Source organism: Telopea speciosissima, chromosome 8, assembly GCF_018873765.1.
Source record: "Telopea speciosissima isolate NSW1024214 ecotype Mountain lineage chromosome 8, Tspe_v1, whole genome shotgun sequence".
Classification (NCBI taxonomy): Eukaryota; Viridiplantae; Streptophyta; class Magnoliopsida; order Proteales; family Proteaceae; genus Telopea; species Telopea speciosissima.
This window is the reverse complement of record NC_057923.1, coordinates 48,318,353-48,390,441: the sequence shown is the minus strand read 5'-3', so window position 1 is coordinate 48,390,441 and position 72,089 is coordinate 48,318,353. Positions and strand designations below refer to the sequence as shown.

Genomic DNA, 72,089 nt, shown 5'->3' with positions numbered 1-72,089 from the left:
AGCTTTGTCAATCCCTCTTTCTCTCTCTCTCTCTCGATTCTTGAATATTTTCTGTTCAGTAGACAATATCCATAAGTTCTATTCGCGCTTTTGTGAAAATGTGTGTTTATGACTCTCCCTCTTTGGTGCTTTTCTAATATTTGGTTTGAGTGTGATGAAAGAGTGCAATTTGTTTCCTCATCCGCCATGAGAAAGTCTCATTTTATGAATGGATCAGCGAGGTCTTTAAAATGGCTCAGGTGGTGGAGTAATGATTGGACACCATCCATGTAGTTTCTTAGGGATGAAAACATGATGTCCTATGCTCCAACATCTACGGTAATTTGAATTTGACTTCATACTTTTCTCTTGGCCTACTAACTTATTATTTTTATAATGACAATGGAGATGTTGATGAGGTAATGGATAGTCTTTTCTTCTTCTGTAAATTGGTCTAGATGTTTTTAAATGAGTAGCTTTCCGTGTAGCAAACTTCACATGATGGCATAGAGTTGTTCATGATTCTTTCTCAATAATTACTCTTCCTTTCATTCTAATTCCCATTTTGTATACTGCACTCCCCATTGCTATTGGCTCCCCAATGCAACTCTAGAGTACATGGAAATTTGTTTGATTCATACATGCTCTTTTTTTTTTTTTTTTTCTTTTAATGTTCTAGAAACTCCGAAAACAAGCAGAGATAGGTGTTGTGGTGTGGTGTGGAACTTTGCATGGTAGTTCAGTCGTGAAGAAGTTGTTTCATCGAACAAATTTTGTAAAAAACACGACTTCCTTCTCCACATTATTTATTTTTAATTGTTGCTTTGTATTTATTTTCTTCACTTTCGAAGAAATGTGTCTATATGTTTCCCTTGTTAGGTTAATGTACATTGTTGCAGAGTTATATGAGACGAGAGAGAGGAAGGTCAGAGAAGAAGAATAGAAAAACAACGAGCATTTTCAGCCAAGTGAGTAGTAGTTGTCTGGTTTCTTTGACTTTATTATCTTTTTCTAACTCAAGTAGGGAACCTACTCCATTTGGTTTAGGATTTCCTTTGTTCTCTTTACAAACTTGGGTATTTTTGGAACTCAATTTTCAACCTTAAAGATATAGCTGTTAGCATTATTTTTTTCATGGTAGTTTAGGCATGTTCATTGGTTGAAATTGGATATAGATGATGTACTGAAAATCTGGTCATGCTTCTTAGCTGAAAGTTAGCAAAAGTGTGTTTGCAGTAGTTCTTTTTTAGTTTGTTCTTTTGGGGATATCATCAGAAGATATGATTGAACTATACAGTGACATAGAGATGGTGTATCAATCATTGTAAATTCTTTTTCTTTGTTCTCTATGATACTTTATGCCGATATGAGTTGATAAAATTGGTACATGGTTATATTGCTACAGGTACTGCCTATTGCGAGTTTGATTTCAAGCCAGACACTTTTTCGACATGATCAAGCTAATAAAGATTGGTACATGGTTATATTGCTGCAGGTAACGTCCATTTGAATACTAATGTCAATGAGTTATTACTAAATTTTGTGTGTTTATTGGAGTTGCTTGGTGATTTAAACCACTCCTTGTCTAAGGTGTTCATTGGTTGAAGACATAGAGCAAAGTACATACATTGTTTATTTTGTTTTTGAATTTTAATAATTAGTCATAGGTTGTAAGTGTCCTTTGGGGTAAGGTAGACTAAATGTAATTAAGTTTCAAACGGTCATTTGTACAGGTAAACTTAAACTATTTTGGATCTTGTCATTATTTCATTGTTTTTAGGGATTAATGTTCTCTTTTTTTTTGTGTGTGGAAGTCTTATGTCTCGTCACATCAATAGGTTAAAGGATAAGATAACTGAACAGGTTAAAGGATTTGCACCACAAAAATAACAGGTTAAAGGATTAGGTAAATAAATATATTTTTTTTAAAATACCATATGTAGCGGCGTTTCTTACTAAATGCCGCTATATGTACCTTTTACCGACATTTGAGAAACGCCGCTCTAGGATATTTTACCGGCGTTTATGTAAACATGCCGCAAATAAATCATATTATACCAACGCTTACCAATCTATAGCGACATTTTAGAAAATGCCGTTATAAAGTATATATAGCGACATTTGTTAACAAACGCCGGCGAAAGTATACTTACACGGGCATATGGCATAAACGCCGTGATACATTTCCGGCGGTACATTTGACGACATATGTGTGGCGTTTGTAATAAACGCCGTTGAAGCATATAGCGGTGTTTTTTTAAGCTACGGCGACACTTAAAAAACGCTGCAAAAGAAGCCTTTTCTTGTAGTGAAACCAAAATAACTCCATCCAAACTGATCAAATCCAAACGTTGGGGTTCATGTTAGGTTGCGGTCCGAGGAAGGTGTTAGTCACCTCGGTCCACCCGATAAAAGCCGGACTTCTACCCAAAGACAATGTGCTATGAATGGGCCAAAATAGTAAGGAAAGCAAACATGTTGAAAATCACACATACTTCACGAAAGGGAGGAAGGGATGATATACCTTACTCCTTGTTTACCTAACAAGGTTATTATATTGGTATTTAAAGCATACACGACCTGATTGGAAGGGAAGATCCTATGCTAAACATGTTGTAGGTATCAATATACATATTGAAATTACAGATTTTCCATTCATCTCATAAATAGCATCAAAGCATGAAATTAATCATCATAAGGCATAAGAATCGTGACAAGTATGGCATACATGGTGAACATGTATATTAAGTACTCTAATTATGGTGAGGGGATCTAAATTATATCTGAAAAATAAAGGAAAGAAAAGGGAAATTCGTGCATGGAAAAATTACAAAAATCACCCAATAACTATTCTAGCCTAAAAAGGCCAAAAAACATGTAAAGGGAAGGACAAATTGTGTAACACCCAAAACGAAAGATAAAATTGGTTAAAACAGTGATAAAACCACTAAATGACCATAAGTGAAAAAGGGTCAAATTCAACAAAAGGTCCTAGAAAGGGACAAAACGGTTAAAGGACGATTCAAAAGAACATTGTTAGAAAATCAATCCTAGTGTAAGAAGGAAAATCATAAAAAAAAATATTAGCTCAACAGTAAAAATCACGAGAAAATCAAAAGACAAGGACAAAGAAAAGAGGAAAACAATGGTGCAAAGAGTTCCTTGTAAAACCCAACCGGTGATGCATATAATTGTGCACAACATTCCTGTCACATGGAGGGCAGTAGTGACACGTGCTCAGTAGAAACAGGATTAAAAATCAACAAATATTTTATATTAAAAGAAATAAAAGGTAGAATAAAAGGGACTCGCCTGCCTACAACTCCAGACAAGGAAAGAGAGTGGTTTGAGTGGCCTAGACTCAGATTTGAGAAGTTTCAAATTGGATGACGTGACAAAACAACTCAAGCTCCAAATGACGTTCCAACCAATGCGTGAGAATACATGACGTATAAGTGTGTGATCATCAGAATCACCCTAAAATGTGTAAGGGGTCACCTCTTTATAGCCTTAGGCTCCCGAAACCGTGCAAAGGAAGGGTTCTTAGCTTCCATTGAAGAGGCACATGAGTTGGTTTTTTATCATTGGAAAGTCCCGACTTGAGAGACTAAGTAGTCTTACAAGAAGGATGATAATATCTAGGGGCAAATCTCATGGTTGTCCTTTTAGCATACCCATGAGGGAAAGAAATAATGACCCATATACCCATTTTGTTTAAAGTCATTCTCCAAATTCATTCATCCATTGACCCACTTCATCAAGTCTACCCAACACTCATTCAATCTTGGCCTACTAGCAATGTCTGTCGAGTCTACATGTGTAACTGGAATGTGAATAATATGTCTGTGTGGAATTGTGTATTATTATGTCAAAATATAAATAAACATGGGTTTTCAAAATAAAACATTTTTTTAAATAAAATTTGTTTTCAAAAATAACAAGGATTAGTCACAATCATAGAAAATGTTTAATTGACTCCTAGATCGTCTCCGTAGTAAGGCAATCAAATGTTTTTGGTGATGCCATCACATGTAATTGTGCAGTATTGTGAAGAGTAGGTATTGTGCAATGTAGATAAAGAAAATGGAAAATCTCTGGTAAGCATCATCATTTGTATATGACTGTGTATGACTGTGTTTCCATTTGCATTCAAAAAAAAAAATCATTTGCATAGGATTGTATTTTCATTTTGCATTTCATAATATATTTTGCATAGAACTATGTTCTCCTTTGCATCTTAAAAACAAAATCATTTGTATAAAATTATGTTTCCTTTTGAGTTTCATTGCATAGGATTGTGTTTCCCTTTGCATCTAAAAAAAACCAGTCACTCGCATAGGATTGTGTTTCCTTTTGCATTCTCATCTATTCACTACAAGAAATTGGCACTACGACGGCGTTTTTAAGTGCCGCTATAGATCCAAAAATGCCATCGTATGATATGACGGCATTTATACTTTGTGCCGTACAACTGCGTTTTTTGAGAGTGACTGTGTAGGTGCCTTTATCGCGGCGTTTTCCACTAAACGCCGTGGACAATTACCTACAACGACGTTTTTGAAAGTGCCGTGGTAGGTACTGAATTTCTAATTGTTGCGACGTTTATAGTAAATGTCGAGAGACGTTTATAGTAAATGTCGAGAGAAGTCCACTAAAACAACGTTTATAAAAGTGCCGTTGTAGACAACAACTTTTTATATTGCGGCATTTGTCAATAAACGCTGGTAATCGGGTCCTTGCTTTTTGTTTTTGCCGACGTTTTTAAAAACGCCGCTAATGTGGTATTTTTTTTTTTTTTTTGAAGAATAGCTTCTCTATCTAATCCATTAACCTGTTTCAAATATAATAGATTCATCCTGCCACCTATTTCATATATAAATACATTCATCCATATTAATCTTTTCGATCACTTGTTTCATATAGAACACATTAATCCCACAAAATAATGATTTTACTAATGCCAAGATAAATTGAACTATATAAAATATCCATTAACACATGAAGAAAAAACAGTATCTAAAGTACTAAGGTTCCGATACTATTACGAGTTCCCCTCGTACACAAAATCTATAGTTCTAAGGTTCCAATACTGCAAAAAGACAAAAGATCCCCTCCTATACAAAATCCATAGTACTAACGTTCCGATATTGCAAAAAGACAGAAAGAGACCCCCTTCTATACAAAATTCATAACCCAATTAGCAAAGAAAATAATATCAGTTCTTGGATCTCTAAAGCCACCAAAGTTATACTCTCAGTGAGGAAACCAAGCCCAAAAATGAAATTCCAAGACCTGAACACCATCTCCATCCTACACAAAACCATCAAATTACAATATAAACTAATTAGTAAGACTGAAGGTGACAAGAGGTATACACAAGTATCAATAACAAAGTAAACAAAAAATTATGGGGACAGATAAACAATCCAATCAACCATCCTTCACTGGCTTGTATAAATAAAACCTCTTTACAGATCTTTACACTCAAGTCCAGACTCAAAGCCTTGAATTGTGCAACTTTCCTAGATGTTCTTAACTACTTGATTAATTACTACCTCCTGAATTGTCTATTTCAAACCACAGTTAAGCAGCAGGATGGATTAATTGCATAATCAGTTTCAACATTGATTCTTTATTATTTCTGGTTATTGAGCTACAACATTGATTAATCATTAGTTCCTGACTTCCTGCTATTACTGCCATCTACTGTTTTAGCTATAGAGATTCAAATCGGCCTTGATTTCAAAATTGAGATCGAATTTCAAGAATATTTGTGCTATTCAACTTTTTTAAATCTGAGTTTCTAGAACTGAATCATTTAATTATAGAGCCAATTACTGATCACTGCTTATTCATTACTTTAGATCAATAATTAGTTTCTGCTTGAAGCTCCAACTTTTGCCTGTCTTCTATTCTCCATCTATGATTTTAGTTTCTAATCATAGAAGGAACTTCCATAAACTAGAAATCTCCCCTTTCAAGCACTCTGCGGTTCGTTCCCGCATCAGGCTCCTTCGCGCTAGCTTCTGCTGCCTTCTTGAAATTCATATTAAGGAGGCAAATGCTCAAAAAAAATTTAAACTCCATTGCCCCTGGCTGGTCCCTTCTTTCCAATTACTGTTCTCATCCCAATGGTCATAACTGGATCATCTAGGACTCCTCAAAAATCAACATCTCCCTCATTTCCTCCTCCTCTCAGTTTCTTCATCTTAATTTCACAGAATGCCTGGGCCATTCCAATTTTTTGTTCACTGCTATTTATGCTTCGAACTGCCCTGTTTTTATTTTGTTATATAGCTACAAGTTAGATTCTCTTTTGTATTTAATTTCTAATTAGAGGGTTATCATTTACCATATTGCATGGGGATCTCCTTTTCCACGTACGTAAGGAGGGATCCAATTTCTGTCTAGCAATAAAAGAGGGGTTGTCTACACCACCCTGCGATTTGAGTTTTGAAACTAGAATAAAAAAAGGTTTTGCTTTCAGCTATGGTGAGAGACCAAGGTCAGTGAGAGACTGACCAAAGCCATAGGTGAGAGGCCTTGACCGTATCCCTATCCCCTTTCTCTTATATCCCTTCCTCATTCCTCCTATTTTATCTTTCCTATTCTCCTGCTTTCTCTGCAATTCCAGCAAGATTGAAGTTGTTGGAGATCTGTTCTTGGTGATTAAATTGCTGTCAAGTTAGTATATTGAAGAGGAGTATTGATTATGAAAGGGGAATTCGATTGGACGACTACCCCTAAAGGTCACAGCTTAAAAGGTCTCTCTCTCTCACTTCTTAATTTTCAGTCCAGACTCCGTCGTCCATACGACCATACCCAGTAGTAGTAGTACTGTAGTAGGATATATCAAAACCCCATAGGCCATAAAGCTCTATAAAGCTCCATAAAGCTCATGCCCTCAAAGCGATGCCGACAACGATCCCCATTAGAATTCCATAAATCAAACCCATCTTTTTTGGTGCTCAAACGAAGCAAAAGAATCGAATGAACGAAGACGGAAGAGAGAAGTAGAAAATACTCTCCCTCTCAAAGATCAGAACCACATGTTCATACATATATAAACTATATAAGCAAATCCAAAGATAAACATAGAATAAATCGAAGCAGAAACAGAGAGAGCGAGAGAGAAAGGAGAGTTTAAGATTAAAAAAAAAAAAAATTAAGACAACAGAATTTAACTACAAAAACCCTAAACTAAAAAATACTGGATAAAAAACTTGAAATACTAACAACAGATCAAACACAAGAACTAATACATTTTGACAAATCAAAACATGTAAGAAAAAAGCAGAGGAGAAGGGTTCAATGGGATCGAACCTTGTGGGAGTTGCGAGAATTGGTGTTGCCGATTCACCGTTGCTCTATCCTTTGAAAGAGATTTCAGAGAACTTGACGGTTGAGAGTGGAAAGAGATTTCAGAGAACTTTGAGAGAGAGATGGAAAGAGCGGGGAAACAAAAAGGTTTTTGAGAGAGAGAAGCAAACTGCGGGGAAGTAAAAAGATTTCAGGGGTTTTTTAGCCGAAAATATTTATTTTATACGGAGTTTATCTAGAAACGTCGTTGTATTATGATATACAAGTATACAACGGCATTTCTCTAAAATCGTCGTTAATAAAAATATTAAACCATTATTAAATACTAAACTACAGTGGTGCTTGTTATGAAACACACCGCGAAAACTACTTTATTTAATGACGATTGTGGTAAAACGCCGTTATATATTTATACATGACGGCGTTTATACCCATGCACCGTTATACCCTTATATATGACGACATTTTATTAAAAATGTCGGTATATCTTCACATATGACGACATTTGTAAAATATGCCGCAATAGCTCAACCCGAAGTGCCGCCATTGCACCAATTTCTTGTAAAATATTTTACGATCGTTTGCACAAGATTGTGTTTCTTTGATCTCTGTCACCGTTACTCATGTACTACCTGGCTTCCAATGGAATACATTATGGATCATCTTTTCCATTTTCATTATGGATTTATGTGCATAGAATTACATTTTTCTCTATACTCTTATTATGGCAGCATTCGTATGTTGTCTGATCTCCATCACCGTAGTACTCACTTCCAATGGTATACTTGTTGGATTGTGTAAATGCTGAATTTTGTCACCTTTCCCAGACATGAAGACAATAGAACACGGATAAACATTGGCATCTCTCGAGAAGGACTTTTACTCCTGCACCCAAGCCATATCATCCTCATATTCCTAAAAATGATGCAAAAGACCCCTTTTTAGCTAATGCTGGAGGAGGTACTGCTCACCTGCCCTAATCACAACAGTTCCGCTAGCCGGTTAGTGGGATGTGGGGGGCGGAGCCCTCCAACAGATATTTTCTATGAAGTATAAAGGACGAAGGTCGCAAAATCTCAACAAAAAATCCAAAATCTTGGCTAATGAGGTGCAGTCCACCTCAGGTTGCCCAATGAGAACCCAATCACGGGTCTTGCTCGCTTAAGGATGAAGGAAGGAGCACGGGCCAGAGTCACCTCGTCACCAAAGGCCTTTGAGGCCTTATACTTGGCGAGCGCCTTACTCTTCTCCTCCTTGGCCTTCTTCGCAGTCGCATTCACCTCCTCCTTCATCTTCTGCTTGTGGGCATCGTTCAGCTTATACACTTTCTTGTTGTGTCTGGCAACCTTTTAAGTCAAGTCATGACAGATCTTCTCCATAGAGATGTAAATGGATCAAATTCGGTCTGATTATATTCGAACGGATTCAGATAATATCGTATCGGTTTTCAGATAATATCGTATCGGTTTTCGGACGGATTCAGATAGTTTTCGGATTGTGATTTTTGAATACGGATTCTCCTAAATGGATATGAACGCAGATTGAATACGAATTTTCGATGATCCGTTGACATCTTTACCATTTTTATGATGAGGGTTAAGGTTGAGACTTGAGAGTTCAACAACTACCCTTTCTTCCACTCTTCTTAGTCTTTGATTTTCTCACGTAGTTATGTGATTCCATGTATCACATTGCATAAAATAATATATATATATATATATATCCTATAAAAGTACGTGCTCCAAATTTTTTGTCCAATTTTTCAACTACCCAAAATGCCCCTGACATCCCTCCCAAAAGCAAAAAGAGGACCGTATCCTATGTCCTTCTCTCACAAGCACTCTTTCCCGCACGCTAACAGATGCATCCCCACAAAAAACAGAATTATTAGTAACTTCTTTCCATGAGCCTCAATACCGATACCCTATCACACACGATACCTCTCTCGGACTTGTCCCTACGGTATCTCAAATACTCACGTCTCTCCCCCAAATGGCTCTTCCTCTCTCTTTGCGTCTCCAGCGTCTGCTACCTGGAATTCTCTGAAGAACATATTGAGAAAAGATATGGGTTAGAAGATCAAAATTCTGATAAACCAGCTATTTAGAAACACAGTGAGAGGAATTGGGGAGCCATTGGTTATCATTAAATCTCTTCAGTTTCTACCAATGGTTATTAGTGCTGCACTAAAGGAATCGAATCATAGCCCTCGTGATATGACACCAAATGGAAACTTGGAACTAGATAGCAACGGTATCAATTTGGGATTTCTTTCATTAATTTTCTATCTCTTAATGGAGAGTTGAATATATAGATACAATCCTAGCCGATCTAACTATAGTAACCATGTTCACATGTGATATGAAAATATTACATACAATATGGAGAGATATGCTGTGAGAACCGAATATTGAGTTCCCAAGAATGGGAACTCCTTATTCGGTCAATACACGATAATATGCTGCATGTACCATTGGTGGGCATCAACAACCAGATGAGTTGACTGCAGGATAGGTATGTACTGTCTTCCCTTTTTTACTTGGTTATATCGTGTTTCAACTTCTTTATAAGTGTGAAATCTGAACTGGATTTCCATCCTTTTTTTTTTCTTCTACATTTCCGAAGTGGAAAACTGCTCATGTGTTGAAATCATTCTCCTCTTTCTTGACATTTTAAAAACGTTTAAACTCAGTTTTCTATTTCAGACGGATTTAATTACTTCTAGATGTCGAGGCTTTTGATTTTTGAGTTGAAATAGGAAGCGCAATTCTTTCACTTTGTACACAGTTCAAAGGCTGAAACTTTAATTGAAAAGATGTCGGGTTTCTTTCCTTACCCTGAAACATGTCTCATAGATTTTTGTAGCTATTGTAATTGTTAATTTAATAATTAGCATATTTGATCTTCAGTGTTGCATCAGGAAATCGTCAGGCGGTCCTGCGAGTGCCATCACCTGCAAAAGGACCAAGAAGTCACCAGAGAGAACCGGTGTGGTTCTGGCCTAGGGCTCTCCGATGGTAAAGTCAGATCTCCTAAGCAAACAGATGAATAGTGATTATTCCAGATGGGTTGAGGGTGTGAGATACCTCTTCTTTTATAGTGGTTTGTGGCAGAGTGGAGAGTCCCTAGTTGATGTGGAGTCTTCTTCGTGGGTGGAGGAGTCCTGCATAGCAGGGCTCCTTCCTGGTTGGTTGTCTTCCCGTGAGACTTAGTATCCCAATAGGGTTGTCCTTCTTGGTGGATAGATCCTTCTACGTGGTAGATAAGGTCCCTGGTGGTTGAGTCCATCTGGGTTACGTAAGTGGTAGGTGATGGCCCGGAGTCCTCGCGGTGGTGTATATCTTGTTGGCGACGTGGTGGTGGTGTCGTCCAGCTTGTACCTACACCCTGTCGAGGTCTCAACACCTCAGTGGATGAGGCCTGAGAGGGAAAGATGTCCAGGTGGTCCTTGGCCCCAGGTGGGTGGTGCCCAGGGCGGCTGGCTCCCTGGTGGATGGCGCCCTAGGGGATGGCGCCCAAGTGCGGGTGATGGCGTCCAAGGTGTAGCTGGGGTCCAGGTGGATCTCCTGCTGTTGGTGTCCGGGTGGATCTCCTATTTTTCAGGGACACGTGGCATCTTCTGATAGGTTGGGATGATTTGTGGTTCATCATTTGCCCCCCACTCTCTTGGAACAATGTGCTCAAGAGAGTTCTCTATACACTTGTATGTTACCCAGGGGGTTGGAGGCAAATAATCTCTCTCAGGGAGTGAGTCTGCAAATTGTTGGGTGAGGGAGAGGTTGTGGGTTCAAACCCCTCCTCTCACATCTTTTTACCTTTTTCTTTTCTTTTTTGTAGAGCTATATATTCTTCTTTTTCTCATTCACTTTCCATTTCCTCTCATTTCCTCTCCTTCTCTTGTCTTTTTACTTCCACTTCTTTGTTTTTTTGGCTCTTCTCCCCTACCTTGTTTTTTGTCCCTCTCTGGGTGTGCCCCCCAAGTGTTTGTCACATGTCCTCTCTCATGTCCTCCCTTGCCTATTAGCCTTGGGACTTGGTGTCTTGTGACTTGCCTTGAGCTTACCTTTGTGGTGTCTTCTCTGCTAGAGGTGTACCTACGGTCTTGTCCCTAGGCTCGAGCTTTGACCACCACTCGTGCTTGGGCCTTGGCTTTGGCCTGCTCTGTCTACTCTTTGCCATGGCCACGCTTGCGCCATCTCGCCCACCTGTGGTCGTCATGCCCGCCTTGGTGCATCAATCCTGCCCAGGTCGTCACGCCCGCCTTGGTGCATCACGCCCTCCTGCCTGTCGTGCCTGCCTGTTCGTCATGCCCGCCTGTCGCGCCGGCCTGTTCATCGCGCCCGACCCATCGTGCCCTCCTATCGTTGCGCCCGTCTTCTCTCGGTCTCGATCACCGTTGTGTCGGGCCCGGCCACCTTCTCTTGGTCGCTCCTGCCTTGGTCGTGTCCCTGTCTAAGCATTTGGCACATGCGGTCTACGGTCTGCATCTGTGTAGTGGTCAGTGCTTGGCCTTATTTCTATCAGTGCCTTTGTGGCGGTTGGCGCCTGGTAAGAGCCTATACATTTTTTTATTTTTTTTTTTTTGAGATGACTTTCCCTGATCAGTTCACATGTTGGTGATTGCAGGTTGACATCCCTCTTCGGGCGTTGGAGATTGTCGTTCCGAGTAAGTAGCTTAATCCTTCCTTCTTTATTCATGTCATCTCCCGACGGCTCTGATCCGACCACGGCCCCGATTGAGTATCCTGGGGAGTCTTTGTCTAGGTCGTCCTCCCCGGCGGGTACCGCCTCGTCATTGCCCTCTCCCCCTACTAGTGATGGGGAGGAGGAGGTTCCTAGAGGCTCCACCTCTGGTTTCAATAGGGGTCGCAGGGTTCCCCGAGCCTTGATAAGGGATCCTCGCAATACGTTGGCCCAAATTTCAACTGTCCTGATCGCCTCGGACTTAGCTTCTATCCGTCGCGAGTTTCATATCCCTCCTGAGATCATTCTTCGTGTCCCCGGTCCTGACGACCGTGCCTACTCCCATCGAGCGAACGAGGTCTGCCTCTACTGCATTTTCTTCACCTACGGTCTTCGTCTTCCAGTCTCCCGCTTTATGGAGTTGGTATTGGAGCATTGGTACCTTACCCCTGGGCAGGTGGCGCCCAATTCTTGGTGGATTATTTTAGGAGTATATGTGTTTTTTGCCTGGGCGGGGGCGTGCAGCCACTGTTCCCCTATTTTCGTGCTTCTACGTTCTGAGGAAGGAGGTAGCAGGTGCCACCACTTCACCCGTCATGCTCCCAAGGGGGCTCTTACTGCATTTGATCCTATTGTGGGGATTATCGACTTGGTGAAGCGCTGGAGGGATCGCTTCTTCTTTGCCACTGTCCCTCGATGTGCATTGCGGTCTACCTGGGAGGCCATTGATCTCAAGAGGGTGAACTACCCTCTTGCCCTGAGTGACTCTGAGCTCGACACCCTCCAGTAGTATCAAGGATGCGACCTGTTTGAAGCTCATCAGTTGGATTTCGAGGCCTTCTTGTGCCTCTGGAAGTTGAGTCCTGGTAAGATTTTTCCTTTTTTGCTTGCATCCATGTTTATCTTCTACTTTACTAGCTGCCTGACTTGTCCTGTGGTCTTGATTTGATGTTGTTATGCAATGAGTATACAGCCGGACTTTAAAGTTTACCGGTCCAGTATACGGAGGAAGGGCCCTTCGATCGCTCCTCATGCAAGTGGTTCTAGTTTTGGAGCTGCTGGTGTCGACGTTCCCTCGGTCCCTGCCCCTTCTTCTCTTGCGGTCTCTGGGACCAAGCGGAAGGATGGTCCAGATTCTTCTAGTGTGACGAGGTCCGACATGCGTGTCATCCTCCCACGATCTTCTCCCCTTGTCGTTGATGCTTCAGGGTCTCCTGCTCCGCCTCCCACTGTTGCCCCCCTGGGGCCTTCTACTTTTCCCCCTCTACAAGGAAGGGGGTGAGTTCTTCTTCAGTCGGCACGACTGTCGATCCGACAGTCCCTTCGTCGCGGGTCTTTGCTTGGATCTTAAGGAGGGTGCGACACTGTCTGGGCATGGCATGCCACGAGAGTGGTTGGATAAGGGGAGGCTCCCTGCTGAGAGTTCAACCCTGTAGGGGGTTAGTGACACGTTCTTGGCGTAGACCCTTTATCATGACATGGCCTCTGTAAGTCCTACCTCTTCTTTCCCTTGATCTTTCGTGCTTGTAGCTTTCCCTGTATACTCAATGGCTATGTTGGTTGCAGGTTCAGCATCGTGCTACAGAGGGGGTACTCCATCTTGAGAGACGCACTTTTCGGGAGGTTCAGTTGTCCCGCCGGCTGCAGGGTCTGGAGAGGGAGCTCCAGGAGCAGAAGGCGGCTTGGGATGAGGATACGGCTCTTGAGAGGAGCATGACTGAGGAGCTCAGGGTGGCATCCGAGGGACTCAGGGTGGTGTCCGAGGAGCTCCGAGTGTCATCTACCACGGCGGCTGAGAGTTCGACCAGAGTCCGCACCTTAGAGGAGGAGGTTCATACGCTGAGGGAGAGTCGTGAGGTCGAGCTGTCCACGACTGGGGAGAGAGTTGTGGCTCAGTTTCGGGAGTCTCGGGTGATGTTAGACTTGTTCCACGAGAGTACCCAGGAGCTATATGAGGGCGGTGTCCGAGATTTGGCGATTCGGGTCTTGGAGGAGACCCCTGGTTATGATTTCTTGAGATTCTCTTAGTTCGCCTTGGTGCTGTCTACGTTGGTTCGAGTTCCTATTGGGGATGGTTTTGTGGCGTCCAGGGTGAGTACGGTCTTGCCTGTGGGGAGCGCAGCCTTGCGTGTGGAGAGCGCGGCTCTGCCTGAGGAGAGCGTGGTCCTACTTGAGGAGAGTGTGGCTCATCCCCCTGAGGGTGACATGATGTCTCCTACAAGGTCCGACGTGACTCCTCCCGTCGACGCCCCATGATTTTATATGTATTCTGAGCAGTGAACCTCAGGATGCTGAACTTAGTTGTAGTTGTGACCTTGGTCATTTGTAGTTGATGTGTTTTCCTTCTATTTTTCTCCTTACTACTTAGGACCTTGAAGATCTTCGGTCCCTGGCGGTCTGCGGACCCGGGTGGCCTTGTGCCTTATTGGTCATTGGACCTTGGTGGCCTACGGGCCTTGGTGGTCATTAGACCTGGGTGGCCTTGCGCCTTATTGGTCATTGGACCTTGGTGGCCTACGGGCCTTGGTGGTCATTAGACCTGGGTGGCCTTGCGCCTTATTGGTCATCAGACCTTGGTAACCTTACGCCTTGGTGGCCTACGGGCCTTAATGGTCATCAGACCTGGGTGGCCTTGAGCCTTGGTGTCCTGCGGGCCTTAGTGGTCATCGGACCTAGGTGGCCTTGCGCCTTAGTGGTCATCGAACCTTGGTGGCCTACGGGCCTTAGTGGTCATCGGACCTAGGTGGCCTTGAGCCTTGGTGGCCTGCTGGCCTTGGTGGTCATCGGACCTTGGTGGCCTATGAGCCTTCGTGGTCATCGGACCTGGGTGGCCTTGCGCCTTGGTGGTCATCGGACCTTGGTGGCCTACGGGCCTTGGTGGTCATCGGACCTGGGTGGCCTACGGGCCTTAATGGTCATCGGACCTGGGTGGCCTTACGCCTTGGTGGTCATCGGACCTTGGTGGCCTACGGGCCTTGGTGGTCATCGGACCTGGGTGGCCTACAGGCCTTGATGGTCATCAGACCTAGATGGCTTTGCGCCTTGGTGGTCATCGGACCTTGGTGGTAGTTGGCCAATAGGCAGGAGTACACAAGCGTATCCCAATTTCCAAATATAAATTTCAAATAACTCTTGAAAATCCAAATCTACTGTGTATCATGGATGACTGCCGACTCTGCTACTACTGCTAGTGTTTCTCTCACTGGTAGTACTTCTTCAGGTGTTCTGAGTTCCAAGTGCGCTCTATCTTCTTACCCCCCTGAGTCTTCAAGCGGTAGGTCCCTGAATGTATCTTCTTGGAGACTATATAAGGTCATTCCCAGTTGGCTGATAGCTTGCCTTCTTTCCTTGGCTGGGAAGCACTGGCCCTTCTCAGGACCAGGTCTCCTTGGTGGAATAGCCTCTCTCTAACCCTGATGTTGTAGTATTTGGCGATTCGTTGCTGGTAGGCTACATTTCTTAGGAGTGCTTTCTCCCAGACTTCATCGATGAAGTTCAGGTTCGCCCGTAGTCCGTCGACATAGGTGCGCTCATTGAAGTGTAGGACTCGATGGGACATAGCAAGGACCTCAACTGGTGCCAGTGCCTCCGTGCCATATGCCAGGCGAAATGGGCTCTCTCCTGTGGGTGTCCTGACTGTGGTCCGGTATGCCCACAGTACACTTAGTAGTTCCTCGACCCACTTCCCCTTAGCTCCCTCTAGCCTCTTCTTGACCCCTTCTAGTAATGTTCTGTTGATCACCTCCACCTGACCATTGGCCTGTGGGTAAGCTACCGAGATAGGCCGATAGTCGATGTTGTAACTGTGACAGAATGCCCTGAACTTGAGGTTATCGAACTGTTTTCCATTGTCTGAGACTAGGATCTTTGGTACCCCGAACCTATAGATGACGTCGTCACGGACGAACTTCTCCATTTTTGCCTCTGTGATTTTAGCCAACGGCTTAGCCTCGACCCACTTGGTGAAGTAGTCGATAGCGATGATCAAGTACTTCCTGTTCTCCGATGCTGTCGTCAAGTCGCCCAGGATGTCCATCCCCCATATGGCAAAGGGTATGGGGTTGAGGATCAATGTCAGTTTGGTGGCGGGTAGATGGGGTATTGGGGCGAACAACTAACACTGTTCGCACTTCCTAACATACTGTATGGCCTCCTCTTGCATTCGTGGCCAGTAGAGTCCCTGGCGGAGGAACTTGTAGGCTAGGGCTCGTCCTCCCATGTGGCTTCTGCATATTCCCTTGTGAACTTCAGCCAGGGCGTACTCGGCTCCCTTGGGTCCCAGGCACCGGAGTAGTGGTGCTGTGACCCCCCTCTTGTATAGTACTCTATCCAAGACGGTGTACTTTCCCGCTCTCATCCTGACCTTCCTCGCCTCAACCTTGTCCTCTGGTAAGATGTCATTCTGTATGTAGTCAAGTATAGGGTCCATCCAGCTGGGCCCTGCCTCGATGGCATTGACCTGCTTCTCTTGGTATGTTGGTTTATGTAGTATTTCAATGTACACCGCCCCTGCCAGGTTTCGGAATTCATCATTGGCTAGCTTGGATAGAGCACCGGTGGTGGTGTTCACGTTCCTGTGAACGCGAACCATCTCGAACTTCATGAACCCCTCGATCAATGACCAGGCACGTGCTAGGTATGCCGCCATTCGCTCATCCTTTGCCTTATATTCTCCATTCACCTGGTTCACCACAAGCTGGGAGTCACTCCGGATGGATAGGTGTGTGATTTGGACGACCTTGGCTACCCGGAGTCTGGCTAGCAATGCCTCATACTCGACTTCATTATTAGATGCTTGGAAGGTGAACCAGAGGGCATACTGGATCCAGAATCCCTCGAGGCTAGTGAGTATGAAGCCAGCCCCACTTCCTGTTGCATTACTCGAACCATCCATGAACATCGTCCACGATCCGCGGTCATGTTCCTCTGGTTCTTCTTCCTCTACCTCGATCTCAGATAGGGTGCATTCGATGATGAAGTCCGCCAAAGCTTGACCTTTGATGACAGTCTGGGGTTGGAACCTGATGTCATGCTCACTCAGTTCCACTGCCCAGGCTATGAGTCATCCGGATACGTCTGGCTTGTGGAGTACCTTCTTCAGGGGTAGGTCAGTGAGGACTGTGATGGTGTGGGCTTGGAAGTATGGTCATAGCTTCCTAGCTACAATTGCTAGTGTAAAGGCGACCTTCTCGATCCTTGTGTACCTGGTCTCTGCATCGATCAGAACGTGGTTGACATAGTAAATGGGCCTCTGGACCCTGCCTTCTTCTTTTAGGAGTACTGCGCTTACAGCGACCAGGATGGCCGCCAGGTAGACCTATAGGTCTTCATTGGGTTCTGGTCGCCCCAGTAGTGGTGGGCTTTCCAAGTACTCCTTCAGTTCTTCGAACACCTTCTGGCACTCCTCTGTCCACGTGAAGTCCTTTGGGCTTCTGAGGTTCTTCAATGTTTTTAAGAACGGCAGGCACTTGTCGCCTGACCGTGATACTAACCTCGAAAGGGCTGCGACCCTTCCATTCAACCTCTGCACCACTCTAACCATCCGGGGGGGTGTCATCTCCTGGATGGCTTTTATCTTGGATGAGTTGGCTTCTATTCCCCGTACTGAGACCATGAACCCTAGGAATTTTTCTGACGTTACCCCGAAGGTGCACTTTGTAGGGTTCAGCTTCATCTTGTTCCTTCTCAGTACTGTGAAGGCTTCCTCCAGGTCGATGAGGTGCTGTTGGGCTTGGACGCTTTTCACCAGTATGTCTTCCACGTACACCTCCATGTTGCGCCCAATTTGTTCTTTGAACATTTTGTTGACCATTCTCTGGTAGGTGGCCCCTGTGTTCTTTAACCCGAACGGCATGACATGGTAGCAGTAGTTCTCCTGGTCCGTCCGGAATGCCGTGTAGGACTCGTCACCCTCATGCATTAGGATCTGGTTGTACCCCGAGTAGGCATCCATGAAGCTCAACATCTCATGGCCTGTTGTGGCATTGATCAACTGGTCGATCCTGGGCAGTGGGTACTCATCTTTCAGGTAGGCCTTGTTTAGGTCGGTGTAATCAACACACATCCTCAACTTCCCATTAGGCTTTGGCACCATGACTACGTTCGCTAGCCAGGTGGGGAATTTCTCCTTCCTAATGAACCCCGACTGGCTCAGTTTCTTGACCCTCTTCCTTGATTGCTGCCTGTTGGTCGAGGGCGAAGTTATGCCTCTTCTATTGGATGGGCTTCCTGGTCGGATCGATGTGCAATCGGTGCTCTGCTATGGAGCATGGTATGCCTGGCATGTCAGAGGTCGACCATGCGAAGACATCCATGTTGGCTTGGAGGAGGTGCCCGAGCTCATTCCTCTGGTCGCTGCTCAATAGTGAGCCTATCTGTACAACCTTGGATGGGTCGTCCTTACTGAGTGGCCATGGGACGAGGTCCTCCACCGGTCTACCTCTCCTCTCTGTTAATTCATCTCTCTGGTCGCTGACCAGGGTCTCTAGGCAGAGTGTCATTCCTCAGGTGTTGCCATTGTTCTTCTTTATGAAGGTCATATAGTACTCCCTTGCTTTCTTCTGATCTCCCCGGACCTCACCTACCCCATTATCGGCTGGGAACTTCATCTTCAGGTGGAGTGGCGATACGACTCCTCTAAGGGCTATCAGGGATGGTCGCCCTAGGAGGCCGTTGAATGACACCACGGACTTGACAACCATGAAGTTCACCTTGTTCGTCACTTGTTGAGGGTGTACTCCAAAGGTGACTGGTAACTTTATGGTGCCTCTAATGGAGGCGGTCGCGCCTGAGAATCCAAGGAGGTAGGTAGGTTCTGGCTTGAGCTGATCGTCCCCAAACCCAAACTATCGGTAGGCGTTCAAGGAGAGCACGTCTACAGACGCTCCTATGTCTATCAGTACCCTATGTATAGGTCAGTTGGCTACCTCCACCTGTACCACCAGGGCATCCTCATGTGGGAAGCTTAGTCCTTCCAGGTCTTCATCCGAGAAGGAGATCACCATCTCGATCTTGGCTATCTTGTTTGGCTTCTCTATAACTCCCACGAACCGGGCATGGGCTTTGGCCTTCCTGGTGGACTCCTGCCCCGGTCCTCCTAGTATGGTGAGGATGGGGGCTCCCTTGGTGCCACTAGGCTTTGCTGCATCTCTCCGCTCTTCTGGGCAGTCTCTCTCTTGATCCGTCCTCCTCTCTTCTCTTCTTGATTCCTCTCTCTCCCGTCACGACCTCTATCTGCTTGACCTAAACGACCATCACATCTTCCTTTCACGTATTTGTTCAAGCTCCACGCCCTTACAAGGTTTTCTATCTCCCTCTTCAGCTGGTAACAATCCTCTATATCATGCCCATTCTCCTTGTGGAAGCGATAGCACTTGTTAGGGTTCCGCTTCTCGGGTCCTGCCAGCATGGGTCATGGCCAACGGATTAGGTCACAGTCCTGGATCTGCATAAGGATTTGTGACCTGGTTGTGTTCAACGACGTGAACTCAGGGCTACTAGCTCTTTCACTTCTCTCAGGACGACGATCAGTTCTTCCTGATGGGCCGTCGTTCTTCTCCTTTTGGCGTTCGGTCTTTGATCACTTGCCTTCCTTACGATCGTCTGGCGCTGACCTCTTGTTGTCTTGCAGCTTAGCCTCGATCACCTTCTTCCTGGCTTGTAGTACCTCTGCCATATTGGCAAACTCATTGCACCGCTCCAGGAGCTCCTTCATAGTCCTGGTCTTGTGATGCGCCAAGTCCTTGATCAGGTCCAGGTCTCTGATGCCTCCCGCCAAGGCTGGATGCTGGGTCTGGTCGTCCAAGTCTCAAACTTCCAAGGACTCCTTGGTGAACCTGCTGACATATTCCCTGAGAGATTTCCCAGGGTTCTATACCACGTTTAGTAGATTGACGGTGGTCTTCTTTTGCTTGACGCTGCTCTAGAGGCGGGTGACGAATTGTTCACACAGCTCCGCGAACGAACCTATCGACCTTGAATAGGAAGCCCTCATTCATAGAAAATTTTCCTGGCTGGCCATTCTGCACATCCGTCATTACCTTTGCAAAGTAGGGATCCTCAGGGTAAAGTTCTTGAAATGATTCAAACCCAAGCACCTCTGTGAGCAAGGTGTACAATAAATTACGTTTTCGGCTGAGGGAGTCGGCGACTTGGTTCTGGATACCTGCTTTGTGCTTGATCACAAAGGTAAATTCCTGTAAAAATTCTGCCCATTTTGCTCGTCTTGAACTCAGCTTCTGCTGACTGGAGATGTATTTCAAGGCTTCATGATTAGTAAATAAAATGAACTCTCGATGGATCAAGAAATGCCGCCAATATTCCAAGGTTCTAACCGGAGCATAAAGTTCTTGATCATATGTATTGTAGCGTAATTTAGCTCCATTCAATTTCTCGCTAAAGTAGGCAATGGGTCGTCCGCCTTGACTACGGACTGTGCCTATGCCTGTGCCCGAAGCATCGCAGTGCACCTCAAAGACCAAATCGAAATTTGGAAATGCTAAGGCTGGGGCAGAACTCAGTTTTTCTTTCAACAATGCAAAACTGTGTTGGGCTTCAGGTGTCCAATCAAATACACCTTTCTTCATGCAAGCTGTCAAAGGTGCAGCCAAGGTGCTGAAATGGGCGATGAACCGGCGGTAAAATGATGCGAGTCCATGAAAAATTTTGACCTCATGGATATTCATGGGGGTTGGCCAATCCTGGATGACTTTAATTTTTGAATCATCCACCGAAATGCCATTACCATAGATGATTAATCCTAAAAAAAGGATTTTCTCCACCATAAAGTAGCATTTATCTAGAGCTGCATATAGTTGTTCCTGCCTCAAAATGTTCAAAACAGCCCTTATATGGCTCAAGTGATCGTTAGTGGTACAACTGAAAATCAAAATATCGTCAAAATACACGACCACAAATTTTCAAATGAAAGGTTGTAAGATTTGAGCCATAAACCTCATAAATGTAGAAGGCGCGTTGGGTAAACCAAAGGGCATTACCAGCCATTCAAACAAGCCATCACGGGTCTTTAAGGCGGTTTTCCACTCGTCACCGGGCTTGATTCTAATTTGGTGATAGCCTCTTTTAGATCAAGTTTAGAGAAGATCTTTGCCCTGGATATATAGTCTAGCAAGTCATCAGGACGAGGAATGGGAAACCTGTACTTGATGGTTATTTTATTGATTGCGCGACAGTCGACACACATTCGCCAGGAGCCATTCTTTTTAGGAACAAGTAAGACAGGAACGGCGCAAGAACTTAAACTTTCTCGCACGAAGCCCTTGTTCAAAAGCTCGGTAACTTGCCTCTGTAGCTCGGCATGCTCGACAGGACTCATTCTGTAATGCGCCAAATTGGGAAGAGTTGATCCTGGCACTAAGTCAATCTGGTGCTGTATCTTCCGCATGGGGGGCAGACTAGGGGGTAACTCCTTAGGGAAAATATTAGCGTACTCCTCTAATAATGGTTGTACTACAATAGGTGCAACAGAAAAGTCGTGGCCCATTTCTGGTGGGTCTGATTTATTTAGTAGCAAAAACACCACATCAGTAGAGGAAAAATAGAACCCACAACACATCCCAATACTATCACCAAACATTTCTTCATGCACACCACATGACCCATATGCTCAAAAGATGAAAAATTGAACCCACAACATCAAAGGTCCGAATATCATAAAAAACCTCAGAATACGTGTTGTATGTGCCATAACATCTTTGAACTTGCAGCCTGCCCAGATTTGCTTATAAATAGTGCATCTGTACAAAAATCAACATAATTTCTCCATATGAACTTGGAATTCGGTGATTCTAGTTGCGTTGTGAAGAAGACTCATCACACTACAATTCTTTAGTTCATGACTTCTTCAGATTTGACCAATTGGATGTTCCAAATATACCCCTTCCATGTGCTCCTATGATGCGCTTTCAGAAACAGAAAAAAACCAAAACCCTGTTGCTTCCAACCTTTATTAAACATCACAAAACACCATATAACAGTACCAAACACCTTTGAACACTACCACACATGCCCAAAAGCCTTAGTAAACTATCCAACTTGTGTATATTGACGAATCCAAATAACCAGTACACTGCCATAGCCTCCGAAAATGCTACCATAACACTTGTACATGTCAATACGATGACGGTACCAAAGCAAATTTTATCACTACAATTCCGTTGCTCACTATGCCAACTATGTGAGTGTGTTGACTGTGTTGACAACAATGACAACAGCACCAACCACAGTCCAACAATTTGTTGGTGCATCATTCCGGTCTTGCCTCCTATCTCTTTGATCTTCACGCCAATCATCTCTCCTCTTAAATTCAGTTTCCTCCTGGAATCTTTGTCGCTCTCACCTTTGGTCATCTCGGCAGACAATTTGACTAAGATAACCTCTCTAGATCAGGGCTTTGATCTCCCTTTTCAAGTGTTTGCAGTCGTCAGTGTCATGATTGTGGTTGCTATGAAACTAATAGTATTTCCTTTGATCGTGGTTTGCTAGATAGGAAGTCATCTTCTTGGGCCATTTTAGTAAATCATGGTCCTTGATTTGCAATAATATCTTAGATATTCTGTGGGTGATAGGAGGCCAGGTAGGTCTTGGAGGCCAGGTAGGTCCTTTCAGTGCTTCTCTGGCAATCTAAGCACCGATCTGACCACTGTCTCTTATCTCAATTCATACGTGTTTCATGGTCTCCTCGGTCCTATCTCTTCTTGTCCGAACTTTTATTTTCCAAACTATCCCGAGCAACCTTCACATCATCCATGTTGTTGTATTTGTCACACCGAGCTAAGAGCTTAGAGATGTTCTTGGGGGGATTCTTCGTGCTCAGCTGGATTTAGGTTCTTGATTTCTAGGGACTCATTGGTGAAGCAACTCACGAAGTGTATAAGAGATTCATCCCGGTGTTGCTTGATGTTCATCAGGTTGGCCGTGGTCTTCTTTTGCTTTCTACTGCCTTGGAAGTTGATATGGAAAAACCTGTTGAACTCGGAAAATTCATTCACGAACTTTGGTGGTAGGTGTACGAACAAGTTCCTCACGGCTCCTTTTGAAGTCCTAGGAATGGCCCTACAAGTGACAATGTCTAAAACTCGATGGAGGACCATCGTAGACTAGAAGTACACCAGGTGATTGCTCGAACCTCCCATGGCATCGTACATCTTAAAGGTCGTTGGCTTGAACCCAAAGGGAAACGGTGCTACCATGATTGCGTCAGAGAGTGCACTCTGATTGTGGAAATCGAGATCATCAATCCCTACTTGATTTGGAATAACTTTCTAGAGTTATGCATCTAGTTCCTAACCTAATAATCAAAGCCTTGGTTATCATCATGGTGATGTGGTTCCCTTGCTCTTCTTAGCAGATTAGCATTGTGAGGATTGCATCCATGTTGTTCATGACTTCTTCGCCCTCGAATGATTTTGTTTGAGCCTGCTTTGTTGTCCCTCCTTGGGCTCTCTAAGGAGCTAGCCGCTCTAGTTCATCGAGCAGGTTGCCCCGCACGGCTCTAGTGTCTACTGTCAGATCTGGTGATGCTCGATCTGCCAAGGTGGTCTCTAACGGCTGGTGGGTCATTTTGAGGGCGGTTCAAAGGTTCGAAGGCGTGACTGATTGTTCTAACAATGCTTCAGAGTAGGTTAGCCAAGCTGTGTATTCGCATCAGAGTCTCATTGAGTTGTGCGATGGTCGTTGGGGCTTACAGGTCTAGGAACCCAATGGGAGATTACTATGAGGATGAATGACTTGTTGCAGGTTACCTTCCTGCTTACCATCCCTGATAGGATCTACTGTAGGGGCTCTTGATGGAGCAGGAGGCACAATGGGTTAATCCCACATCTCTGGCGGATCTGGGTGAGATGAAGTGGTGGCTCTAGTTCTAACCATGATGAAAGACCTACACAAAATAGTCTACAGTCATTCCCACAAATGGTGCCAAACAGTTGCTGCAGTAAACCAACTAGGCTTACGTGGATGAACATTCCTGCAAAGCTAGGAAGCCAAGGGCATAAGAGAGCAGTAGAGTAGACTCTAGAGAGGACTCTCCGATGCTTAAGTCAGTTCTCCAAGCAAAAATAAGAATTTGCAAAGTAATTATGTAAGAGAGTAAAAATTGATCAATCCCCGTACCTGGGTGTTGTCCTCTGTATTTATAGTGTAGAACTCCGTTGCCCAGCTAGACGTCATCACGAGGAGTCCAATATTGGTAGGCATCCTCCCCAAGAAAAATGAATCCTTACAAGAGTATGATATAGTAGAAGATTATCATGGAGAGTCCTAGAGGCAATTAAAGTCTTGATATGGTCAAACTGCTCTGCAAAGAAGAAGAAGAATTCCAACATAGTAGGGGACTTGGCTTATCTAGAGAATCAAGGGGGATACTAGACACGTGTCTTATGTCACGTGTTGCCCAGTCACGAGTGGGTAATATTTTCTTGTATAAATACCTATAATTTCCTTGCCTTAGTGGTTGTAAGTCGGGAGTTTCTCCATTTTGTATTCTAATTGTATGCCGTGTGATGTAGGGCTTCTATTGTTGTAGGGCCCCTTTCTCCCTTCTCAGGGTCAGAGTCAAGGTCCTCTTTCCCTGTATAGTTTTTCCACTTATATTGAATAAATTGATATGATAATAAAATAAATAAAAAAGCTTGGGGCAAAGTTGATATATACAATAATCCAAAATCTAAAAATATGCTTGCGTAATTTGGGGAAGTCTATTTGAAAAAAATATAAATGAGAGGCTCTGATTGAAAAATTCATCATTTGGATGGCCCAATTTGGGAAAAAAAATTGAAGGCGTGTGTTTAATGGAAATGATCAGTGATTTCTGTCTTGGTTTAAGAAAGGATACTAGAGACAGGGAATGAGAGATCGAGCAAATTACTGGGGTTGAACAAAAGATATTTTATCCTTATTGGTGGCAATCTCAACCGTGGATCACCTACATATACATACATATTGTACAAGTCAAATAATAACACTTATCTTACCCACTTCCATTTAAAGTATGCAAAGAGGCATTTATAGATGCAAAAAGAACAGCTGATCCGGTCTCGACAATCTCATAAATCCTTTGTTTTCATATAATAATTTTGGGTGATTGTTCTCTGTCTAGGACTGCAGACTGCGTTCGGACACATGGGGCAGTGATTTCAGCCATTCAAGGGGGCGGGATGGTCATTTCGCTCACCTCCATGTGTCTAGGTGCATCCTGCACCCCCGACACTGAGAACAGTTAGCCAATAATTTTATTAAGGGTAAATTACACTGTGACCCCCTAAGGTTTGTCCTAAATACAGAGCGACCCCCTATATTTTTAAATTATACAGCCGCACCCCCTCTGGTTGGACGGTGTTAAATAATACAATGTAAAATGCCAATTTTACCCTCTTCTAATATTATTAACCAAAAGCTGTTAAATAATACAATGTAAAATGACAACTTTGCCCTCTTCAAATCCTCTTTCCTCTCTAACCCTTTCTTCTTCTTCTTGATTTTCTCTTTTTTTTTTTTCTGGCTTCTTCTTCTCCTTGGTTGCCGGTCGTTGCTTTCATTGCTGCCATTCCGGCCAACCCACAGCTCCAGGCTTCTTTCAGGTACAGAGAGTGGAACGGCTTGAACCAAAGAGTGATGGGTGGCAGATGGGTTCAGAGGATGAGGAATGCAGAACTCCGAGGAAGCAAAAACCTCTTCTCTTCTCCACGCTCTCCTTTACCCACCTCTCTCTGTTCTCCTTCCTTCTCTTCTTGATGAAGACAACCACTTCCAACGCCGCTGCTTCTAATTTCTCTTCTCCGTACCATCCAACTGAGATTAGCTCTCTCAGCTGCGGCTCGTCTTCAACGATTCCAATCTACTGTCATATTCTTACCCTTTATCTTCTGATCCAGAAATGGTTGCAGGTTTTGGAGCATAGTTTAAGACTTCGATCCTAATCCACTCCGCCAATCCTCTTTGAATCACCCATGAATGCTTGGATCTTCATTTTTGGTCATTTCCCCCCCCCCCCCCTTCTTTTTAGTGAGTAAAATAGCAGAATATCACTGAAACTTATATCTTGTAACAATATCTACAAAAAAAAACTCCTAAAAAATTACAAATTTGGGAAAATATTGTTTTTTGGTGAATATTTGGGAAAATATTTGCTTCTTCTCGTTTCTAATTTATATGAATCAAGCTGATTCTATACCCATTTCGATTTGATTGGGATTGAAATAGACAGTAGCAGTCCAATTCCAGGTTTTTAAAAGAAAAAAAAATGGAACCTTTCCATTATTCTATTGGTTCCTGCACTAGAGAATGCTTTGGTGTCTTCCACTGCTCATAGAAACTGAAAGATTCATAAACCATCATCCAGAGATGGAAGGAACCAATTATGTAGGAACCCATTGGAGATCTTGGTCATGCAACTTGAAATCAGTACTCTTGAAACTTTTTGGTTATAAAGAAAGTAAGTGATGGACCAAACTTAGAGGTAGAGTCGCTGGTCTCCAAGTGAGATCAAGAGATAAGATTGGAATCGTTGAAGAGGAGCCGTAGCTGAGAGAGAGGAGCCGTAGCTGAGAGAGATAATCTCAGTTGGATGGTACGGAGAAGAGAAATTAGAAGCAGCGGCGTTGGAAGTGGTTGTCTTCATCAAGAAGAGAAGGAAGAAGAACAGAGAGAAGTGGGTAAAGGAGAGTGTGGAGAAGAGAAGAGGTTTTTGCTTCCCTGGAATTCTGCATTCCTCATCCTCCTGGAGCTGTGGGTTGGACGGAATGGCAGCGATGAAAGCAACGACAGCAACCAAGGAGAAGAAGAAGCCAGAAAAAAAAAAAAGAAAATCAAGAAGAAGAAGAAAGGGTTAGAGAGGAAAGAGGATTTGAAGAGGGCAAAGTTATCATTTTACATTGTATTATTTAACAGCTTTTGATTAATAATATTAGAAGAGGGTAAAATTGGCATTTTACATTGTATTATTTAACACCGTCCAATCAGAGGGGGTGCGGCTGTATAATTTAGAAGCACAGGGGGTCGCTCTGTATTTAGGACAAACCTCAGGGGGTCGTAGTGTAATTTTCCCTTTTATTAATTGAGGATTCCTATTTGTAGAATTGGGAAGGAAAAACATGCTTACACATTACTAATGAACATGATTTGAACAAGGGTGTTTCAGTATGAAAAAATAGGTATTTTAGTCAAACTATGCTTACTAGTGAACAAAAAAAAACTTTGAAATTTTATACGATGAAGTGTTCTAATCTATACGCTTAATCTTATAACAAACCCACCATCTTCATCTATACGCTTAATCTTATAACAAACCCACCATCTTCAGTTGTCCTTTCAGCAAATTTTAACTTAGTATTTTGTTACAAGAAGCATAAACAAATACAAAAATAGTTACTTTATTAGGTAAGAGGGCCTTCGGTTCTTACTAAAATACAAATGCTAAAAACCTCCCTCACCCCTCCCCCCCCCCCCTCCCCCTCCATCCCTAAGGAATGGGAATGGCTCAAGGGACCAAACAACCAAAGTAATAAAGGCACAAAATATAGAGCCATACAAAATACCCCATAGAATAGAGTGTAACGACAAATCAATGCAAATTGGTAAGATCATAAAGCCTGGGTTATGCTACGCAAAATGATTGTCTCCACAGTTAGGCCTGGTCCAAACCCTAATAGAACACCCCAATCAAACCCTTCTCCAGTTGTGGCTTTCCCTTCCTTCATAGACTTATTCCTCATCTCATCCAAAATGAACATCACAGTGGGGCTTGACATATTACCATATTCGCTCAGCACTTTTCTTGATGCCTTGAGTTTCTCCTCCTTCAAACCAAGAGTCCCTTCAATCAGGTCCAAAATCGCCGGCCCACCAGGGTGAGACACCCAAAAAATGGAGTTCCAATCGCTAATACCAATCTTGATGAATGCTTCTTCCAAGCATTTTCCGATGTTTCCAGAAATAGTTTTGGCTACATCCTTGGATAAGCTGATTGAAAGACCCGTTTGACGCAAGTGGCCTTCAACCATATCATCTGAGTTTGGGAGAATTCGAGAACCTGCTGAGAAGAGTTGGAAAAGTGGGCGTTCAACTGATGTGTCAGGGTCAGCACCAACAATTAAAGCTGCAGCGCCATCTGCGAAGATTGCCTGCCCAAGTAAGGTGTGGAAGTCGGTCTCGGTAGGTCCCTTGAAGCCACTAACAGAGTTTAACTCCGAGCAAACAACAAGGACACGAGCACCTTTATTGTTCTCAGCGAGGTCTTTGGCAACACGGAGGACACTGCCACCACCGTAGCAGCCTAGATGATACATCATCACACGTTTGACGGTCGGTGACAGGCCAAGGAGCTTGATGAGTTGGAAGTCGGCACCAGGAGCATCAACACCAGAAATGGTAGTGAATACAATGTGGGTGATCTTTGATTTGGGCTGTCCCCACTCATTGATGGCTTTTAAAGCTGCTTCTTTAGCCAACTTGGGAACCTCAACAACCATAATATCTTGGCGTGCATCAAGTGTTGGAGCCATGGGGTTGTAGAAGTCGGGGTTCTCCTCGATCATTTCCTCAGTCATGTAGAGATGACGTTTAATAATTGTAGATCTGTCACAAATTCGCTTGAACTTCTCCTTCAATCCAGTCATATGCTCACTCTTTGTGGATCTGAAATAGAAATCTGGGAAATCAGGCTGATACACACAGTTTGATGGATTTGCTGTGCCGATGGCCAGCACTGTGGCTGGACCCTGAGTGCACTGCGCTTCATAGATTTCTCCAACTGATTCCATTGCTCTTGTTGATCTTCTCTAGTGTGGATCGGTCTAAAGGGTGTGAAAAAATCCGGAATGAATTAAGATGGAAGAGAAGGCTATAGTAAGGGATGAAATTTTGATGAAATAGCAAAGGCAGAGAGCATGGGGTTTTATAGAAGCCCAATGTGTGTTTTTTTAAGATGAAATCAATAATACAACTAATAAAATGGCATCTGAGACAACCAACCGTGAGAGAAAGTTGTTTGATAATCACTTCTACAGGCGCCTTGTTTGACTAATTATGGTCATTATGATCATTTTTTTTTTCTTACAATAAATTATCCAAAATCTGAGTGGCTTATGATTTAGGGGTGTTTGATTCGGTCACTCAGTCAATAACGGTAGGCAGCATGGTCTTTCTTCTAAATTTTCGGCCTTTAAATTTCAAACAGTGTGGCCCTGGATTTCGCCAAATATATGTAAATACCGAATTCAAATGACTTGGACCAAATTGAGTATTCCAAAATAGAAAAGTACTTGGGCCCAGTTGATATGCATTTTTAACCTTAGCTACCAATATATGTTCTCCATAGAATCTGTAAATACAACATTTTATTAGAGTTACAAAATTGTGTTAACTTAGATTACTTAACAATTCGTGCATTGAGAAAAGGTCTTTCGATACTTGGATTGTGAATGCAATGGTCAATTAAGAACCCTTACAAATTAAATATTATGTAGGAGAAAATCAACCCTACTAGCTGCTATCTGATGAAAATCCAGCCTCAAAAAATTAAGGCCCATCATTGGATTCAAGCTTTTCAAGAGGAACAATGGTCTTGACGAGTGAATGAATCAAAACCTTATCTTTAGCCTTCTTTCCGAGCTCTTTTTATAGAAGAAAACCAGAGCATTCAGCAGTGCAGGACCTCTCAAGAACTCAATGAAGATCTATCGCAGAGGGCCTTGGAGTGTATCAGCTGCCTCCTTGAATTCTTTGTTCCAAACGAAATGGGTCTGGTTGTAATCGGTCTTGAACTCTTGGAGAAGAGCTTCGAATTCAGACTGGTTGAGGTTCTTGTTGATCCCAGTGTCGAGGTCTTGAATGACCTTGAGGCTTGAGTGCAGAGTGCCACTGAGGGGCTGAGGCATTGAGACTTGAGAGTCAAGAGTGACAGAATAAGGGTATAGTCGATTAGGGTTTAGGCCATTTAGGTTAAGAATTAAGATTTATATTACCAAAATAACCTTATAAAAGTACTAATAATAAAATTAAAACAAGTAAAATTGTAAATGGAAAGTTAAACAGATCGGATATCCTATCGGAAATGAGAACTATCTGAATCCGTATCCAATTAGTTAACGGACAGGATACGGATAGTTTCCAAACGGATACGGATAGTAATTTTTTGAATACGGATAGCCCTAAACGGATTCGAACATGGATTGGATTCAGATTTTCGGCTATCCATTTAGAACCCTAGTTTAAAGTTCCTATTACAGTTGTTACTCTGTCCGAAGTACATAGCTGTTACTATGTCCAACAAGTGAGAGGCAATCAAGTCAATCGTCCATCTCCACCTTAGCCGTGGGATATCTCATATTTTACATCTTTTGCATTTTCTTTACTTTGATTAATTTTGCTAGTGGGTATACATATTTACCTCTCTCTTTGTTTTTGGCACAATGTAAACCATTAAAGTAATTTGATTTTAGTGTAAATAGTAAATTCTATTTGTCAAAATATCATGTTTAATTCATTTTCATATATTTGATGCATCATATAGCTTTACATGTTGGAATAGAATACATGGTCATGGGAGAATATTCGAAATCAAACATCAAGTAGAAAGATTGGATTAACTGGACGAGATGGGGTGTAAATACTTTTTCACGCTCGTAACCTAAGTACGTACCTAGACTCTCTGACCCGACCATATAAAATCAGGTTTTCACTCACTCTGGATGGGGCTATCACCATTGCGTCCTAAACCCAAATCTTAGGTGGCGATTATTTTTTTTTCAATATGTAGTATGATCCCAACCCCCATTCTAATAATGAATCTCAATAGAAGAAAAGTGAAATAAGATTGCCTTGTCGCCAAAAAGGCCCACTTTGAGAATCCCTCGGACCACTGAGAGTCCAAACTCAAGGCTGATGTGACCACCCACGCATCTCGAGGTGGTCGTGGCACCCACAATAATCCATCATTCCCGTCAAAATCTTAATTTTCTTATTTTTATGGAGCAGATATGATGATCTAAGCTCACATGTATACTGGCCTAGACAAATTTTTTATTATTTAATATTTTTCTCCCAAAATTAGGAATAAAAGGTCTTGTAGCTCAATCTTTGGAATCACCCAAGAAATAGCACGTTTCCTTAGAACCCTAACTACGCCGTATTTTTATCGTTTCTATTTATCTGTCCCTCTATTTTCTCTATTTCATCTCATAGGGGACAGAAATGACCACTCTAACTCCTTCCCAAACACACTATTCGGGTGGGGTCCACTCCCCCCCTATTAGATGAAATGGAGGAAATAGAGAGGCAGATACATGGAGACGATAATTTTCCCAACTCTACGCCCCATAGGGGTATAAATTAATAGCTGAAATCCGCTTCCGTATCCATTTAGCATCATCCGAATCCGTCCGAAAGCTAAACAGATGCGGATACGGATAGACTATAGCTATCCAAAAAACTATATTTACATGTAAACGGATAAAATATCTGATTCGAATCCGGGTCCATATCCGTTTAGCACTATCCGAATCCATCCAAAAGCTAATCAGATGCGGATGCGGATATAACACTATCCGAGCCGAATCCGATCCGTTTACATCCCTAATGCCCCATCCCACATCCCCCAACGGCCCAACCCACAAAAAAAAAAAAAAAAAAAAAAACTAAACTCTGCATTATTGCATGTTAATGGAGTAGAGCAATCAATTTGCTAAAAACCCATATAAGTGAGTGTGAGGCAGACTCTGATTCAAACAAAGGTGAATAATTGGTCCACAATAACTCCTTTGGCTCAAAATACCCGTATCAAATCAGACATATAGAAATATGAAACACCGTTCTCTCGCGGTTGTCTCACAATTCATTCTCTTTTTTATTTTCTCTACTACGAGTCTCACATGAGCAATAAAGAAACCACACGTTTCCTTCGAACCCCAACACTATAACAGGAACCCATATAAGTCAGTGTGACGGAGTCTCATTCAAACAAAGATGAGAATAATTAATTGGTCTACAATCACTTGCGTTACTCAATTCAATGGATCCTTTTTGACTTATTTTCCTTCCAAAACAAAAAGTTTCAAAAAAGGCAACTTCTTTCCAAGTCTTAAGTGATTATAATAAAATTCAAAAACATGGTTGTGCGGACGGATCAACCAATGGATCCATTCAGTCTTCCGACTTCTATAAAACCTCATGCATCTGTCTTACTATTTCATCCAACAATCATCGTTTGCTAGTTTCAATACTTAGCCTTTCCTTCCATCTTAATTCATTCCCCTATTTCAGAATATTTTCGCACCCTTTAGATCGATTAATTGATCTACATAAGCAATGGGATCAGTTGGAGAAATCTATGAGGCGCAGTGCGTCATGTGGTCCAGCCACGTGCTGGCCATCGGCACAAAAATCCATCCAACTCGTGTCTATCAGCCTGATTTCCCGATTTCTACTTCAGATCCACAAAGAGTGAGCATATGACTGGATTGAAGGAGAAGTTCAAGCGAATCTGTGACAGATCTACAATTATAAAACGACATCTCTATATGACTGAGGAAATGATCGACGAGAACCCCGACTTCTACAACCCCATGGCTCCAACACTTGATGCTCGCCAAGATATTATGGTTGTTGAGGTTCCCAAGTTGGCTAAAGAAGCAGCTTTAAAAGCCATCAATGAGTGGGGGCAGCCCAAATCTGAGATCACCCACATTGTATTCACTACCATTTCTGGTGTTGATGCTCCTGGTGCCGACTTCCAACTCATCAAGCTCCTTGGCCTTTCACCAACCGTCAAACGTGTGATGATGTATCATCTAGGTTGCTACGGCGGTGGCAGTGTCCTCCGTGTTGCCAAAGACCTCGCTGAGAACAATAAAGGTGCTCGTGTCCTCGTTGTTTGCTCCGAGTTAAACTCAGTTAGTGGCTTCAAGGGACCTACCGAGACCGACTTCCACACCCTACTTGGGCAGGCAATCTTCGCAGATGGTGCTGCAGCTTTAATAGTTGGTGCAGACCCTGACACATCAGTTGAGCGTCCATTGTTCCAATTAGTCTCAGCAGGTACTCGAATTCTCCCAGACTCAGATGATATGGTTGAAGGACACTTGCGTCAAACGGGTCTTTCAATCAGCTTATCCAAAGATGTAGCCAAAACTATTTCTGGGAACATTGGAAAATGTTTGGAGGAAGCATTCAACAAGATCGGTATTAGTGATTGGAACTCCATTTTTTGGGTGTCTCACCCTGGTGGGCCGGCAATTTTGGACCTGATCGAAGGGACTCTTAGTTTAAAGGAGGAGAAACTGAAGGCATCAAGAAAAGTGTTGAGCGAATATGGTAATATGTCAAGCCCCACTGTGATGTTCATTTTGGATGAGATGAGGAACAAGTCTATAAAGGAAGGAAAAGCCACAACCGGAGAAGGGTTTGATTGGGGTGTGCTATTAGGGTTTGGACCGGGTCTAACTGTGGAGACAATTGTCTTGCGTAGCATCAGTACAATTTAATCCGGGCTTGTTGATCTTATCAATTTGCATTGAATATTTGTAGGCACACTTTCCTCTATGGGGTTTTCTATATAGCTTTATAGTATGTGCCTTCCTTGCTTTGATTGTTTGGTTCTCTTTGAGATTTTTTCATGGGATGGATCCATTTATGTATTAATTGATGATTTATTTTTTGCCATTTACTGTTCAGTTAAGACCGAAGGTACTCTTTTCTAAGTTTATTTATTTTTACTTGTTTAAGCTTCTTTTAATAAAATACTACCTTGATTAAATTTACTGAAAAGACAATTGCGGATCTTGGGACTACACATTGGCCAAGGCTGAATGTTATTAAGGATGGCTCGCATCCAAAAGATCATTGCTCATTAGATTAGTTTTTTGATGCCCATGTCAAGAGAAACACCCAAATTCCTTCTTATGGGTGGTGAGTACAAATTTTTTTTTTTTATCGGTAAATCAAATTTATAGAAAAAGAAGGAATATACAAAGAAAGGGGCTCAAATCAGCCTATGAGGCTACAAAGAAAGGCCCAAAAGCGAACAAAACCACAAACAACCCAGCTACTCAAAAGAAGAGCATTCACCCCCCATTTATCAATAAGGTAATAGTTCTGATAGGATCTTTTCCCCCTGAGGGTGATGGAATGAAAGAAATATCGTCAATAATAACAGATTTGGTCTGTGTTTTGTTCCAGAACATCCTGAAATTTCTCTCAATCCACAAGTGAGCAATGGTAGCACAAAATGCCACTTTACCAATGCTTCCCACCTGATCACCGTCAAACTCCTTAGCAACCCACTTAGCTTCAACTATCACATCCAAAGTTGGGGATCTAGAAGAGTAAAGCCTACAGATTTCTCTCTAGATCTGACCAAAGAAACTGCACTCAAAGAATAAGTGGTTTCTACATTCCGAGCCTGACCAGCATAAGCATCAAAATGATGCAAGATGAAAATTCCTCTTCTGAATCTAGTCTAATGTAGATAGTGAATCAATTAAGCATCTAGCTCCAAGAAGTGAAAGACTGTTCAAGGATACTCAAATGAAACCACACAACAGATGCCCAAATGAGCTTCGGACTCGGCCTCCTGAGAGGATCACAAGCCGATTTAGAAGAAAAGAGACTTGAAGGATTTGCATTCCAAACAACAATATCATCTTCGGAAGCATTAAGCTTTGTAATACTTCCGAGCGGGCTCCATGTTATCTCAAGGGCAATTGATCTCAATGGGCCTAGGTCTCATTCCCCATCAGCTAAAATCGACAGCAAAGGAGCAAGTCTATTTGAACCTACATCATACCAAATTCTATCCCCAAATATTTTGCTGAGAACCCCCTCTTGATGCCATGGATCAAGCCACAATCTAGTACCTTCACCATTACCAATTTTGTGCCGGTTCAAATGCTCAAGTTTGTCTCTATACTTCAATATTTTCTCCACACCCAAGAACAGTCCTTTGGAACTCTCACTATCCATAAAGAATCAACTTTTAAATATCTTCTACGCACCCATTTGACCCATAGGCTTTCTTTGTTGGAAACAATCCTCCAGATCAATTTAACAAACCCTACACCATTCATGTCCTTGAGTTTTTTAATCCTCAATCCACCCTCCATAGTGAGTACAAACTTCAGTTGATATTTAACCTCATTTGGAGTTTGTACATCATGCAGAGGTGTTTTTAACCTTGATATTCTCTTTTTTGTGGCTGTCATAGTGATTTTTTTTTATAGGTAATATCAGTTTATTAAAAAAAATGAATATAATTACAACCAAAAGAAGAGACCTTATAGCTTCTGTAGGCTAATCCCTACATGGCCAAAGGCTTCAACAAAATCAAACCTCCTACTAGAGGAACCAAGACTACAAGACTAATAAGAAGCCAATGGCTGGAACAATCAGATTGGTAACCTAACAATTGGAGAAAAAAGGTAGACAACCAATGATTCTCCTAGTCGGAGTGCGGGCGCACATTTGCACCTTTCTATGGAGATTTACTTACAATATTTGAAGTAGAAATGACCTCTCCATTTCCGTGGAAGAAGCTCATATGCTTGGAAGATGAGAGAACCAAGAAAACAATGGTATGTTCTGTAACGTCAATGAGTTTGGTTTTCAAGGATAACCATCTTCAAGGTCTCAATTGATAAGAATTTGCCATCTAGATTAAGGTCTAGAACCCTTACTAAAAAATCAAACCATAATGACTCCATCCAAACTGATCAAATCCAAATGTTGGGGTTCATGTTAGGTTGCGGTCCAAGAAAGGTGTTAGTCACCTCGGTCCACCAGATAAAAACCGGGCTTCTACCCAAGGTCAATGTGCTATGAATGCTTCAGCGTGACATGCAGTTCCTTCCTCTTGAGTAGGCACAACTTCGACAGGTCAGCATCTACCATGTTGACTGGCGGAAAAGGGTTCTCATCCACTAGCATGACGCCCTTCCCCTTGTCCGGGAACTTCAAGCACCCGTCATTAATAGCTTTCTACAATGCCATTCGAAGAACAATACAACCATTAGTGTTGTGAGTGAATGAATTGTTCCACTTACAATACCTTTTACCCTTAATCTCCTTGGTCGAAGGTATATGATGCCCCTCAGATAGCTTAATTTGTTTGTCTTTAAAGAGGTGGTCGAAGATTGACTTGGCCTTGGATATGTCATAAGAATATCTGGTCCTACTATCCAAATTCCTAGCCGAAGTCAGCTTTGGCGACGGACTGGGCCCTACGCCTTCACCCAACGAAAACAAAGTCTTGCACACGTAAGGCTTCCCTGAAACAATTTTGGTGATGCTAACCTCACATTCCTCATCGGCCTCAAAATCTGAAAAGTTGACAGAACTGGGGTTAGCAGCCCCCATAATCACCAAAGTCGACTGTTTATAATAGGTCCCCAAGGTTGAGGCTCTTCGGTCTGCCTCCTCCCTGAGGAGCAACTCATAGCTGGTTACTTGGGCTACGAGTTGATCGAGGTCTGGGAATTCCTGTCTAGCAAAGTGCTTCCACAGCTCGAAGAAAAGCCCGCCTAGAGCCATCTTAATTAGTGTATTTTGGCTCTTGTAAAATAATCGGGCACTTATATTGCGCCAGCTTGAATCTATTGACAAACTTAGCAACTGACTCATGGGGCAATTGGCACATGCGTGCCAAATCCACTATTGAGACTAGAGGCTCAGTCCAATAAAGCTGAGCGTGGAACTGATCCTCCATCTCACGCCAAGTTTGGATCGAATCAGCCAGTAAGTTGATGTACCAGGTGAATGCCGAGCCGGTCAGTGAGTTTGGGAACAACCTAAGTTTCATGACTTCGTTAGCCCCGAAGTTTCCACACTGGACAACGAACCTTGCTATGTGTTCGACATTGGACATGTTGTCCTCTCCAGAGAACTTGGCGAACTCTGGAATTTTTTGATTATACCCAAAATCCAACTGTTCATAATGCTCGCGGTAAGGCTTCATATATACCGACCGGGTAATGGGCCGAACAAGGGGTTGATTTACTCTTAGATCAACCGGGTCAAATCTACCTAGTTTACAAGTACCTAATTGGCTTGATCCACAACCAATGGCTACCTCTGTCAGATCTCTGCTTGCCCCTTGTTTGGGGGTGGTGGAAAGTGACCGACATACGGCCATTCTGGTTCTGGCAAGTTCACCCTAGGCAATGCCAACCTTTGATAGAAACTTGTACTTGCATGCCCAGTGCGCTCTCCTCCAACAACCTGGGGTCTTGGTGTCAAACCTATCGTGGTGACTGGCACAGTCGAATTCCCGACCTGCACTGCCAGTGCAGGAACCCCGCTCTGAGGAGGTGTGGTCCTAGTCGTCGCTCCATTTGGACGTTCTGGCTGACTGGATGAACTAGCACAACCGGCCTGACTAAAAGCGCCGAGATAGACCGCTTGAGCGAATGGCAGATCGATTCCGGCCCCTACCGCACTACCCACTTGTACAACTGGGGTTTGGCCTATACGAAGTTGGTTGGCCTATAGTGTCCGCTGTTAGGCCATAAACATCGTAACCAACTCTTCAAACTAGGCCGAGGTACCATTATAGGCTTGGGCCATGGAAGCTACGATTGCTTTCATGTCCTCCACTCCCGTTTGCAGGTACCCTTGCGTTTCAGTGGTCGTGCGGGCCTGCCCCTATAGCAGCATGGTCACGAAAGGAGGAGCAGCAGTATCTAACTGTCGCTTACCCTGCGTGACCAGTTGGTTTGCATTTCCACCATCAGACTCATCAGTTTTGTTATCTTTATTGCATTGACTTGCTTTGGTATCCACCATTACTATCGAGTGTCCCACCGGGCATGCCTAAAAGTGTTGTGCCAAAAATCCTTCAGCCAGTGAGGTATGGCAGGAATGAGAATAGGACACCCTATTACGTTGTGGCGGTTTAGAGTTCTACTCATGCCCCGATATTCCGAGCACTTCTCAAAGATAATAGACCGAAGAGACCTGAAGATGGATTGTAATTGCACTCCAAATTACTCGTAGTGAACGATCTACAGTGCAAATCATAAGGGTGCATAAAGCAAAATACAAGAAACCTTAGGTTTACACCATCATGGAAAAGGAAAAGAAAACAGTAAAAGAAAGTTAAGATAAGTAAAATGCAGGTTTTGGTATGTGATTGATTGATCCCTCCTTCTTGCTTCTCCTATTTATTTTATACAGTAAGGATAACCATAAGCAACAGTCTCCTTAATCATCGGCCACCACCTCGCCATGTTCAGGCTAACACACCTTCCCAGCCCTAACTGTAGAAAAACTGTCTTTAACGCCAACCATCTGCTTCTTGGCCGATGAACCCAACTTTGACCGGAAGGTGCCATGGTGCTTCGGTATATCCACCTGGTCGAGTCACCTCGTGGCCGAGTGCCTTCGTTTGGCCGTGAGGGCTCTGGGTGTAAACAGATAGTAAGCTTAGCGTAAGTCCATCACCATAGCTTGTCTGAGGAGGTAATTTTCCCTAAATCTTTTATCTGGGCCCCATTAAAAATGACTTGCTTAATTAAAAATGAAATGTGATATTATAAAAGAAACTTCTTGCTTCTTTTTTCGCTTTATATTCACTCTACAATGCATATGTGAATTGTACAATAAAACTAAGTAAGAAGTTTCTGAACCGGGTGTGATATGGGAATGAGAAATATACTATTTCAAGCCCTCCATTAATTCTTTAACCCATCCCCTGAGTGAAGGTGAATTCAATCCCAATACTTGGCAACAACCAGGCAAGACCCTTACCATCTAGATGAGTCAATACCTTCAATTGCCCTAATATTCAACATAGAAAAGCAATAATGTATTATTATGTATACACTAACTTTACAATGCATTAATGGTTATATGGTGTTTAAATTTTGACCTTATTTTATTAGGTTTATTGCTTAACATTGGTTTGTGCTATTCTTATGCTTTGAGTCATTTATGGTAGGAATGGAATGATGGAGAAGCTCCAATTTCCCCCCATTACTAGTCTCAAAGTCATTGTTTTGGCTATGAATGGTTAGACTTTTTATCTCCCAACCTATTAGAAGGACCAACAAGGAGAATCGATGAAATTAACCTATCTAAAAAAATTTTGCATTAAGGGTAAATATTGAAATCATCATGAAGATAAAACATGTACTACTAGTGAGTGCCGTAATAAAGAACATACATAGAAAGCTCACCACCTTGATAAGATGCATGTAAGGTGTTGTTAAGTGGTATTAGAAGGCATGCATTTATTATGATTAAAGGACACACAAAGTCACTACACCTTATTAGCATGATATTTGTTTATAACAACTCATTATCCCAGAAGTATTCAATATACTCCATACATCATTTTTTTGCTTATATCTCTCAACCCAGATGTATGTTGTTAAAAGACGAGAAGGAATTACGATGAAAAAAATTCGAACTGACAAGATTAAGGCATTAGTGGAAACTAATTTACTGAAAATTTTTGTTTGGTATGTGAATATCTATCATAGACCTTAAGATTACTATTTCATAAATCATAAAATCATCTTTTACTTTCACCTTTCAGTTTGGTACTTACAAGATATATATTACATTTTTATTGTCGAAAAAATAAATTAATTAGTCAATAAGAGAATTTAATTTTTGTGCAAAGATTTCCCATAATGCTAGAGTGGAAAACCCCACCAATGAGAAGGCGGGACATAAATACATTTAGCATGGGGCTCATATTGTAGGAGGAGAGAGGGTGTTAATGTGGGCCCTATTGCTCATTATTTGAGAGGGCATGGGAAGGAATCCCCAGTCCAGAGTCATGGGGAATTTTTTCCCTTCATTTTTTTTATAACTTTTGAAGCCTGAAAACGGAGAAGGATCTAACAAAATAACCATAGAAACATGGAAGTGAATCTGTTTATTACTATTTATATTTATATTTATATCTTAATTATAATAAATAATTTACTCTAATTTCTGGATAAAAAATAAAAGTCCTTTCTTGCAATAGCTATTAAATTGTACACTAAAATATAAGTTTGGAATTGACTATTTTTAGAATAAATTTTCAACTACATCGTTGAAGAACTCCTTGAGCTCAAAACGTATTTTCTTCAACGGTAGCAAAGTAACCGTCGTCTAATATGTTATTTGGTGATGGTATTTAAAGTTTTTTAAATAGTATATTTTTCATAAATAAATTTTTACGACAGAAAGTCGTAGAAGACATAATACGTACATTAAACCAGTTTTTCAATAACAAAAACTTTCATAGTAACCATCGTCGAATGCTAAACAAAGACAACGGTAAAATAACGATCATCGCCGAAAGTATGACCTAAGGCAATGACGACTTAGTAACTGTCGCCGAAAATATATAACCCAACTGTAGTGCTTTTTCTGTTTCCCATTTTCGACTACAGAATATTAGGCGATGAAACAACGACAGAATTATTTGTCGTCGCCTTTATTTTATGGCGATGAAAACTTATTTCGGCGATGGTTTTTCCCCGTATCCTAAAATAGCTTTTCTTTTAGTATTCCAGTCGGCAACCTAATTATTTTTAGGGGAAATGTTCTTTGTGGAAGAGCGCATGGACCACACGTGAGACAGCCAATGGAATACACACGCTGGCATATCGGGGGCGGAGTTTCCTCCTTTCATGGAGTCACAGTGGTCATTTGCCCCTATTATGTCTGGGCATGGCCTACGTGCCCCCCACAGAGAATATTTTCCCTTATTATTGTTATAAAACAAAATAGAACAGTTTTTTTGGGTAATTATATGTAAGTATGTAACAATGGAAGGTGATGTTTGCGAAAATCACAAGACAAATCTGAATTATTCATTTTTATGTTTTTTTTAATCTAAATATTTCCCACTCATTGTTAAGAGAATGCATAGTGATATCTAGAGTATCGATACTAGGGTTGCAACTAGATCGAGTTGGGCCAGACTTTTTAAAACCCCAGCCCAACTCTGAATCCCCTTAGTTGGGCCCAGGCCCGGCCTGACCCAAGCCTGAAAAATCTAACCATGTAGGGGTATAGGATAATGGAAATTATGGAATGGAAGCTCACAAAGTATTAACAAACTTAAATTAAAAAGAAACGTAGAACGGTTGGGACTTGAGCAACCACAATCTTCTTCTCTGTCTCAAGGAAAACGAATTTACAGAAAACCACAAGACAAATCAGACAATTCACAGTTTCATCCACAACAACAGCAATAGAGAACCGGATAAGCAACGAATCTAGGGGAAAAGAGGCATGGAAATCCAGCTAGTATGAAAGGGAGCATCAGAAGAGGACTTCAAAAAAAAAAAAGATTCGAACTTGGATGAAGTCAGGAAAGAGGCATGACAAATCAAAATCAGAAAAACAGAACTGAAAATAAGGAAATGATAATTTGTTGAACTCAGAATTCCGAGAGAGAGAGACCGACCTGATCGCTGATTTTGATTCCCCTTAGTTGGGCTGACCCTGATCAAGGAGTGGGGAAAGGGAGAGATGCATGGATTGGATTGAATTGGGTTGTGTCGGGGAGAAAATTATCAATTATGCATAAAATAACAATATAATAAAATATAATATCACTTATTATCTTCATATATAATATTTTTTTTATAGAAAGTTCATATATAATATATTATATAACAAAATATGAGTCACATTTAAAGTTTATAATACATATATAGTATATCAATATATATTTTATAGTAACTTAAAATAGGGTCGGTCTGGGTCAGGCCAAGGTCCGGGCTCAACTCGAGGCCTGAACCCTAGTCCGATCCGATCCTAACCCAAGGCAAGAAATTTCCAACCTGACCCACCGTCAGGGTTAGATATCTTAGCCTAGGCCCTTGTCAGGCCTAGGGAGGGATGCCTTGTAACATTTGAAAAATAGCATGCCCTTTGACAATAATAATATTCCACTTTTTTTTGCTTATTTTCCCATTTTTTCTAGGTGGTACAGTTACGACTTATAATTGACTATTAAACAATTTATGTTTGGGAAAATTTCTTAGATCTACTAGATTAAAAAAAGAATTACAAAATAAGTATATTTTAAATTAGTTTTACACCCATAAAGTTATATTTTAAAAAGATTGACCCAATCCCCAAACCAGTTAGTTTCCATCTCGTTCAAACTTCAAACTTCCTAATATACCCTTTGACTCAATTTTTTTCCTAAAAAAAGGCTAAAGATAATGCCTTAATAGTGCAACCGTTTGCATTCAAAAAAAAAAAAAACCACCATTTGCATAACTTATTGAATTTCCTTTTCTATAGAGAAACTTGCAAGATTAATAGAAGTCGGTTAGATGCTTATTTATCTCTATTTTCTTATCCCTCTTTCACTAATCATCTTCACTTATCTCTATCTCGTTATCCCTCTTCCACTCGTTAATCATCTTCATTGGTCCCGGTGAGTATTGGCTCTCTCTCACTTTCTTTGTCCCTTGTCCCTGTTGCAATTTTTTTTTTTTTTCTCTTCGTTGTAGAGGTTTGCAGGGAGAGGGATGGAGTCATAGACAACTAAAGATAAGAAGAAGAGGAGTCCATGAAGAACACAACTAGAGATAAGAAGAAGATGAGTCCATGAAGAACACACTGCACACCTGACGACAGACACATATTTGCCACATGGATGTTTGGTTTTTTTTTTTTTTTTCTTTTTAAAATGCAAACGGTTACGCTATTAAGGCATTATCTTTAGCTTTTTATTGGGAAAAAATTGAATCAAAGGGTATATTAGGAAGTTTGAAGTTTGGACGGGACGAAAACTAACTGATTTGGGGATTGGATAAATCTTTTTAAAATATAACTTTATGGATGTAAAATTAATTTAAAATATACTTATTTTGTAATTATTTTTTTAATCTAGTAGATCTAAGAAATTTTCCCTTTATTTTTTTGAAAAATTTACATTTATCATCCTGGTAGTTTGAATCTATTACGTTTATCACCCCTGAAAATTTTTAAATTACTTTTATACCCCTGATTGCTAACTCTATTGATTTTAATTTGAAAAGACAGTTTTGCTAGCCTTGTTACCATTGCATACCCACCTAGAAAACTTTGGGAGCACTTGCTGCTCCGGGATCACCTCCTTCTCCAGCGACCACCTCCTACTCCGGCAACGACCACCAGTAGTTAGTAATGCAATAAAGTCTCACAAAAATTAAAAAAGAATGAGGATAAAATGACGGAAAGAATTCCTATTAAGTAGCAGGAAAAATGGTCTCGATCCTCAAGATATCAAAAGCAGCAGCACAAATGGGGTCTCCATGGGATCAGAAACAGTAATTTGGAATAAGAAAAAAAAAAAGAGCGAGATAAAGAACAGGGGTGGATGATTGTCGCGGTGGCACCAGAAACTAGTTGTGTTCTTATTGTTCTTTAAATATATGGAAACATCTCAGTCATTCCAATTATGCAGCTCTGGATATTCTCTCTTTTTCTATGTCAAATTCTTAGTCTTGTCAAGCCATTATATATTTTGTTTAGAATCACTTCCAAAAAGTGTACAAAGAAGTCATAATAACTGAGGGCAAAGTAGAAAGATCATCAGTTCAACTAGTTAATGCTTTCATTTTTCAACTCATCAGAGTTTCACACTATTACCCAAGTGGAGACATTAGAGACTAAGTACCACGATAATGCCTCAAAATAAAGAACTTCTGCTGAAACTTTTGGTAGTATTGATGTCTATGCATAAAGAAATTAAATTTATTGTGCATACTGTTAATTTGTCTGTAGGAAACATGTTAACTAAGTTACAAATTTTACCAGCAGGCCGTAACGCAAAACACAATGAAGTTAAAGTACAAGAATTAACAACTAACCAATCTAATTGACAAGTGAACATTGAGAAAAGCAAAACTCAATATGTGTACCAATCTTATGGACTTGGGTACTTTGTAGCACGATACAGTGTGTAGCGTATCATCCGACGGCCCGCAATGTTTGGGTACGCAGCCAACACACCACAGGAGACCCTGCCTCGGTTTTTTGGCTTATAGACCTAGTAACCACATCTTTTTCTGCTTTAATAACAGAAACACCCTTATCTGGCGCAGCAACTGTGAATCTGGTCTCTACCATTGCTGCCTCAAGGTTTTTTGCCATCGTCATCCTCTTTCTGCCGCAGCAGCCATAAGCTCTCGATGCAATTTCCTATTTTTTGCTAGGGGGAGTCCTCAGTAGACCGTTGAAGACCCAACATTCTCCCTAGGTTTGCTCCTTTTGGCCTCAGGATGAGAATTTTGCATACTCATACGTAGGGCTGTAAATGGATCGGATTCGGCTGGGATAGTGCTATATCCACATCCGCATCCGATTAGCTATCGGACGGATTCGGATAGTGCTAAACGGATACGGACACGGATACAAATCGAATATTTTATCCGTTTACATGAAACATAGCTTTTCGTATAGCTATAGCTTATTCGTATCCACATCCGTTTAGCTTTCGGACGGACTCGGATAGTGCTAAACGGATACGGACACAGGTACGGAAACGGATTTCGCCTATTCATTTACACCCCTACTCATACGTAACACCATACACAATTCATCCTCTTCTTGATCTCCCATCACATACATCTTCTCCTCGTTTAACAGAGATTATAATCCCAAAGAGAATCCAACTAGAATGCTCCGATCCAAAATTTGCAAAGAGATCAAGGAATTCAAGAATCATAACTGAATTTGATCGGAATCTTTCTCTGACGAACGATGTAGATGGAGCAGAAGAACTAAATCGAAACCCCACGTGATAGCGACGCCGGAGATGGGAATGGCGGGTGATGGTGGAGTCGGTTGATCGGAGATAAGAATGGAGGCAGAGGCTCTCGATTGTTCAGCAGCCATGGAGGTTTTCTCTACCCTGTTTTTTTTTTCTCTTTTTTTCATTTATAGAAAAATGATACTTTGCTTTATCCCTAATGGGGTAAAAAAGTAATATCACTTCATTCCGAATGGGTAAATATGGAAGGAGGTGTTATTAAGAATATTATGGGTATTTAGATTAAAATTGGGCGATGACATCATCACTTAACTGTTCTAATCTAACGGTAGGCGGTTGTAAGAGTTTTTTCAAAATAGAAGAGAGGTTTTTGAAATAGATGAATTTTAGGGGTGGGTACACGTAATAGATTCAATCTATAGGAGTGGTAAACATAAATTTAATGGGATGAGGGGTGGGATTGAGACGGTAGCAATTTCAGTTTTGAGGCACTCGTGGCTCGTAATCTCTGATCAGATCCGTCAAAATCATCCGGATCAGATCGGTATCAGCCTAGACCAATCCTGAGTAATTACCAATCATGTCTGGTATCAATGAATCGTTTTATGGATCAGTCTACCCGATCGGATCGCCCAAATCTCAGGATCAGATCAATCAGTATCGGTTGATTCTAAAATGGTTTGTAATAGAAGATTCTAAAATAGTTTGTATCCCGGGATCAGTTCGATCCGGATCAATCAATTCGCCTGGATAGGATCAATACTGGCCGTTATTTTCCAATTTACTTTTAATTTTTATATTTATGTAATATTTTCTGACCGATTCCAAGACCTGTCCAACAAAACCTAGTTTTTTTACCGCTTTTTACCAATCCGGAGCAATTTTGACTAATATGGATCGGTATCGGCTTTGATCGATCCTGAGATTACAAACCTTGGAGGCACGGCTAGCTAGAGTATGGGCCTCTATATTACAATCTCTAGGTACAGAAAATGAAAGAAACAGAAGAACCAAAAGGGACTAGAGCTAAAGTGTCCTCATGATAGAGCTCCAATGGTAACGTTCCCTGATGAAGAAAGTAAGTGCATGCAAGAGATTAAAAAGTAAAATTTGGAAAGCAGAGAGAGAAAGAGGGGGAAGAGAAAAATGGGAGAGCGGCGTGGGGATGAAGCAGAGAGAGAAAGAGAGCAGGGAAGAGGGAGAGAGAAACTGAGGGAACGGTGTAGGGGATGAAGCATAGAGAGGAGGTAGAGAGAAAAACAGAGCAAGTGGAAGAGGGAGACAGAAACAGAGGGGGGAAGTACACGCCCAAAGATCACACTCCGGCTTTGTAGATGATAACGAAAACAGTGGATTAGATTATGGCAAACAGTGATATGTGAGGGGTGTACAATTTCACTTTTTAGCTGGTGTTTTACCAAACTTTTTCCCCTTTTCTTAAATAAATTGGAGAAGCAGTTTTCTATACGAGACTAACACTCCCATGTTTCTATCTCTCTCCTCCTCAAAATAAGGGGATAGAAGTGTCTTTTCATATGGGGAGGAGAGAGATAGACTCGTGGGAGTGTTAGCGTAGACTACACACCCGGATAGTTCTTTTCCCAATAAATTATTAAGAAATTGCCTTAATAAGTGCAAGTTAGTAAAGTGGGTTGAATTACAAATTTAAAAAAAAAATTTACATTGATTTTCTATCAATTTTACACCCAACCAAACAACTTAGCAAAATTAATTTCACTTTACTTCCTTTACAACCAAACGACTTAAAAGAGAAAAAAAATTCTCTTCTCTTCCCTTCACTTCCCTTTCCAATTTCTCTTGCAATCAAACAAAGCCTAAGTTTTATTGGAGAAAGATCAGCAACTCAACTCTCTCATGATAAGGGTGAGTAGGGGTGCAAGTTTGGCTCTGTCGGCCCGAACCCGCCCTGAGCCCGAACAGGGTCTGGGCTGAGATATTTGGCCCTGAGGGCGGGTCAAGGCTAGAAACTTCTGGCCCTGAATTAGGGTCGGATCGGATTAGGGTTGAGGCCTCGAGCTAAGCTTGGCCTGGCCAGGCCCGACCCTGATTTAAGTTATACTATAAAATATATATTGATATAATTTATACATTATGAACTTTAAATTTCACCCATATTTTTTTATATAATATACTATATATGAAGACAATAAGTGTTATAATATAATTTATTATATTGTTATTTTATGTAAAATTAATAAGTTCTTCCCAGCCCATTCCAACCCATGCATTTCTTTCTCCCTCCCCATGATCAGGGCCAATTAGGGTCGGCCCGACCCGACCCTGAGGGCGGGTCAGGATTGGATTTTTCTGGCCCTGAGTCAGGGTCGGGCCAGGCTTGGGCCCAGCTAAGGGAACTTAGGGTTGGGCTAGGGTTCTATAAAGCCCGGCCCAACCCGACCCTGTTGTAGCCCTAAGGGTGAGGCATTATTGAAATCTCCTTCCCCGTGAACCTCTATGGATTTAAAAATAGCAATTGAAAACAATCATACCCCTATCTATAAATATGGACTATAAAGTTCGGTTGTATTCATACTAAGTTTGTGTAGTTCTATTGGTATATAGTTTGGTCATTTCAGGGGAGGCCGCCTGTGAAGTGACCCAAACACCCCTCTTTTGGTTGGATTGGATCCTCCATCTCCCACCATAATCGGAGGAGAGTCGAATTGTTTAAATTTTGACATTATTTTATGTAGGTCTAGTGCTTAACATTTGGTCCTTACTATTCTTATGCTCTGAGTCATTTATGGTAGGAAGGGAGTGATGGAGAACCTTCAATTTCCCTACAATACTGTAGTCTCAAAGTCATTGTTTTGGCTATGAACAGTAAGACTTTTTATTTTCCAACCTATTAGGAGGACCAACAAGGAGAATCATTGATATTAACATATCTAGAAGAAAAAAAAATTACATTAAGGGTAAATAATGAAATCATCATGAAGATAAAACATGTTCTACTAGTGAGTGTCTTAATAACATTTTATTATAATAGAAAATAAATAACATAATAGAAATCCCACTACCTTGATAAGATGCATGTTAGGTCTTGTTAAGTGGTATTAAAAGGCATGCATTTATCATGAATGTAGGTCACACAATGTCACCACACCTTATAGGCATGATATTTGTTTTGTTGTTTATAACAACTCATTACCCCAGAAATATTCATTATACTTCATACATCAGTTTTTGGCATGTATCTCTCAACCCAGATGTTTGTTGTTAAAAGACGAGAAGGAATTACGATGAAAAAAATTCAAAGCAAGATTGAGGCATTGGTGGAAACCAATTTACTAAAAATTTTTATTTGGTATGTGAATATCTATCATAGACCTTAAGATTACTATTTCATAAATCATAAAATCATTTTTTACTTTCACCTTTCAGTTTGGTACTTACAAGATATATATATCATATCACACTATTATATAAGTGCATGAACTTATATCTTTTTTCATCTTATTTATTTTTTCAAAATGTTGTTACTCTTTCTATTTTTGTAACAAAATCCACTACTCAGGTCTCTCTCTCACTCTATTAATAAGCAATTACAAGGGTTTTCTACTTTTCTCTCTGTCTCTTCTCCTTCCTTTCTCAATTTGAATTAGGGATTGTCCATAGGTGTTGTTTCTAGAACCTGTATTGTTTGATTGATTATCCAGGCAACAGTTGCTCATCTAAAGGACAAACCCTCACAAGTATCACCTTCCACGACTTCGAGCTTCAGCGCCGGCAGCGGAGTCAGATCAGCGGCTGCGAGGTTATTGGGTAGCGGGAACGGCAGCCGTGCACTTAGCTTAATTTGTAGGTGAAAATGGTTTGAGTAAATCCCTCTTAGGGCCTGGTAGGAATGGTTCATTGGGGACTTCGAATTCGAGTTATAGCATTCCGGCTACTTCGAATTATGATGGCAAAGGGACTTACTTGATATTCAATGTGGGCAATACCCTTTTTATTAGCGACTTCAATTCTCAAGATAAGGTAATTTCTTTGGCCCTTCCACTTGATTTAGCACTTTCGTTCTACTTCCTTCTGCTGAAACCGTTTTTAAGAATTAAGCATTTGGAGTGTAGGATCCTATTAAATCTATCCATTTCAGCAGTTCAAATCCGGTGTGCCACGCATTTGATCCCGAAGCTAAGGATGGGCATGACTTGCTTATTGGATTGAATTCTGGAGATGGTAAATAGTTTCTACCCTATTCACCCAAAGAAGAAAAAGGAGAGATAAAGGAAAATAAAATTTTAAGAGTAAAAAAATTGAAAATTATTTATTTTATGCTTGAAAAAGCCTTTGGCAATCAGAATTTGTTGTGGCAATTTTTAACTTTATGATCCCCTCTTTTTTATTGTGTGTTCTGTAGTCTATTCGGTGTCACTGAGGCAACAATTGCAAGATGTTGGAAAGAAGGTTGTTGGGCTCAGCATTACAACAAAGACGGTTCCATTAATAGCAGCAAGCAAGACTTTTAACTTGTTATCCTCTTTTACTTTCCACCCCTTTTGTTTCTATTGTCCCCTCTGTGATATAGGTATTGCCAAAACTTGTTATCCTCTTTTACTTTCCACCCCTTTTGTTTCTATTGTCCCCTCTGTGATATAGGTATTGCCAAATTTTATAAATTAACTGGTGTTGTCTCCCAATTATGCTTGTCAATGGTGATCCCTATCTAGGGGTTTTCTCCATTCAACTCTTTTCAAATCATACTTATTGTGAACCCAAAACCATTCACATCTTTCTCACTAACTCTTTCCAAATCATTTACTTTCTTGATGCTTGGACGAATAAATTTTTAATCTATGCTTCATGACAAGTGACTATTGTGGTTATGTCTGCTGAAAAGTTGGGCCAGCATATCAACAAGGTAGGCTATTGATGTACTAGCGGAATATCTTTATGTTTTAACAAATTGGAAGAGTTCTCAGCTATAGGGTTGCCATGTTAGATGGAAAAGTATTATTGTTTTTGGAAGAATATTTTGTTTGAAGAAGCAAAACAAAACAAACACAAATCTCCAATGGAGCTAAAAGGCCAAAACCAAAAGAAACACATGTCAATGGAAGATAGTTCCTCACTGAATACAGGGTCTCACCACCACTTGCTCAGTAAGCTTGTCACCAGGAATTAACAAACAGAAACTTGAGAGTTGAGACTTCCAATGGTAAGATACATTTACAATAGGTACAAAGGTTTGTCAGCAAGGTAAAATTAGTAGTTTAGATTTCAAAAAGTGTACAAGAGACATCATATTTCTATACGAAAAAAAGTTTAATCAGCTTGGCTGTTTATCGGCTGCTGTCCAAGACTCAACACTCATTCCTGTAAGAACCCAAAATTTGGGTCGCTGTATACGAAGGGGGGGTGGCTATCTTGTCAATAACCAGAAGTTTTGAGGTGCTACTTGGTAGACATTAGACAAAGATATAAAGGGGATTAGTATTTATTTATTGAGGGTAGACTTGGAACAAACCAAAATAAAAGGATAAAGAAGAATAACCAAAGAAAGGAGGGGTAATAAAGGAAGTCAGAGAAATATTCACAAAGGGAGGTAATATCCTGGGTAAGAGGGGTTGAGACTTGTGCTAGCGGCGGAAACACAGCCAAGATTTGAAGGGAAGAACTCCTTCATTAGGGAGCCATTGGACCTGAGATTACAGGGCAAGATCCTTACTCCTTGTCCTCCCAAAAAGACCAATACCAATATAATTTGTGTAGGTATTTATGTAATATCCTTATATGTTCTAATAAATCCTACTTGAAGCAGTAATTATCAGGCAATTTGACAGGTCTGAAACCATACCTGGCGGTAAGGAGGGGAGCCATGCTTGAGCCCTGGTTGTGTCTCATGACAGGGAGCGGTTTTGTGTCTCACGCTTGAGCCCTGGTTGTGTCACCCTAGGAGGGAGATCTATCCCCTAGAATTTAGGGTCGATCCGAGTTATGAAAGAAGAATTTCAGTGAACTCTTCTCAGACGGAAAGCATCATTACAGATGAGAGAAACAGTGGCTGGGTGTAGAAGTATTAAACTCAGAAATCGTTCCTTAATTAATTGTGGTCTCTTAGAGACAATACATACATGGAGATTACATAGAGGATAGAGAGCCCTAGTCCAATACAGTTTCTATACAAGGTTGTGATTGTGTGGAATTCGTATATTTTATGTGATACAAGAGATAGAGTTGCCGTGGTTAAGAGATTGTGTTAGAATAGGAAACTGCAATCTCAAAACCGTGAAGAGAGGAGAATATATCTCAATACACCCCCTCAAGATGGAGGTTCAGCCTGATGGACCTTTAGCTTGTCACATAGAAATTGGAATCAAACGGTGCAGAGTCCATTGGTAAGCGCATCGGCTATCTGATCTGTGGTGGAAATAAACTGGATCGAAAGCTGCTTAGTCGCAACACGTTCCCGCACAAAGTGGAAGTCAATCTCAATATGCTTGGTGCGAGCGTGGAAGACGGGGTTGGCAGACAAGTACGTCGCCCCAATATTGTCGCACCAGAGAACGGGTGGGCCATGGAGCGGGAAACCAATTTCTTTGAAGAGAGCCTCTAGCCATATCAACTCCGCAGATGCATCAGCCAGGGCTTTATATTCGGACTCAGTAGAGCTACGGGCCACAATTTTTTGCTTGCGGGAATTCCAGGAAATCAGGTTCGGACCCAAGAAGATCGCATAAGCACCTGTGGACCGTCTATCAGACCCACTGTCGGCTCAATCAGCATCAGAGAAGGCTTGTAGAGAATGTGTAGAGGACCGCTGAAAGAGGAGCCCATGATGCATTGTGCCTTTCAAGTAGCATAGGATACGTTTCACCATAGCCCAATGGGCCTCTGTTGGAGCATGCATGAACTGACAGACCCGATTAACTGAGAAGGCGACATCGGATCGGGTCAAGGTGACATATTGCAGTGCACCAATAATAGAACGATAACGGGTAGGAGTGCCCAGGAGAGCACCCCTTGCATCAGACGGTGGGGAGGTGCCCATAGGTGTGGAAATGGGCCGACAATCCTGCATAGCCGCACATTCAAGGAGATCCTTGATGTACCTGCTTTGACAAAGAATAACACCCTTTGGTTGCGAAATGACCTCAATGCCCAAGAAGAAGTGCAGGGGCCCCAGATCTTTAATAGAGAATTCTGCAGCCAACTTGGAGAGCAAGGACATAACATGACTGGTGGTATTGCTGGTCACAATAATATCATCAACATATATGAGCACATATATCAGCAAGGACCACTTGCAAAAAATAAATAACGAGGGATCTGTGCGTGATGCAGTAAAGCCCAACGGAATTAAGAAGCAAGTAAGCCGGTGAAACCAGGCCCGTGGGGCCTGTTTAAGCCCATATAAAGAGCGATGCAATCGACACACATGATCAGGCCCAAAAGTGTCCTCAAAACCAGGGGGCTGGATCATATACACCTCCTCAGAAAGAACGCCATGGAGGAAGGCGTTGTGAACATTTAGCTGTCGAATGGCCTAGCCCTGTGAGATAGCAATGGCTAAAATGGACCGAACAGTGGTGGGCTTCACGACAGGGCTGAATGTATCTGTATAGTCAAGGCCTTCAAGTTGATGGAAACCTTTGGCAACCAGGCGAGCTTTGTAGCGCTCAAGGGAGCCATCAGCTTTGCGCTTGATTCTATACACCCATTTGCACCCGACCAAATTCATGCTGGGATGGCGGGGGACCAAAGACCATGTCCCATTTTTAACCAGCGCATTAAACTCTTTAGACATAGCATTCCTCCACTCAGGAATTTTACGAGCCTGAGAATAACAAGTAGGCTCAACAGGGAGAGGATCAGCGGTGGTAACCATGGCACGTGGTGGTACAGGATGGGTGAAGTTGTAGAGGTCCACCAATGTACGGATTTGGCCAGGGGGGAGGGTGATGGGGAAGGTGTGTGATGGGGAGAGGAGGGTGTAGGGGAAGCAGCAGCAATGGGGTGAGGCATGGCCAGAGTGGATGGGGCGGGGGAAGGTGGAGGGGAAGGTGCAGGAGGGGTGTGCATAGGGACGGTGCTGGGTACTCTGGTAGGTAGGACACCCCAAGGGAAAGGAGTGGGCGGTGAAGGTGGTGAAGAGGGTACCTGTGAAAAAGATGCAAAAGGAAAAATCATCTCGTCGAACCGAACGTGGCGAGCTATATACAGCCGATGAGTGGAGAGATCAAGACACCTGTAGCCCATATGAGAGGGGCTGTAACCGAGAAAAACACATGGTTTGGAACGGAAGTCCATTTTATGAGCATTATATGGACGGAGGAGAGGAAAGCATAGACATCCAAAAATACGCAAGAAAGTAAAGTCAGGGCGCCTATGATGGATGAGTTGAAAGGGAGAGACCCGATGGGAGGTACAGAAGGCATGCGATTAATAAGAGAAACCGCAGTATCGAATGCAAAATGCCAATATGAAAGAGGGACAGAACCATGAGCAAGAAGGGTGAGGCCAGTTTCCACAATATGACGATGGCGGCGCTCTACGGCACCTTGTTGCTCATGGGTATGAGGACAAGAAAGGCGGTGGGAAATGCCAAGTTTTGCAAAGAAGTGGGGGAGAGTGCGAAATTCACCACCCTAGTCTGTCTGAACAGCCTTAATTTTTTGAGAAAGTTGCCGTTCCACAAGTACTTGAAATGTTAAAAAGGTACTAAAAACATCAGATTTCTTAGCCAAAGGATAGAACCAGATATAATTGGTATTATCTTCCACAAAAATGACAAAATATTTATGACCATTAATAGAAAAAGTCGGGGATGGACCCCATACATCACTGTGGACAAGATCTAAAGGAAAAAGACTGTGATGATGAGTTTCTCGCAAAGACAGACGACTAGCCTTGCCGGACTGGCAGGATGGACAAATAGACTGTAACCGTGTGGACTGACCCAGCATGTTATATTCACGAAGCATAAACTGAAGAAGATTTTCATGGGGATGGCCAAGGCGGTGGTGCCATCCATCAAGGGTAGTAAACTCAGCAACAGAAATAGAAGGCGAAGAGGAGTGAGATGAAGGAGTCAGTGTATATAGCCCGTCTTTACTTGGTCCGGTGAGCAGAATTTCCTTGGACACCTGATCCTTGACAAAAAAATGAGAGGGGTGAAATTCAAAATAAACATGATTATCAACACAAAATTTTTGCACAGATAATAAGGACTTAGTGATAGAAGGCACATGCAAAACATTGTGAAGTGATAGAGAACGTGAAGAGATATTAGAGGGTAGGGAAGAGTGACCAATATGAAGAATAGGCAGCCCCTTACCATTACCCACATGTAATTGATCATGACCACCATAACCATCATAGGATGAAAAAGCCTGAAGATCAGGTGCAACGTGGTGGGTTGCACCCGTATCAGGATACCAGGTCAAGGCCGTGGATGGGGGGTAGGAGGGGGTAGGGAGAAGAGGCGGATTTGAATGTGGAGAGGGGGAGTTGGGGTATGGGTTGGTAGGACGATATTGGGAAGGGGAAGGGTAGTTGCTGTACAGTTGAAGGGGATATGGGTTGGGGGGGTAAATGGGGATAAAAACACCTATCAATGGTATGGTTAGTTCGTTTGCAATGGTGACAAAAGAGGTTACCCCCACAGCCTCGGCCGCGACCACCACGGGTTCGGCCACCACATCCTGCAGAAGAGGTGGCATCAGATGTGACATTATTAGCCAGGGCAGCACTAGCAGAGGGTGGAGCAGTGGCAACAGCAGTCTCGGTCAGCTTCAATTTTTGGAACTCGGTCATGCTTTCATGACGCAATAAAATACCACATAATTCACTGTAAGAAGGAGGATCCCGCTGCGTGAGAAGAGAAGGCACAATAGCCTGCAGATCGGAGTGAAGGGCGAGCAAGACATAAATGTTAAAGTCGCCAGACGAAAGAGGTTTACCGGCTGCAGCCAGTTCATCGGCTAGCGATTTGGCACGTTGAAGATATACAGAAATCGACTCATCAGGTAGTTGCTGTAAATTTTGTAAATGCATGTTGAGGGACATCAATCGAGTAGAAGAGGTGGAGCCAAAAGCCTCATGTAATGTGGTCTAGATGGCGTGGCTGGTGTCTGTGTTAAGAACCAGTGATAAAACACTCTCAGAGAGAGAGGAAAGCAGTAAACTAACAATGGCGGAATCCTGTTGCTGCCACGAAGATGAATCCGTAGGAGGAGAAGGGCACACCTTGGTGCCATCAACATATGAATAGAGGTTCTGACCCTGCAAATACGCAGTTAGTTACTTGCGCCATAATAAATAATTGGTAGAAGTGAGTTTCAGAGAGACGAAGTGATGAGCACCCGAAAGGAAGGTCCTGATAGAGGATGGAGCATCACCCATGGCAGTGGACTAGGGCAAAGAGAAGAAACCAGGATCGTTGGAGAAGACAAAGAGGGGTTAGCGAATAGGCTCTGATACCATATTAAACTCAGAAATCGTTCCTTAATTAATTGTGGTCTCTTAGAGACAATATATACATGGAGATTACATAGAGGATAGAGAGCCCTAGTCCAATACAGTTTCTATACAAGGTTGTGATTGTGTGGGATTCTTATATTTTATGTGATACAAGAGATAGAGTTGCCGTGGTTAAGAGATTGTGTTAGAATAGGAAACTGCAATCTCAAAACCATGAAGAGAGGAGAATATATCTCAATAAGAAGGGACAGGGAGCAAGGAAAAGGAAAAGTAAGAAAAGCAAGGAAGAGAAGAGGAATAACAATGGAAGGAAACTAAGGAAGACGTACCTGATTTGGAAGGAGAAAGAGGAAACAGAGAAAGGGAACACAATCACACCACACAGGTAAGGAAATCCAACTGTTTCTTCATTCAATTCCTTCCATTGTTGGATTACATGGTATGTATAAAAAAGAAAGTAACTTGGTAAAGAAATCTACTCAACTAAGAAGTTAAAACAAAATAGAAGGACAAGCTCAAGTACCACCCTCCCCATGACTGACCCCCCCATTTCTGACTACCCTCCGGCGGCCCCTGCTTCCGGCTCCTTCCGCTCCCTCCCTCTCTCATCTCCTCCCAGCCTCACCAACACCCCCGCTTTCTCCCTCCCCTCCCCCCCTTCCCTTCGCACCAAAACCTGGAACTCCCTATTCAGCCCTGCTCCCTTTCCTTCTAGAGATAGTTACTGCCTCCATTTCATCTCTACCTCCACCGTTGGAGACAAGAAGGTTGGTCTCTACCCTGCTGGCCTTCTAGACACTGAAATTTCCAAATGAATCGGAAGAATTGCTTGGTAGGTCACTTCATTGGGAGTTGACCTCCTTTCAACATAGTCAAACTATCCCTAAGCAAACAATGGAGACCTCAGGAATCATTCGATGCTTGCCTCTTGGACAATGGAATTTTCATCTTCAGGTTTTCTGACGATGAGGACAAAACGAGAACTTATGGGAGGCCCCTGGCAAGTAGGGAAAAAGCCAATCTTCCTCCGTCAATGGGATCAATACTTGCAACTGAGCAAGGTAGACCTACACTCCATTCCTTTGTGGATCACTCTTCCAGGCCTTCCCCTCCATTTTTGGTGTGAAACTGGTCTCAGCATCATCGGTTCAATGATTAGCAACGCTCTCTACTCTGATGAAAGAACCAAAAGGATGGACCTCTTTTGCCTTCAGAAGAATTTGCATCGAGGTCTCTGCCAATGCCCCTGTTCCATCTGCAGTCACGGTTGTGGATGACAAAGGATTCACCTTCCACCAAAACGTCCATTGCTTTTATATATATATATATATATATCATATCATATCATATCATACTATCATACTACTATTATATAAGTGCATGAACTCATGCTTCATGATTACTTTTTCACTTTACTATTTTACCCTTCTTTCTTAATTAAATACCTTATATTTTCCATTATATTGTTTTTTTCATCTTTTTATTTTTCCCAAAATATTGGTACCCTTTTGATTTTTTTTATATTTAATTACTCATTAAAAATTAATTTCCTTATTCCTCTCATCTCTTAAGTTCCCTCTCTCTTACTTTCCTTTTTTCTTTTTCCTACTCTCTCCCACTTTCTGTTTTACTTCCGAAACTCCCCCCCCCCCCCCTCTTTCTCTCTCATGTTCCCCTCTCTCTCTTTCTAAAATATCCCACCCATCTTAATACGGCCGCCCACCCCAATCTATATATTTCTAAATTCTCTCACCCAAAATTGCTTTCTTATTCTCAGTTTCCTTATCAGTTAACTCATAAAATTTCAGTTTCAACTTTCAATAAGATATCTCCTAATTTTTATATTCTCTCTTGCCCAACTGGCCCCAGCATACATAGAAACCCCCTCACTCTATCTCGCGTGGGATCCATCTGCACCTTCACCACCGTTCCATCTCCCACAGCTTTCTCCCTATCTCCCTCTCCACATTACATTATGCTTGTTCCTCTCCCCATTCCCATTACCGCTGGAGGGGTTCCATTTTACCTTCATCCTAACTAACCTCACCAATGGGCAACTCTTCCCTTGCATCCATCCGGGTTGTAGGAGTTGCAAGAACAAAGAAGAAGTGGAAAACCAAAGGATGACCCACATTGTCGTACGTAACCTTCGGAAGCAGGGAGACCAAGCATTGATCATAAGAGGAGCCATTAATTTTGTGAAGGAAGTGGAGCAACTCCTACAATCACTAAAGGCACAGAAGCGAATTAAAGATCAGACTCCGGTTTCTCTTCCCCATTTGCAGATTTCTTCACCTTCCCTCAATACTCCTCAAGCTCAGTTCATTGCAGGAACACCGCTGTGGCAAATGAATATGTGACTGAGAATAGCTCAACCATTGCGGACATCAAAGTGACCATGGTGGAAAGCCATGCGAACCTTAAAGTGCTCTCAAGGAGACGACCAAAGCAGCTCTTGAAGATGGTTACAGGGTTCCAAGCTCTTCGCCTCACTGTGCTCCACCTTAATGTTACAGCCGTTGATCAAATGGCTCTCTACTCCATCAGTGTGAAGGTTAGTGTGTACAACTATGACAGTTTTCTTAGGTAAGTAGTGTGGAGTTTGAAGAACTTGTTCAGCTTGTGTTTTTTTTTTTTTTAATTACTTTTTAATTAGAAATGAAAATACCAATTAATTATTAATTAGGGTTTTTGTTTTTAAATTAAACTGGAACAGGTTCAGGAAGACTGCCAACTTACTTCAGTGGATGAAACACAGCTGTTCATCAAATGCTAGGTAGGATTCACGAGGAGTTTGCATTGAGTTTGACAACCCTAATTCCCTAATTATTTTCCAATGTAATCAAGGTCACCACTTCCTCTTGTATGGATAAAAGGGGTGAATCTTTTCCCTTGCATCCACTTTTGCTTTCGTTTTTGTCTTCTCCAGTTTTTCTTTATTTCTGCATATCTTTTCTTCTTGTTCATTGCTTTGGAATTTTTGCTGCGAAATTATTCACATAATGTCCAAATTTGGTTTGCTTTTATCAGGAAATAAGAAAAATAACATGAAAAAGGGGATTAGCCTTTACATCGTAATTGGATTGGTGTTGTATTCTTCCTTCTGCTAATAGTTCGCTTAACTAGATCTTCCATCGTTTTGGAAAACGAGTTTGAACTTGTCAAAATGAAGCTAATTTGATGTGAGATTGGGTTTGAGATGGTTTGGATGGGCTCATGCTTGGATCCAATGGCTTGGCCTTCTTTCAAGCAGGTGAATCATAACCTCATTAAAATTCCATATAATGACAGATCGTCTGTTATTTACCCAAAATCCTTCTCATACTGGATTGGAGATTTTAGGTGATTGGAATTCAGAGGTTCTGAATATGTAAAAATGAGAAACAATATTTACATTATTAGATAGAGAATTACCATGATTGATAGATTTATTGATTGACCAGAAGTTGTCATGGTCATGCAAATTTGCTTAAATGACATGATGATGCATGATTGACAAGAATAGTATTCATACTCATTTTCTTTACTGTTCTATAGATATATCCATGGTGATTGATCTTCTCTATTTAATTGGTCATCCAAAATAAGAATATTTCATGGCTATTGCTTGAATCAACATATCAGTTCTCTCTGCTTTTTCCATTGTTTGTTGCTCATTTCTTGCATAAGTACAGTGTTGAACAGTGATGGCCATTGAGAGGGGGGGTGAATCAGTGGACTAGAAAATTTTTTCCTCCAACAGGTTCACCTCCTAGTTCACCTGTTGAGATCTTTAACACTCACCACAACCACCCACACAGTCTTCTCAAAAGACACATAGGCACACAATCACACTCTAATAGCAATCCTGACTCAGTCTTATACAACCACAGTCACTGATACTGCTGCCAAGAGCTGCTAAACAAAGTGCTGCCAAGAGCTGATGCTATCACACAATACTGGCTCAACCACACACACTGCTGGAGATCCCTCACTTAAGCACACTAACTCAATCACTACTTGAGGACCTCACTGATGGCATACATACACACAAACACACCCCTGCCTGACTATCAAAGGCTCTACCAGGTGTGTATACCCATCCTGCAAAAAAACACTTTTAACCAAAGCAAAAAAAGCATCCACAACACAGAGAAATACGCGCTTCGGCAAGTTGCCTACATGCACTGAGTAATGGTCACTTGGACCTCAGCATCTACTCATCACTAATTTTCCCAGCATAAAACTGAGAGGCCGCACCCACGGCAGATGATGTTTTAGTCACACCTATGACTCAGGACATCTTACCTGCTTCTATCCCTAAATATAGAGATAAGGGTTTTACCTCCAATGGTTTCTTAACATCCACTAGTAACCAACACTGTGTCCAGATGCAACTGGACAACTCAACAAAAATACTTGGGCTTATATGAATGCCCTACAATGTCAAGCACAGCTAGCATAGGTCTCAACAAGCATCTCTACTGCTAGCATATACAATGAATACTGAAATACAAAAATTACAAAGTCAAGAGATAGAAATTCTCACAACCATGCAGTGTCTCTGATTCTTGACATCTGTAGATGGAGTCTGGCAACTCTGGTTGCTCACTGGAATCTTCAGTTTCTCCCAATTTGATGGAGAACTGGAATCTTCAAGTGTGCACTGTCACTGGAGTCCTGGAGTGGTTCCTGGCAGTGTGGGAGACCATTGTTTTCTTCCTTTTCTTTCTTTTCCTTCTATTTCCTTCCCTTTCTTTTCCTTTCTTTTCTTTTCTCTTCTTTTCCTTTCCTTTTCTTTTTCTTTCTTTCTTTCTTCTTCCTTTCTTTCTTTTTGCACTAAACCTTCACGGAATGTGAGATGAGCTTCAACCTTTTTGCTTTATCTCATTCCCCTTTCCTTCTTCTTCTTTTCCCCTTCTTCTTTCTTCCTTCCTTCCTTCCTTCCTTCTTTCTTTTTTCCTTTCTCTTTTCCCCTTTCTTCCTTGGCTACAACCACAAAGGGAGGTGCTGAAACTATGATTTCAGCCTATCAATGGCTTCTAGGGAGGCTGAACACATGAGATGGAGAAGGTGATTCAAGCCATGACTACACATATCACCTATTTAGGGCTGCAACCCTTTTCCAGCGACCTCTGCTACTCTTCTCTATTCTCTCAGCACACAGATCTCGAAAAATTACCCAAAATCAAAAAAAAAGTTCACCTCATTTGGCCATTGGATGAGTGAGATATCGGGTTTAGAAGTTGGGCCATTCGTAGAGCTTAAAATGGAATCTCGAGGGAGAGTTATGCGTGCACGCGCAACACCTTAGCGCCGCATGATTCTGTGTAGCACACGCTGGATCATAATCATAGAACTTGAGACCATCAGATCACTTCAGATCGTGTCAGCAATCAATCGTCAAAGGCTGACATAGCAGGCGACGTTTTGCTCTCCTATTGGCTGTCTCGTACGCCGCCCTGCGAACCGTCAGATCTGTCGGTGAAGGCGGGAAAGATCTTGGACCGTTGGATCTTCATCAAATATATTTTGAACCGGAAAAGCTCATGAGATTCTCCCAAAGAGAATCTTTCCTGGGTGCTTCTCTACACAGGCGATGCATTAAATCAAGGACCATGAGGGTCTACCGTCAATGATTAAATCTGACCATTAATTCAAATTTCAAAATTCTAGTTGATCCTTGTCTTATTGATCGGAATCTTCTGCATCCCAGCTTATCAAAGAACCCAAATTGAAATCTATGCCATAACTTCTTCGATTTAGCTCAGATTTGAGCGCCGTTTGCTGCCAAATGTCCGTGACGATGAACACTACCAATCAAAATTATCCACATCAGCAAAATCCTTATTGATTTTCTCAGGAAACCCAAAAACAGTTCAGATTGACTAAATTGCCCTTCATTTTAAGTGACCAAACGGGAATTGATGTAACTTCGCCGTCTGAACTTAGAATTGCACGATTCCAGTTGTATTTCGAAGAGGACTCGACAAACTAAAATATTCATGCAGAATGCTTTACCCAGTTCTGTCATTATACCCTCCAAAAATGCCGACGAACACGCTGCCAGTGTGGAAACCTATGAAATCAACATTCTTAATACACCTAGCCTTCATCCAAGGCTGTTTAAGGTTTCCAAACACAGCATTGAACAATCTCATGCTGCCATATAATCCCCGGATGCTCCAACATCATTGCCAACATGCCACAACACTGTCAAATGACCAAAATGCACCTGGATGACTCCCAAACACTATGGTACCTCTGTATACACTGCCATACCCCTGTAATGATATCACTGCCGTAGTGAACACTATAAGAACTACTGGGGATGGTAAGGACACAATCCAGTCACTGCCTGCACTGTCATAAGCATGTCTACTCAACTAGAATGCTGCTTGACTGGCCCGAGCGCTGTAACTGCACCAAGATGCATTGTGTTGACCACAACAACACACATGCACTGTGTTGACAACAATGACAACCAACACACAGTCACTGCCATCTGCACTGTGTGTTCAACATACAGTGTTACAGATTTACTGCTGATAAGTTTGCCATGACTTTAATTTCATGCAATTTTTTTTTAGATAACTTGTACTGTTGTACATCTCTTGATTGGAAACTGTCTGTTTCAAGCAAATGTCTGAAAGAGGATGAAGTTTCTATTGTACCCTAATTATGTTTCTTGCTTGTACCTATACCTGCCTTTTCCTTCAGAGTTGATAAAAATCTATGGAGCATTCTAGGTTTTAGACTGTTGATATGCTATGAACAAGAATCTGAGAGAGTTTTAGATTTGACAAATTTTGAAAGATAGCATTTTTGTTAATTGGGGAACTTAATGTTCAATATTTGGGATGAATTTGCTGGATTGACTTACTTTTGCTACTAAACTGACAACTGTTTCTCTTTAAGCCGCTTATTTAGCAGGGACTAAATAGGGACCATTTGTAAATCATAGTTGTTGTGCTGGTTTGTAGATAATTTTCCTTATTGCTGCAATATGTACACTGGTGATTTTGGAATCTGTCTCTGGATGCTATGCATACCTGTTAATTCAATGATACAACTACGAATTTACAAATTTTGAGTAGCCCATGATTTACTTCGAGTCAATTCCATTTTCCACAAACTAATAGGATGGCACCTGGGGAACAATAAAAGGGAGTTGATTGTGGTCCTTGATTTAGCAAATGCCTGCTGCTAGCATTTGTACCTTGCCTACTTGAAGAGTAACAAGAAGGCAATGCAAGTTCAGATGAACCTCAAACTGCATGTGAGGTATGGTATCTAACTCGGTGTCTGTATCCAATTCAGGAGACTGATATCAATAATGAACATATATATGAAATAATTAAGCAAATGAAGTGTAGATTTCTACTCTCTTCCTCTCTCTCTCTCTCTCTCTCTCACAAACGTCCTTATCAAACCCTCCAACAGAGATCCATATATCTACTTAATTTATCAGTTGGTATTATCAATTGGTCATTAGAGAAGAACTTCTCAAGTGTTGATCAAATAATGCTTTTCAAAGTAGGGTGAGAATTCAAGCCCTCTAATTAGAAATTCATTTCTTTGGTAAAACCTCTAATTAGAAATTTGTTTGTACGTTTTAGGTTTGGCGCAATGGTTTACATAAAAAAGATTTCAATGTTGTTTCCCCCACCCAATTTTATTAATATTTGAAGCTGACAAAGCTGGTTTAAACTGATCTCTAATATGCATTCTTAGATGTGCTAAAGCACCTTCTTTTTACCCTCTTGGGTCTCATCATGGAAAGGAGCACCGTTTGTGTAATGGGAGTCACTTAGAGGATGATAATTGACTCATCACTATTCTTTCCCATGAGGCAGTGAACCCTTTTCTATAGGAGATACTATATCCTTCCTACAACTCTCATGGCCTTGTACTATATCTTTCCTACAAGTCTCAAGCGGACTTCTTAGCTTCAGGGTCTGCAAGACTCAAGCTCTCTCGTGTTTGGTGGTCAAGAGCGCCACCTTTCATTGTAATTAACTCCCTTATCTCATCCAGGAGTTTCTCCTTGGATTATTGCCAATAAAATTAGTTTCTGACCATTAGTTTTTTACCAAAAAATCTTTGTTGATAATGTCCTCAGATACATGCATAAAAAATTGATGTCATTCCAATGTATTTCTGGATTGAAAATGCAGTTGTTTTTTTTGCTCTTGAAAACCTAGAAATACTAAAAATTAATGTGTATTTTTCAACAAATTACTATTGTATCCAATCGATTATGTGTATTTATTTATTTATCTAGGAATTGATGTGTATTTATTTAACCCTCAAATAACATACCTAGGTAAAACTTCAAGCCATTATACTTGTATTGGCTCTCTCTCTCTCTCTCTCTCTCTCTCTCTCTCTCTCTCTCTCTCTCTTAATATATTGAAAATTGATTGGCTCTCTCTCGCTCTTAAATATATTTTTATGCGAAATGCCAATTGATTAACTCTCTCTCTCTTAAATATTACTTAATTTCTCTCTCTTAAATTGATTGGTAGAAAAGAGGGAAAGAGTGAGAGAGAGAAATTAAATATATTATTTAATTTAACAAATCTTTATCCCTTGGACATTTTGGAGGAGAGTCTCTTTCTTATACTCAATCTCTCTCCTGCCCCTTCAAACTCCTCCCCTCTATGCCCCTCCCATTCTCTCTTTCTAGCTCCTTTGCAAAGTCTCTCTCTCTCTCTCTCTCTCTCTCACACACACACACACACACACAAGCTTTAGAGTTAATTTTCTATCCCTCCACGATTTCACCCTCACCCCGATCCTCGTTCTCTCTCTGTCTCTCCCTCACATTCCTTCTCTCTCAAAATCTCTTGTTCTCTCTACGATTTGCTCTTACTTGTTTCTATATTGCCCCAACATATGGTCACACATGCACATTTACTAGTATGTGTATATATATATATTACACTTTAATTGTTGAAAACATAAATTACTTAGTCGATAAGAGAATTTAATTTTTGTGCACAGGTTTCCTATTATGCTAGAATGGGAAACCCCACCAATGAGAGGGTAGGATACAAATTCATTTAGTAGGAGGCTCATTTTATATGAGGAGAGAGGGTGTCAATGTGGGCCCTATAGCTCATTATGTGATAGGGCATGGGCTGGAATCCCTACTCCAGAGTAATGGGGATTTTTTCCCTTTTTATAACTTTTGAAGCCTAAAAAATGCATAAAGATCTAACAAAATAACCATAGAAACATGGAAGTGAATCTATTTGATATTATAATTATATTTATATGTTGTCTTTGATATATTTTAAATTTATGTTTATTAAACACATAAACATAAATAGATGTGTTTGGTATGATTTATGATCCCTATTTCTCATTAAAATAAATCAATATAAGCATAAATTCATAAACAGCTCGAGAGTTATTTATAGTTTATCACCATAAATTGTTAATATTTGTTTATAAGAGAACCATTATTGAACATGTGCAGAATTGCTACTTAAGCAGGGGTAAAATGATAAAATTAATGTTAATAAGAACAAAACCTCTATTTTCTCTCACTCCAACCCCCATCCTGCCCTACCCTCTCTCAACATATATTAAGGGTGCCAAAACCTAGCCCAAACTAATGAAATCGAGCCAAACCTACTGAAACCAAGGTGAACCAACCAAACTGATATGAGTTTATTGGAACATGTTTCGGATTGGGGTTTTGTGAAACTGAAACCAACCCGGACTGCGATGAAGCCAATAAGACCTCATACCAAACTTAAAAAACTGGATCGAAATTGATATAACCTGGTAAGAAACCAATACCAGTTTGAAATTCATTAAAAATATACTTTTCATGCTTTTAAATTAAATATATTTACAAGGAAACCAGAAACCAAACCGATACGAATCCAAAATCGGTGCGCCCTTGTTGGATTATGTTTTGGACTTACTCATTCTCACACTAAAACCAATGAAACCGAATCGAAACAGGTCCAAACCAACCAATTGACACCCCTAACATATATCATATTATATAATTATGTATAATATTATATATTATCATATAGTATCTTATAATATAATATAATATAATCTACTATATATTATAATATTATATAAAAGAAATGCTTTGTTATATATATTATAAATAATATAATACATAATATATTCTTCATTTAAGTATACCAAACCTAATTTTTAGTATACAATCTATTACGTCTAGTAGTAACCAAACAATTATTGTTTATAGCCCATAACCTATTATAATAATTGATTATTCATAAATAGGTCATAAATATAATGGTTAATCTGTTTGTATCCAATCCAATTACAACACATCGTTGTAACCGGACTTATTTGCCCACCCCATACTACTTATACTTTAGATGTGATAAAGTGTTTTTTGTATTTTCCCACTCTTCTTCTTCCTCCTCTTCCTCTCCCCATTTCTACGGCTTCCCTACAGCTAGGGGTCAATTCCAAGCCCGACCCGCCAGGCCCGATCGAGCCCACCTGATTTTAGCCCGACTCATTTGGTTAAGCCCGACTCATTTAGTAATCGTGCAATAAACGGGTCGGGCTTAAGCCCGACACGTTTAGTAATTGGGCGGTCCCGCTGTGTGGTCCTAGCCTATCGGGCGTCGACCTAGACCGCCCGATTACAGCCCAACCCTTTAACTTATAAACTTCCCCTCCCCTTCCCTCCAAATTTCCCTTTTTTATTTGTTTATTTGTTGGTCTTTGACATTTATTGGTTAAATACACTTAACGTATGTGAGATGAGGCTTAGTTTTAGTGTTTAGATCTTACTTTGTTAGATGTGCTTCTATTCGGTGTTGTGCTGCTATTTTTTTATTCCCCTTTACTTACTTTGTTAGATGTGTTTCTATTCGGTGTTGTGCTGCTATTATTTTTCACTCTACTTACTTTGTTAGATATGCTTCTCTTCGGTGTTGTGCAGCTATTTTAGTCGGGATAAGCTTTATTTGACTTTAAGTTGAGGTGTACAGTGACTGCCCAACAATGTGATGGTTTGAACTTAAAATTCTGGTTGCATGTCATGCTGGTGTCTGGAGGGGTGATGTAGGGTATGTTGGAGAGGGCATTCTGACTATTCTCCGGCGATGGATCTTCAGTGGAGTACAAAATCAAGGTATGATCAATTGTTGCTACTTCTATGGTTATGCTCACCAGCTGATTGATGATTTGCCTCTGAGGTAAGGATCAAATTAATTTTAAATGTTTTACTCATTCCAGTCTGAAGAATGTATATTAACCAAATAAGCATCCAAACAAATTTCTCATTCTTCTTTAGAATGAGTTTTGCATTTCCTATTATGGAGAATCCATACCAAACACAGCCTTACATATGATTTGGTGGCAAACAATTTGTTGCGAGTCAGTCAGAGTCAAGTGGTTTCTATTACTTTTGTTCTTTCTCGAGTGAGGGTTTTCCCTTCTTCCAATTTTTTAACCTTGATACCCTATCCAAAATATTTTTAGCCTTGTTTCATGCTTTGTTGCATTTTTTTTTGGAGAGGGGGGGGGTGGGAGGTTGGGTTGAAACTGGGGGTGTAGTACGTATTCTTGTTCTTAATCCTTTAAATCCTGACTTATTGGGGGTGCGGGGGGGGGTTGGGTTGAAACTGGGGGTGTAGTACGTATTCTTGTTCTTAATCCTTTAAATCCTGACTTAATTCCAGAAGAAAAGAAAAGCAAAACGTGCCCTTGTCAACAGCTCATTTTTGGGTTATGTTATTTAGATTAGTCGATGCAGATCGCTATTGTAAGTCCACACTATTTAGAGATCGTTTAGAGTTAAACGGCTCATTAGCCAGTTTTGGACCCGGTTTAGGCCCTTTTAGCCTGAATAAGGTTGCCCTGATTAAAGATGGATCACTGATCGATCGAAATGAAACCATACCATGCCCGGCTAAGGCAAGCCCGAATGCCTAAACGGTGCAGCCTGTAAAATTTGTAAGGCCCGACCGAGACCGACCAAGCCCGACCGGTTGACACCCCTACCTACAGCTCCCTGAATAAACAAGGATGGTCCGCACAAGATCAGGAGGCCCAGTAAACCACCCAATAATCTGCAATGAAGACTTACATGTTGCTAGGTATTTGGAACATTGTTGGTGATAGAAACCCCAAACACTTACGTGCGGGGATACGCACGTGGTGCGAATAGTGCGGGCGTGCCAGAACCTTTGCGCAGGTTCAAACGAGGCCGAGGACAGCCTAATCTGACTCCTTACTAGGCTAGTAGGTTTCCCTCCTGCCTGAGTAGCTCTAAGGTCTTTTGAGTTAAGCCAACAACTACGGACTACAACCCGAAATGCTACTGAACTATGACAAAGAGAGCGATTTGAGACACAAACAAGAATGAACTGAAACAATGAATGTATCAATCAATCATACCAGATACTAGTGTGAGCTCTGCGCGTACACCCATGTTGCCCTCAGTATGTGACCGTACACCCTTTCAGCCTGCAATGATGACAAGAACAGCAATAAAGAACGCAACAATGAAACAAGGAAAAGTAAAATGCAAAGATAATAAAATAAGTGTTGGTTGTCAGGTGTGTTTGTGTATCCCTTCTCAAATCCGTCGTCTTCCTTATATAAGATAAGCACCAGCGGTTATCAGTCTGTGCAACTGCTTCCACCAGGGCCATTCCTCTTGGTCCACGTTCCTTACTTCCAATCAGGTGCTGCCATGTACTCCACCAACCTGTTCTGCCTCCTCTTGCCGAGGCAGTGGCGAGGCCCACCTTCCTTGTCCTCCTTCACGTTCCTCGCGAGACGCAGTTCTGCGTTCAGCACTGCCTGTGCCTCTGACACGGGGGTCAGCCCCTAAGTGACAAGGTGCAGCCACGTTCCAACGTCCTCCCATGCTTTAGGCCCAACAACGAGCACTCAGCCCTGGCTCTTCCCTGGCCCAGCCTAACCAGGACCAGGTGGTTTTGGGCCGCAAACAAACATCGAAGTAAAAATGCCTATGAATTAGTTTATTTAACTTCCATTAACCAATTTCAAACGACTTCCTTCCAATAACTATCCTAAAGTCGCCAAGTACTACTGCAGAAAAGAAAAGAAAAAAGAAAAATTTAAGCCCTTCCGTTTATTCCAAAAATTCAAGCCATATGTCAAAAGTTAATGAAAGAGAATCCAAGCAGAGGAGGTGTTGCCTGAACAGACTTAACGCTTGGTGCTCTTTGGCACATCGCGGTCTTCTACTCGCACTGGTCGTTCGGCTTATCGTGGTAATCGCTCTCGTGGTGGCCGGTGCTATAGCAGGCAGTCTAATTCCTTTGGTCGCTTTAGTCGGTGGGATTATAACTCTGGTTCTCAGGCTGCACGCAAATCTGATTCCTCTGGTCGCTATGACTCTCAGCCTGGTTCTCCTCTTGACTTTCAATCTGGTCGCTCTGAATCTCAGAATCGCTCTTATTCTCCAGCAACGCTGCCCTCTTCAGGTTTGCTCTGCCAGATTTGCACTCAGCCTGGTCATCAGGTGTCTCATTGCCCGCAACGGTTTAACCATGCGTTCGTTGGTAATTGTTTTAATCATTCCTCTTTCTCTGCTTCTTCTTTTCATGCTTTCAACTGGCTTCTGGACACTGGATCTAACAACCATATAACTGCAGACATAACCAATCTTGCCATTAGTTCTCCAGATTCTGGTTCTGATCACATCATCATAGGTAATGGCCATCCTTTGTCGATTTCTCATTTTGGATTTGCCTCAATGCTTGTCGGTGATAACATGTTTCATTTGCACAATATTTTAGTTGTTCCTAATATCAAGAGGAATTTGCTCTTTGTGCATCGTTTTTGTTCAGATAATGATGTCTCTTTTGTTTTTAATTCTTCTTTCTTCTTGATCAAGGACAATCGGACGAGCAAGATTCTGTTCAACGGATAGAGTAATCATGGTATGTTTGAGCTTCCGGCAGAGCTCCCGGCTGCCACTCCTGTTGATGTGCCTGTCCTTTCCTTGTCTTCTGTTCGTGTCCCTCTGCCTACTTGGCACAATCGCTTTGGCCATCCCTCATACAAAACTGTTAGGTATGTTGTGCAACACTTTGATTTGCCTGTGTCTTCTGTGACTCATGGACCCTGTGGCTCTTGTGCCTGTGCTAAGAGTCATCGTTTGCCTTTCACTGTGTCTGATTCAATTTGTTCTAAGCCTTTGGAACTTTTACATTGCGATGTGTGGGGTCCTGCCGCTGTATCTTCTGTGGATAATTTCTCCTATATTACATTGTCTTTGTGGATGACTTTAGCAAATATACCTGGTTATATCCTATGTCACGTAAGTCGGATGTTCTTGCTATTTTCCAACGTTTTAAGGCACTGGTTGAGAACTATTTTTCTTGTACAATTAAATCACTGCAAACTGATGGTGGGGGGGGAGGGGGGGTGATTTCTTTCCCTTGATTCCTTCCTTCAAATTCATGGGATTACCCGACAGATTTCATGTCCATACAACCAGGAACAGAACGGCGTTGCTGAGCGCAAGCACCGTCATATTGTTCAGATGGGCTTAGCACTCATGTTGCATGCTAGTGTTCCTCCAACCTATTGGAGCTATGTATTTCAGACCATTGTGTATCTCTACAATCGCATGCCCTCACCAGTTATTGGGCAACAATGCCCTTTGGAGAGCCTGTTTCACACTGATCCTAACTTTCTCTTTCTTAAGACCTTTGGTTGTCTTTGCTTTCCATGGCAGCGGCCATATGCTCGACACAAACTTGAGGCCTGTTCCAAATACTGTGTTTTTCTGGGCTATTCATTGACACACAAGAGGTATAAGTGTCTTGATATTACGACCAAGCGACTGTATGTTTCACGGCATGTACAGTTTGATGAGGATCAATTTCCTTTTGCCACCACTACTACGTGGCCTGCTACACCTGAACTTGTTGACATGTGGTTCAATGTCCCACCACCGATTTTGTTGACTTGCTCACCGGGCACCAGGGGTGGTGCTCTGTTACCACAAACACAGACCACGCCACCACACACTGTGCCATCAGCAAATGCTACTGCGCTACCACACAATATGGTTGAGTCACCCAACGCACGGTCTATGAGCTAGTCCAACACACCGCAGCCTGCCCTGGTCATGGGCCAGCCAACCACTCCATAGCCTGCCCTGGTCATACGGCATCCTATGCAGACTCGATCCCGCACTGGTTCATTGAAGCCGATTCAACGCCTGAACTTGGTTGCCGAATCTAATCTTGATACTACAGAACCAACATGCTATACTCAGGCAAGTCGCTCTCCTCATTGGTGCAAGGCCATGCAAAATGAGTTTGATGTGCTATTGCGCAATGGTACGTGGGTATTGGTTCCGTCACAGCAGGGTCAAAATGTTGTTGGGTGTAAGTGGGTATTCAAAATTAAAAAGAAGGCTGATGGGTCGATTGAGCGCTACAAAGCGCGACTGGTCGCAAAAGGTTTTCACCAGCGCCGAGGAGTTGATTTCACGGATACATTCAGCCCGGTGATTCAGTCTACTGCTATACGTCTAATATTCTCCCTTGCGGTTACATACAACTGGCCCCTTTGGCAGTTTGACGTCCAAAATGAGTTTTTACACGGTCACTTGACTGAGGTGGTCCATATGCGTCAGCTGCCGGGCTTCGAGGATTCCACTCACCCTGACTATGTGTGTCATTTGCACAAGTCATTGTATGGGCTTAAACAGGCCCCCACGGGCCTGGTTTACCCATCTCAGTGGTGCGCTTTTGTCATACGGGTTTTGGGCATCCAAAACCGACACGTCCCTTTTCATTTATCGGAGTGGTGCTACAGTGTTGTATCTTTTGGTGTATGTGGATGACCTTCTCCTTACTGGCAATGACTCTTCGGCCATGAGCTCTTTGGTTAAGCACCTATCGAGTGAGTTTGCCTTAAAGGACCTTGGCGAACTACATTATTTCCTTGGTATGGAAATCACACGCACCTCTCATGGTCTGTTTGTTAACCAATAGAAATATGTTAGTGATCTCTTGGCTTCTACCAATATGGTCTCTGCTAAGCCAATTAGTTCTCTAGTAGTGACTGGTACTGCTCTCTCCTCATCTGGAGGCGTACCCTTAGCGGATGGGATAGAATACCGTCATGTGGTTGGTGCGCTCCAATATCTTACTATAACCCAGTCCGATCTAAGCTATGTCGTGAGTCGTGTGGCTCAATTCATGCACTCACTTACTGATATCCATTGGATGGCTGTGAAGCGTATATTACGCTACATCAAGCACACTCCCTCCGATGGATTGCTGTACGGCCCACAATCCAGTGTCTCTCTTGTGGCCTATTCCGATGCCAACTGGGTTGGCTGTCCCTTGGATCGAAAGTCTACTACTGGTTACTACGTGTTTTTGGGGACCCATCTAATCTCATCGTCCTCACAAGCCCTCTCACAAGCAGAAGATTGTTTCCCGCTCCTCTACTGAGGCCGAGTATCATGCTGTTGTGGCGGTTGCTATCGAGTTAGTCTAGATACATTCTCTTCTTCAGGAACTTGGGGTTTTTTTATCCTCTGCTCCAGTTGTTTGGTGCAATAATGTTGGCGTGACATACCTCTATTTCATACTGTAACGAAACACATTGAGATTGACTTTCACTGTGTTCGGGACATGGTTGCTTCGAAGCATCTTGTGGTTTGGTACATTTCGCCAGTGGATCAACTGGCTGATATTCTCACCAAGGGCCTATTTAGACAGCAGTTTGGGCTACTTAGATCCAAGCTCACGGTTGGGCCCCTGTTGAGCTTGAGGGGGCGTGTTGTGGATACCTCTCCACATCTTGATGTTGCCAGCTCATCAACGGTTACATAGCAGGTCTACCTGTGGTCCACTTGTATAAGTGTTGATGTATGTGTAACCATGTGCCTATATATATGTCACTGTACCCTTATTGATTATGAATGAGAATATGAGAACCACTTGATTAATCCTTC

The 72,089-nt window shown here is 41.8% G+C and overlaps 2 protein-coding genes and 2 pseudogenes across 2 annotated transcripts; 3 read left to right on the top strand and 1 right to left on the bottom strand.

The window, feature by feature from the left end:
* The first annotated feature begins 23,473 nt into the window (after positions 1 to 23,473).
* On the top strand, positions 23,474 to 33,539 carry LOC122672723 (chalcone synthase 2-like). The gene is made up of 2 exons (XM_043870197.1): positions 23,474 to 23,478; positions 32,541 to 33,539. Exon 2 carries the CDS (start codon positions 32,562 to 32,564, stop codon positions 33,477 to 33,479), a length of 918 nt encoding a protein of 305 aa, XP_043726132.1. The 5' UTR covers positions 23,474 to 23,478; positions 32,541 to 32,561; the 3' UTR covers positions 33,480 to 33,539.
* LOC122672721 (chalcone synthase 2-like) lies at positions 27,567 to 28,805 on the bottom strand. Its single transcript, XM_043870195.1, has one exon. It carries the CDS (start codon positions 28,758 to 28,760, stop codon positions 27,582 to 27,584), a length of 1,179 nt encoding a protein of 392 aa, XP_043726130.1. The 5' UTR covers positions 28,761 to 28,805; the 3' UTR covers positions 27,567 to 27,581.
* A 14,830-nt stretch (positions 33,540 to 48,369) lies between the features above and the next one.
* On the top strand, positions 48,370 to 51,278 carry LOC122672384 (annotated as a pseudogene).
* A 4,801-nt stretch (positions 51,279 to 56,079) lies between these two features.
* On the top strand, positions 56,080 to 58,048 carry LOC122672383 (annotated as a pseudogene).
* The last annotated feature ends 14,041 nt before the right edge of the window (positions 58,049 to 72,089 follow it).

Excerpts from the sequence above, each read along its gene's own strand:
- LOC122672721 (XM_043870195.1), bottom strand. The coding sequence starts at position 28,760 with ATGGAATCAGTTGGAGAAATCTATGAAGCGCAGTGCACTCAGGGTCCA.
- LOC122672723 (XM_043870197.1), top strand. The coding sequence starts at position 32,562 with ATGGCTCCAACACTTGATGCTCGCCAAGATATTATGGTTGTTGAGGTT.